This window comes from Onychostruthus taczanowskii, unplaced genomic scaffold (genome assembly GCF_017590055.1).
Source record: "Onychostruthus taczanowskii isolate IOZ18803 unplaced genomic scaffold, ASM1759005v1 scaffold162, whole genome shotgun sequence".
Taxonomy (NCBI): Eukaryota; Metazoa; Chordata; class Aves; order Passeriformes; family Passeridae; genus Onychostruthus; species Onychostruthus taczanowskii.
This window is the reverse complement of record NW_024498818.1, coordinates 401915-474003: the sequence shown is the minus strand read 5'-3', so window position 1 is coordinate 474003 and position 72089 is coordinate 401915. Positions and strand designations below refer to the sequence as shown.

General features: G+C 45.4%; 1 protein-coding gene across 2 annotated transcripts; it reads right to left on the bottom strand.

Annotated features, from left to right (window-relative positions):
- Positions 1–39549: 39549 nt before the first annotated feature.
- On the bottom strand, positions 39550–59644 carry HDAC11 (histone deacetylase 11). 2 transcript variants are annotated; one of them, XM_041399523.1, is made up of 10 exons: positions 59610–59644; positions 58512–58660; positions 56724–56824; positions 52836–52952; positions 50777–50819; positions 50555–50631; positions 49271–49333; positions 47299–47395; positions 44407–44585; positions 39550–41448 (listed from the first exon to the last, which is right to left on the bottom strand). In XM_041399523.1, coding segments are annotated over exons 1-10 (1071 nt in total). In that variant the 5' UTR covers positions 59612–59644; the 3' UTR covers positions 39550–41205. The 2 variants fall into 2 exon arrangements, with proteins under 2 accessions (XP_041255457.1, XP_041255458.1); XM_041399524.1 differs by lacking the exon at positions 59610–59644 and adding an exon at positions 59197–59319.
- Between the last annotated feature and the right edge of the window lie 12445 nt (positions 59645–72089).

The window sequence follows — 72089 nt, the reverse complement described above, 5'->3', positions numbered from 1 at the left end:
AGGAGCAGCCTCCACAGGTGCTGGAGACCCCAGCTTAACACAGGCACCGTGTGTGCTGCTCACTGTCCCAGGGAGTGTCACAGGTGCTTCCCTGGAGCCCAGGGCAACCCCCAGAGCAGTTACTCTGTAGGTCCCATGGCCATCTCCAGCTTTGGTTTAAGCTCCATGACAGTTTTCCCTTGATGTCTCTGCAGGTTCCCTAATCCCCTTGGTGAGTTCCACAGGATCATGGCTCTGATAGTGACAGAATAGCAGATATTTTACCTCTTCCCTGAAGGAAAAGAGCTATAGATATATAAAATCATTAAATGACTAAGCCAGCTCCTGGGACACATTAAAATCTGTTGAGGTTCAACAGCCTCAGAGCCCGAAGAGAGAAGGTGGGAAAGGAAGAAGTTCTGCTTGGAAAAGCTACTGAGGAAACAAAGCAGCTGTCTGTGCTAAGGAAGTTCCACCACAGCCATTTAACCCTACAGGCTGAGCCCACAAGCCCAGGAAATACACGGGTAATTCAGCACTTACAAAGTCAGAGAGTCATAAAGTGTCCTGAGTGGGAAGGGACACACAAAGAATGTCAAGTCCAACTGCTGGTCCTGCACAGGACCACCACAATTCCCACCACAAGCCCGAGAGCATTGTCCAAACTCCCCTTGAACCCTGGCAGGCTCGGTGGCCTAGGTGTTGTGTGTAATTCACAGCCCCAGAACATCTGCAGGAACACTCCCAGCATGTCTCATTTTTCACCCTAATCCAACTGATAAAAACAATAAAGCAGCTTTGACCTTCCATATAAATTGTTTACTACTTCCATGGCTATTTGTACTTCTCCTCTCACCTGTCCTGCAGCCTGGGCGATGACAGACCTGGAGGCAGGACACATCCAGCACCACCCTGCACCACCTGGCCCTCTGCTGCTGACACCTGGCTGGGGCTGCTGTCACAGACTTTTTCTTCCCAGCAAATTCCTGTGGTGGTAACACTGTGGAAGCATTAACACCCACCTGACATGCCAGAGATGAGAAAATTGTTGAAAACTGCAGCAACTGAATTTCCTAGCTCATCAAGTGGTGCTGAACAGCCTTCCCCTCCACCTTCAGATTTCACACTAGAGTCTCTCACTTTATCTTTCTGTAGTTCCATTGCTGCTGAGGAGCTTTAACTGTGCAGCAGGCTGTAGTGATAGAGAGTTGGTTGAAAAGCTCCACAAACCCCCTGCCACTGGGGCTCTCTAGCTTTTCACCTGCCCTCATTGTGCCTCCCAAATTCCATCTGGTAAGCCACCAAAATTATCTTCTGATTTAAAGTCTGCTTTATACATGATACACAAGAGCATCATTTCCATTAAAAAAAAAACAAACACAACAACTTTGCAGCATAAAAAGAAATAACACATGAGAAGGATTAAATAGAAAACTGGTTGTGTTTCAAGAAATTGGTGCCGTGACAAAGAGCCAGCAGCTCCCAAAAGCAGAGATACTTTCCTTTCAGATTCTTCATATAGCCAACAGGGATATCTATAATAAGTAATTCCACTAAAATACATTTAAAATAAAAAAAGAAAAAACCCACACCCTCCAAATGAAAGTCTTCCATATGCAAGGACAAATGAAGATGATAAGTTTTCACAGCAAAATTCACTCTGCTGCAGAAGGAATGTCCCTGGGGCCCAGGGATTACATGGCTTATCCAACCTGTCCTACTCCCTGTTCCCTCCTGCTTCTGCATCTCCCACAGGAGAGGCCCCACCAGCTCAGGTGCTCGAGCTCACAGGAGCCTGCAGTCCTGTGGGAACTGGGGAGCGCTCAGAGACCCATCTCCACTTAGTTCAGAGAGGTAAAGCAGAGTTCTGAGTGTTTCCTCACGGGGACAGCTGTGTTTGCACACATCACTGCTTCCATCCTAGGCAAATCCCAAAGGCAGAAGCTCTCCCCTTTTCCCAGGGGCCCTGTGGGCAGACAGGCAGCACCTGGCAGGTCACACGTGCTGCGGACCTCCAGCCTCCTATAGCAAGTCACCTTTAGCTGATCTCCCCTCATTGCATACAAGGCCCTTGCCATTTTTGTTGCTTTCCATATCCATGTAGGGCTGTAATTAAATAGGTATCTACCTACAAAGCATCTAAAAACTGGAGAAAGCCGTGAAATATGACACAGTTCTGGCAGTGGGAACAGATGCTTAGCTCAGAGCAGCCTCTCCCTGGGGTCCCTTCTTCTGTCATTTACCAATTCTACACTCCATCTTAATAGATGACCTTAAAATGCAGGGGAGAGTTTCACCCATCCAGAAAAATAACCTAATAAAGCAGTTGGTTGCTAACACGCCCCCAAGTTCTGTCAGTTCTGAAGTGTTGTGCACAGCTATCAGACTCACAGGAGCTGGGACATGAGCACTAAAGCAGTGGGTAGCATCATTAAGGACCGACATAGAGAAGAGAGGAAATGAGGCTCACTTGACATTCTCTTTGTGCTTCTGGCATGGCAGTAAGAAATGCAGTGAAAGTGCCAGGGCAGCTCTAAACCTGGAAAAGAGGAGAATCTCACCAGAATGGCAGGAACTAAAAACCAGAGGTAGTGACTCTGCAGTGCCAGTGCCATCAGTGCTATGGCCCCATTCTCTGCAAACTCAGACAAGGTTAGCAGTGGTTTTAGTTATAGATGGAATGCCAAAAAGAGCATTAAATCGGTCTGCTGTGACACTAGAGGATCTTGCCTGGGAGTGAGGCAATGTGAGCACCAACGAGATGTTGCAGGTGGGGGCTGGTAAAACATGCACGTGTGCAGCCTGCAGTGTGAAATGTGTGAGCACAGCCAGGCTCCCCCAGTCCAGCAGCCCCACCTGGGGTTCTCCCTCCCCTCCTGCCCCAGAGCTGCCTGGCCAAGAGTGTGTCTGACATCACAGTTCAACCTGAGCAAGCTGTTCTGTATCTCTTTAACAAACTACGGCCCAACACTGGAAAATGTTCCCTTAATATTCGGAGAATTAATGACACATGAGTAATGCAGCAGTTTGATCCAAGAAATGTTCCAGTAGACTCTCATATTATCAAGTTTTTCCAAACACCTAATTTCACAGGTACCCACAGAACACTGGAGGTGCCTGGTGCTCATCTGAGGAAGCAGTGGTTGTGACTGGAGCAGCTGAGGCTGTCCTGGTCCCTGCAGGCTCACCTGGAGTGTGACAGAGAGGAACCTCACCAGGCATCTGTGACACACACACCCTCTCACGGGAGGCTGCACGGATCCTGAAAGTCACTCACACAAGTTATTTGTGTGCATTTAGAATTTGCAACAAAACTTACCCCAGAGAGCTGTCCACAGGCACATTGACGCTGTCTCTGCAGCATCACCTCCAGGCACTGCGTGTGCAGTACAGCTCTGCCTGGGGACCTCCAGCCTGCTTCCTTCTGCTCTGTTGAACCACAGGATTCCTTCTAACTCAAACCTGCCTTCTAATCAGGATTTCTCAGACTTGAAGAGGTTTTGGAACTCAGAAGATCATAGGAGGTAACTTAAAGAATTGCATGTTTTGTCTTGCTCCTTCTGGTTTTTGGTAAGATGACACTCACCAGCCTGCCTCACTCGCAGTGTCTGTTAGCTGGGTACCCCCACCAAGGTGTTCCTGTGGTTGTGTCACAGTGCAGGCAGCTTCCACACAGCTGGAGGATGGCAGCAGGTATCTGAATTTTAGAGTCTGGTGTGCTTTCTTGCTGAATTAACCAGAAAAAAGGGCCATTACTTGCCAGTGACTGAATACTCATCTGCATTTCCCTTTCCCTTCACAATCATTAGTGTGGTGTCAGTAATTACTGACATTGTGTGCTGAGGACACACACATGAATTTGTATTGGTATTTCCAAAAGAATGGGTAAATTTGGGCCTTTTCAAAAGATTTGTGATTTTCTAAGAGGTCTTTCATGCAATACTTACCCTGGCACTGCCCAGCCACAGTGGTAGAAGACACAAAGCTGGGGCTGCCCAGCACCTGATCCCACAGGGCCCACTGTGCACAGAGCCTTTGGTTCAGCTCCAAACTCCTGCCAGTGACTGCTTTTTCCTAGTGCAGTTCCAGCTGGACACTGGGAAGCTGGTCTGGTGGGGTTTCATAAAGCCCTGGGAATCCATAGGAAGTAATAATGTATGCTCAGTTCACAGGGGGATTTTTTTTATTTATTGCTAGGACTACAGACTCAAATCTGGGATCTGAAAGCCAAGCTGGATTCTTTCCTGGACATCCCATAGCTGTAAAGATCTGTAGAAAAACCTTCCTTAAGCCTTTCTGCATAATAAAAACCATCCCAAGCTCTGTCTCCTGAAGCTCTTGGGGCTGAATTGTTGGGAGGGAGGAGAGGACAGGGCAAGGGCAGGGCAACCACCACGGACTGGAATTGTACCTTCACCGGTGGGCACCTTCAGAAAGTAGGCAGAGCTTTAAATAAACTTAAATATTTTTAATAGATTTAATTATTTTACTGCATTTCAGCAATGAAAACTATTCATGTGAAAACTATTTCATGTCAAAATTCACGTGATGATTAGAATTGCAGCATCACTGTTAGGTTATCCACAGTTATTTAGACTGACTAGATAAAAGGCAAAAGCTTTGACAGAGCACAACCAAAAGCTTTGTTTGGTTCTCTCCTTTCCCTGCTTTAGCCCCTGTCTCACTTTCCAGGCTTTGCACCACACCCCAAAGATTTTATCTCAGTCTGATCTGAATTTTTGGTTTTTCTCTAATTCTACCCAAGTTCCTATACTAAGTCTCTCAGACGTTTATCACCCTGAGCCTCAGCCCTCTCTTCTCAACCCTTTCTAGGCTTTTGATGTATAAAATCCTCTTTCAAGTACTTGCTGTTTAACAAAGGTAAATGCTGTGGCTCTGCTTCCATCCACCCTACTCCAAGTGCCAGACTGTCAGAGCAGTAAATATACAAATATTTTGCTTGGCAATCCTGGCTGCAGTAAGAACATTGTTTTGTAAACTGAATTTAATGCCCAGAGAAATTAGTTCCTGTTTATAATGCAATATACAGTACACAGGAATGTATGCTCAGATTTCTATACCTGTTGTGGAAAGAAAACTGCTATAAAAACCCATAAAAATATTAAATCAATGTATGGCCTGGAGGCATTGTTCCTGGAACATGAGGGACAGGCTGGTAGCTGCAGTTTGAATATATACATGTGAAAATCACACCTCATATTATAACTAAGGAGATGAAATTATCTGAAGAGATCCCTGAAGTGCAAAAAAACTTACCCTTTTTTTACTGTAAGAAAGAGATGACAAGTCAGTAAACAGTTGGATTTTAAAGAGCTGTGCCAAAAAAATGCTGAAGCTGCTGTTATACCCTTGACAGGCAGACACGACCACATCAACATTTCCCATAAATCCTTATGTGGCGTGAAAAATAAATGTGGTTTATCCAGCTCCTGGAGACCTACAAAGAAAATTGCTCCACCTCCATCCCAGAGCAGCTCCCCATGCTGTTGTGCAATGCAAAACCATTCCAGCACTGTGTCAGCTTGGGACTGGATTTCAAAAATGCTGGAGCCTTCCTTCATGGTTCATGCTGCTGCTATGCAGAAACACCAGTGGGGTTCCACAAGAGGCAGCAGTGACCTTCCTGCCTGTCCTTTGGTGTAACCAGCCACAAAGAGTTACAAGGCCAATTTAGAGTGGAAGGCAGTTTAGCAAACAGAGAACAACTTAAATCTATAAATAATTAAACCCCAACACTTTTTCACTTATCCATACATGTCTCTACCTTGTACTTGACCAGAATACTCACACCTTCCATGAAGTCCAGGGCTGTCAGGTCTAGTTCTTATTTCCAAGGAACCAGCCATCTGCAAGATCTCAGCAATCAGGCTGCTGCTTGGAGCAAACTGGAGAGGAGAGGAGAGGCTGTTGTAGGGCAGAGAACAGGCTGTGGCAGTCAGTTCAATCATCTCATTCCCAGAGCTGCTCCTGCCATCCCCCCAGAGCCCTGTGCTCCTCACCCTGACTTTTCCCAGCTGAGCAGGGCTGTTCTGGGACCCCTTCCAGCCCCCAGGAGTGTTCATTCAGTCTCTGCTTTCCCCAAAAACAATCCCTCTCCTCCCCTCCGTGCCCTTCAACTTATTCCCCTCCAGCAGCACACATTTTCCACACCCTCCCTTAGATCTGTTCCTGCTCCCAGCTCCAGCCCTGGGGAGGCTGCTGGGACCTCACTATACCTGCAACATCTTGGCCTTCAGTTTTGCACCTCTTCTTCCTCACTGCTCAGCTCCTCAGAGAAACTCTGCATGGCCAACTCATCAAAACAAGTACTTTTAAATGTGCTTTGGGCACTCAGGGCATTCAGCTTCATGTCTCCCTGCAAATCCCAGGCACGCTCACCTTCCCACCTCTTCCTTGCTGCAGGTTGACGGCACGGTGCCCATCCTTGTGAGCTGGACTGCACTGTGGGCAGTACTGGGACACCACAGCCACCACTGTCACTGCTGGCAGCTGAGGCAGCCCTAGAAATGATGAGAGCCTCCTCATGCAGCCTGAGGAAATGTTCTGTGGCCACCAATGATTTAATCCGGCTCGTCTGAGGGTCTTGGAACTTGGCTTTGTGTGTTTCTCCATGTGGTGTGTGGAGGAGTACAGAGCAGTGTGACCATCCAGCTGTTTCTGGAGCCACAGAACATTCTGGAGGCAGGAGGAAGCTGGAGCTCTGCATGCAGCAGGCTCAGAAATTCTCCTTTATCACACTCACATTCCCTCATGCTCAGAGGCATTTCTGACACAGCAGTGGCCAACTGGCAGGCACGCACACAGATCAAAGGCTTTCCTGTGGTCTCTGGCTGTCCAGCAGATCACTCTCCACAGGTCAGGCCAGAGCTTTGTGCTGTGAATTGTGTGACCCCCGCTGTGAACCTGCTGAATCAGGGCCAAAGAAATGTTTGTCCCATCCTTACATCTGTAAAGTCTACAAAGAGCAAAGCTATTTTTCATTAATTGCTGACTATTCCTCTTGGCAAGTCAGTTTGCCTCCTACTTTCATTCACTTTGAAACAAAACCTATCAAGAGCCCTTTTAGTCCAGCACTACAATGGGCTGATAGTATATCCCTAGTTTGTCTTCCAAATTCCCATACAAGCTATCAAATGTTGGCTCGTAACAACGACTCATCCAGCCTTTCATCTGTTGAAACTTCTGACTGGTTTTTGTCAGAGCATATGTCCATCTCTGAAGGTATTTCTAATACAAAACTCAAGCTCCCTTTTTCCTTAATGTCACACACATTTGCCTTTTTACTTTACATAATTCATTTCTTCTCAGTTGTATTTACAAATTTTAAATATTTGTTCTGTTTCAGTCATCCTTTAAGCACCTGGTTTGCCTTTAGTGAGAGTGGGAAGCAGCACAGCCATTGCCTTGTTGCTTGGGAGACTCATCCAAGAGTTGTCATCATCAAATAAACATGTCAGCAAGGTGCTCTGACAGGCACTACTCAAAAATAACTGAGGATTGCAGCAGACCCACAGCATATGTCTGAAATTCACCCCTCCACTTCTTCTCATTTGTGAAGAACCTTCCTTCTTCCAGCAATTTGAGTTTACGTTTTGATTGTGATTTAATAAATTTGGGAGAAACATTCCTATTTTAACTTATAAAAACCCTAGCAGAAAAAAAAAAAATTAATTACTGAAAATCCTGAGCCCCCCATAAAGCACTCAGTAAATGTGGCTCTCCAAGGTGAAAGATTGGCAGAGCCAACTCTCAGCCCTTTCTGGGCAGCTGGCTGCTCTTTTCCCTGGTTTATCAATCCCAGAAAAAGTCTTTTAAAAAGCAGTGACCCAGGATAAACTTATAATTAGAAATGCTGTCTGTTTATTAAATGCTATTTGATATTCCTGAGACACAGACTCAGAGTAACCTCTTTTTTAAACACCTATTGATTTTGTCACTGACTTGACCATTGGCCTAGCAATATAATTTGTGTCCCATAGGTGATATTTTATCAGGGTCCATCAATAGGAGCAAAAACCTCTCCAGATTTTTCAAGACAGTTGTAAACAGAATTTCTTTAGTACTTTCATTAAATGATAGAAGCAATCCAAGTTGGAAATAACATGATACCACATAGAGCACAATTACATAGAGAACACATTAAAACTTTAATGCAAAACCAGCATCATTATGTAAGCCCAAACCAGCACAGCAGTTTGTACGAGCACACTGGTGTACATGTGCATGAGTCTAACCTGCAAACCTCTGGAGAGAAAAAGGCACTGGATGGTATTTTGTCACTAGCCACTACCTTTGGGCAATATTCCATGTTCCTGTCAAGTTTTACATCAGATATACTGTACCTAGGGCATGAGAAAGATGTAAGAGAAAAATCTTGATGATTAAAAAAAAAAAGTTATGTACTTTCTTTTGAGTTAGTAGTTCAGAAAATGCCTTCAGGAGGAAGTCCTCAAGGAGCCCAACCTCTATTCAGTGGTACAATGCTGGAAGTTCATGCAGCCAACACTCCATGGAGCCCCAGGTGGTGTTAGAGAGCCCAAGGCAGCACTTACCAGACAAAAGAGGATTTGGCCTTTCTGTTTTATTCATTTTCCTAATTTCCTTTCTATTTTTCCCCTCACAGCCATGGGATCCTCTTGGCTAACCTCGCCCTGCCCCAGGGCACACAGGACCATCAATCAGCCCCTTCTGCCTGGAGCTGCAGCCATGCTGGCAGGAGCACAGGGCTGCTCTGGCAAGAAAGCACAGGGGAATCTATCTCCTGATATCAGCACCCAGCTCTGCAGCAGCATGACAAAGTGCCTGGGAAGTGAGGCTGGCTCCAGGCACGTCCAGCCAAACAGCAAGAATGAGCAGAAAGGCATTTCACAAGGAGTCACTGTTGTTGCAGTGTTCACCCTGATGATTGCAGGGCCAAGAGAGACTTCTTTGCAAGTTGTTTTGGGTGCTGGGATTCTCAGAGCTGCCAGGGAGCTGCTGCAGCAACAGAACATCAATGCATATGGATAAACCTTGGGATGAATCATAGAATCATGGAGTGGTTTGGGTGGGAAGGGACCTGAAAGCTCATCTCATTCCACCCCTGCCATGGGCAGGGACATCTCCCACTACCTCAGGGTGCTCCAAGCCCTGTTCAGCACTTTAAGGGATAATGCTCAACTCCTCTCTGCTCCTGCTCACTATGGGTGTAAGACAAGGTTTATTCTTTAATGGGACTGTTGGTTCTTTTCCATCATCTCCAGCCAAGTTAAACTACACTGAATGCAGATTATACTGGAGGGGTATGGGTTTGGGTTGTTTTGTGGATGGTACTTGACCCTTTTCTTTCTCACCGACCTCCACTATTGTGCTGCAATACTAGGGAGTGCTGTGTCATACCAGATCAGAGCTTTCACGCCCCCACCCTGCCCACTCTTTATCCACCTTTGAAGTGGTTGTGATGCTGCAGCTCTCCCCAGAACAAAGGCATTCTCATCCCCTGACACACTGCACTGCCAAGGAATTTCCTCTTCCAGACAGACTGCAATAGGAAGAATCACCACAGACTATGCACAATTTATGGTTTCATTAATTCCTGCTACCAACCACACTAATGGGCATTTTTCAGCAAGGAATGCATGATGAATTAGTCACAGAAATAAAAACAAAGGAGAAGACTCTTGAAATGAAAAGGGGATTATTCCTGCTTAAACATCAAAATTATGCTGGCTCCTCTTTGGATGATTAGGTGGAGAATTTATAGGAGATTATGTTAAATACTGAAAGGTTTCCCACTTAATTGTGGGAAAAGTGGTAGTGGGTGCTTTGGTGGGTACTATGAGACTGCTACCAGGGTGTGACATTCTCCCAAGATTTAAGCAATAAGCATGGATTGCATTGACCTCTTACTGCCAAATAATCATTAACTGGTGCAGTTATTAGGGGGGGATTTCAATGTAAAAGGATGCTGAAGTCCAGCTCTGGGGCAGCCAGAGACAGCAGCACCAGCCCTCCTGCATTTCCTAAGGGGCCAGGTTTCCACAATCTTCCCTCAGAAGAGGCTGTGCTCAGGTTCTGCTGCCCTGCAGGCACTTCAGCATGGCCACATAGAGCCAAGTGCTTATTTTAGACCCCTCAGCCCATGCAGAGGGCTGCAGGGCAGAGTCCCTCCGTGTCCCAGGCAGAGCTGGGCTTCACACACACAGGGCTGTTTATCCCAAAGGTTCTGGCGATTTCCACAAATTAGACCCAGGGCACGGCATTTCCAGGTTAAAAGATTATAGCTATAAAAATGTTGATATGAGAGAAATATTCCCTGTGGATTTTAAAAGCATTACAGAGTCTTTCCCTGAACTATGGTTTATACTGTTTTCTTAATGGAATGCAGCTGGTTTAATGAATAGAAATAGTCAAGAATAATGTATTCAGTGACTGACGGTGGGGAAGCATGCCAAATAATCTATTTATATTCTATGACACTGATCTACTAATGAAAGCATTTATTAATAAGAAATATACTTAACAATAATGGTGAAAATCAATCAAACACATTATTAGCAATTATTATTCCACCATTTCGAATCGAGAGGTAAAATTTCCTGTAGTAGCTGTAGTTTAGCTGTAGTTTCTCTAGAAAGTGTACAGTCAGTCATTCAGGTAACAGCACCAGAAATAGTTCACATTTCAGAGACAAAGGATGCATAAAACAATACCAATTGAACCTATTCTGGCTAAAAATTGCCATATTTACCTTGGGGTTTCTGCTACTTTCTAGTTATTTTGCATTATTAATTTGGAGTAATGCTTACATAGAATATCAACAGGAATTTGACAGGAAATTAATGTAGAGACTCCCCCCAGAGATCTTAGATGTTGCTAAGCCCATTTTTCCTTAGCCAGAGTTAATGAATAATCATCTCCTTGGCAATGGCTCCTGGAGTAGAGACTTGTACTTTGGTTCCTGTTAAATATAGAAAAATGAAAATTGTCAGATAACATCAGCATCAGGGGGGTTTATCTAAAGCAACTGGGTGAGTAAATACCCTCCATGCACTGAGTCACCGCTGAACTGCCCCCATTGCTGCAGCTAACTTCTGATTTGGGAAAGTTTTCTCTACAAAGAATGTTTATCCCTTTTCAGTCTAAAGATACTTTGATGTGTCTTTCATGTGCAAAAACAGCACTCCCTCCTTTCTCAATCCTACAACGAGCTCCTAAGTCCCTGGATTTCCTTTATTTTTTCCTTCTCAAGCTGCAGGACAACTTCTTTCAGAGGTGCTTTTCTGATATTTCATCGCTTAATTTATTGCCGGCACCAAGGTGAGGAGTGGAAGTCGTTTTCCAGCTGCTTTTGTGCTCAGGAGCAGCTGACCTCTGGGGCAAGCTCATGGGGAGATTTCCTGGAATAACCTGAAACCCTGAGCTGGAGCTCAGCATCCTTCAGGAAATGGATTCAGCTGCCCCAGTCACTGGGAACAGGGGCTGCTGCTGCTGCTTTGGAGCCAGCTCAGCTCTGCCCTCCTGGACACAACATCCCCAGCCCTGGGGCTTACCCAGCCGGGCTGGAGCTGGTCACACTCAGCCATGGGAGCTGTGTGTGGCTCCTGGCAGGGCTGGGAGACCAGAGGGAACTGGGACTGCAGTGGGAATCACAGAACCAGGGAATCAGAGATTGGTTTGGGTTGGAAGGGACCTTACAGACCATGCCCAGGGGAGCAGGGGACAGCAGGGGGAGGAATGGCAAAGGCCAGCAGTGCTGAGTGAACGCTCTTGCCCAAGCTGACGCTGCCTTTGTGGATGATGGACAAAAATCAAAGGTGTTTTCAAGTTCAGCCATCCCCCAAACACAGCTGTGTCTAAAGCCAGCCCTCTCATCAGGAACAGCAAGGGCAAAAGAAATCAATCCCTCCAGCCCACTGAGACACGTGGGCACTGCCCCGTATTTGATAAGCTCTTACTGACGTCATTAAGTCCAGGTTTCTGTTTGGAGAGTTTGGGCTCCTCCTCAAATAAATACAAAAAATCAAACAAAAAGGTAAATGTGCAAAGGGATCTGGCTTATCCCAAGGTCTCTGGTGGGCACTGAAGACCTCAAAACACTTCAGTGGGCAGCTCTCCTCTGCCACACACACAGGGAATCATAATCTCTGCAATAACTTCAGGTAGTACTCTGAATTTGTGCAATGTTTCTACTGTTTTTCAGACTCCCTTGCAAATATCAGCAGGTTCAGAGCCCAAAAGGTGCTTTTTGCAAGATGAAGCTGGCAGAGCTTGCTGAGATGCAGAGATAGAATCCAAATTAAAATGAGTCCCTTGATGTTGCTCCCACATGTGACTGAGGGCACTGCTTAAGGAGAGCCTATCCATGCTCCTTGCAAGAACATATATCACCGAAAGACCCCAGGTTTCTGAAATAATTTGGGGAAAACCTTGGTCATAAAGCTTCTCCAGCAAAGGTGGGGCTTTCCAGGTGATATCAGCACACCTTTCAGGGTGGGCAGGTGCCTTCCTGTGCAGAGAACTGTCTCCCAACCAGCTGGGCCTGGGGGGCATTTACTCCACAGCAAAGCCAAGATTTTGTTTGCAGCAGGAGGGTGAGCTGTGCTGAGTGAAGACCTGAATCAGAAGCCTCAGAGTACTCAGAAAGTCCTCACAAACAGGTACCTGTCAGTGGGGATGTGGATCATCCCTCTTCGGTTCAGGTGCATACAGGGCATTTTGAGTAACATTCTCAGCCTGTACTGGCTCCCTCAGGCCTTACACAGCCCAAGACAGCAAAGGAAGACTTGGAAAAAAGCATTAGTTCCATAAAAGTGGTGTTGGGAAAGCAGGAGATAGCAAAGCACTGGCAAAAGCACAAAGTATATATTGTTTAATTGATATACTGCAAGATATTGTTCTAATGGTAGGAGGGAAAAGAAATAATGATCAGTTATCTCATTATTGATGTTCATTTTCTCTTCCAGTATTGCCAGTGGGTTGAGTTAATTATTAAGCACGACAGTTGGGCTTTAATATATCAGCTATAGATTCCAGTCACAGCAGTCTAGTTTAATAATTGGTTTTCTTTCTCCCTCATTTTGACTAATAGCACACTTATAGCAATTATTAAAATTCATCATAGCACAAAAATAAACCATTTGAAACCTCACCAAAAATGGCAGCACAACAGAGCTCTGCTTAGCATTTAGTGGAGAATTGAAAACAGCTTCTTGGAAAACATGGAATAGCTTCTCTGACAATTCAACAGCCACAATGTGAATGTGGACACTCAGTGAAAGCCAAGAGTGCTTCAGGTGAGCCAAGGCAGTGTTGAATGGGCTGCTGTCACTAAAGAAGTGCATTCAGACTTCACAGGAAATTCCCTCTGAAAATGCAAATTCATATGTGGTTCTTTAGCTATAGAGAGTCCAGCCAAGCCATGGCGGGTTACCAGCACTGGCAGAAAGTTGTTTTAACACTGCATCATCAAACTGTTCTGGACACTTCACAGTCTGCCTTGGAATAGCTATAGGTGCCAAGCAGACACAGTTAAGGAACTTAAAATCCTCCTTGCTGCTCTTCCAGACTCTTTAAAGACAAAGTTTAACTTCCAGCATGAACACAGCTCTGCATAAGCTCATTGAGCCCAAAACCTACAGGCATCAAGGCACAGGCATCAAGGCATGCAGCAGAAATCCTGCACATTCCCACCATGCCAGAGAGGAATGGGGCTTATTCAAGGACTGACAAATATGCAAGATTTTAAGGGGTGAGAGAATTAATTATAAAAATATGGAATGAAAATAGAAAACTTGAGAAAAGCCTGGTTTATAGTTCCTGGAGAAAGGACAGCAGGACTGTAAGCTGCATGCTCACCATCACCTCCTCCAAGTGCACACAGGGATGGAGCAGCCCCCTGTGTGATGCAGGCATTGAAACCACTGTGGACTTGGAATCAGTTCACAAGTGAAAATAAAGAATAATCACAGAATCACAGACTGGTTTGGGTGGGAAGGGACCTCAAAGCCCATCCAGTGCCACCCCTGCCATGGCAGGGACACCTTCCCCTGTCCCAGGTTGCTCCAAGCCCTGTCCAGGCAGGCCTTGGGCACTGCCAGGGATCCAGCGGCAGCCACAGCTGCTCTGGGAACCCTGTGCCAGGGCCTGCCCACCCTCACAGGCAGGAATTTCTTCTTAACATCTGCCCAAGTACCTGGTTACACACACACCAGGAACTGCCTCACTCTGCAGCAGGCTGCAGTAAGTGTCTGCTGAAACATGACCCACAGAATCCACCAGAGGTTCCTCCTGAATGCATTGCTTGCACTCCTCTCAGGAGACAGCCCTCAAAACCAGTCCCAGAGAGCTCCTGCTGCCCAGGAGAAGGTGGGAAAGGGCTGTGCCCTGGCTGCAGCCTTGACAAAAGCTCAGCAAGAGCCTTCAGTGTTAACACAGCCCAAGAGAAGAACAGGGAGAGAATTTCTATCTGCCCTTTGAAGCTGAGAAGGTACCAGTTTGTGTCTGAACAGCACTCCTTCACACCTCCCCATATTATCTAAAAGTAGGAGACTTCGCAATTAAGCAGATTAATAACTGAGGACAACTAAAGACTGGAAAGATACCAAAGGTTTCCCTCACAGGACTGTCGAGTGATGCACTGCTTTGGAACTGCAGATAAACCAGGCCACAACCAACGTCATCCTCTGACCATTATTTAAGAGCCAGGAAGAAAAGACTGCAAGCAAGAAAACACCAGTTTACTACAAGTTTTGCCCTGAAACTCCATTGGCACAGGAGCCCCAGGCTTTCCTGCATGATGCTTTATCATTCCACGATGCTGTTACAGCCATGCTCAGCTGCTGCACATCGTTCATCTGAGCAGCCTGAGCCTGAGAACACCAGAGAATATTATCAGAGCACAGGGAATGCTGCTCTAATTGTTGGTTTGCAAAGTTATCTGGATAAATGATCATGTGGGGAAAGAAACATGGTGTATGTATAATTAATCAACTTAGAATTTGTTGTAAATTAATCATATTGAATATTAAATCTATTCCCTATTCTCATGTTAAACAAAATAATTCCTCGGTATTTTCATCTGATCTTACTAGAAATGATGAAGCTGGACTTTGCTGTCCACCTCCCCCATTCTTACCTCTTGCTCTGCCAGGAAAGTGCTAAGCAGATGAATTGCCAGCTCTCTGCAGCAGAGAGCTGTTTTTCTGGGCCCTCTGACACACAGATGGGGGAGTCAAACCACAGAGGTCTTTGGAGGCTAAAATCCTTTGTCTCTGGGGTGTTCACAGCAGCTGGTCCCAGGCAAGAGGTGAGCAGATGCACAGGTGACCCGAGGTCGGTGGGGAGTTTTAAATCCCACATATATTGTTCATGTGTCGAATCTGGGCTCTGTTTCCTGTGCTCACCTCATAAACTCCATAGGTGAACTCACTAAAAATGGCAGCACAGAGATCCCTGCAGATCAGGTAAGTGCAGATATCAGGTCAAAGATTGGACTCACTGACCTTGGAGATATTTTCCAGCCTTTGTGATGCCATGACTCTATAAACTGAAGCTGCTGTTTTGCTCATACTGCATTTGTGTCATAGTTTCTGAATCAATCCCTTCAGAACATCAGCTGAACAAATATTGCTCTCCAGGCAGCTTCTCACACAGTAGAGGGATGGGCAATAGAAACCACACAATTTTTTTACAAAGGCATATTTGTTCTTCTCTAGGACAATTTTGGAATCAAGTGCTGTAGCACAAACATGTTTTTTCACGTTTACGATAGCCCCTCACCTTTACTGGTTCTGCAAAGCAAACTGGGTGCTGAATGTCCCACACATGAATTAGTGGCCAATTGGACAGAACTTCTTTCTTGTCTCTGGCCCAGCTTTAGCCATGACTCTGCACACTCAGAAATCATAGGGTAATGGAAGATTTGTCCTCTTAACAGCAGGAATGCAAGATGACTGCAGATGAAATTTTACATTCTAATTAATACCTGGTCCCCAGGGATGCTCCCAAGTTACCTGGCTGTTCAGAGGTACCCCCGCTCCCTCAAACATGACTGCACCAGCCAGGACATCTCATTTCATGGCCCATGGCAGCAGAAACCCACTGCTACGAGGCTCTGATGCCAGTGGGCAGCATTACAGATAATCAGATAAGCAGATAATCCTCAGCAGGGGTTAGAGAAGGGGTTCTGCTTTGAGCTCACCTGAAGCTGATCAATAGCTGCACCCACAAAACTGGTTTTCTTGTTGCCCATCAGAACTAAGAAAAATAACTTCTCAGGAGCTCCTGCCGACCATTGCCATGAGCTATTTGAATCATGTCCTTGTCCTACTCCCAGGCCTGCTGTGTGAGGGGCCATCTCCACAGTGCTGCCAGACACCCTGGGGCCACCATCCTCTCACTGGAAGGGTCCCAGCCAGGTACTGCCAGCTCTGCCTGTGCTGGGGATGTTGCCTCCTGCACACACACCTCGTCAAAGCCTTATAAATCCCCAGCACTGGAGTGGTGTGTGTGCATTGCTATCAAGTTATGTCACTGCTTCCATAATAAAATTATTTCAACGGGTTGTAAGTTGGGTATAAAATTCTCTTTGGGCTAAAACTTGGCATGTCCACATATGCAAACACATTCACACAGCCTGATTTCTGGGAAGGGGAGAGATTGTGCATTCCTGAATTCTGCACAGGGGCAGAGCATATTCTCACGGGGAGAAGCTGCAGAGCTCCCGCAAGGCCAGTGGGGGAAGGCAGAGACTGCTGGAAGTGGGACGGCCACAAACCTGCCCTTCCCTGCCATTCCAGTCTCCTCCTTTCCACCTCCCAGCTCCGGGAAAGGGGGGCAGCATCTCATCTGCTCTTGGGGACGGTTGCATGTTTTCCAACCTCTGTCTGAAACTCGGAGGGTACAGGGACACTTCAGGCCCCCCTGCCTACACCACTTCAAAGGAGGAGTCCTTGGAAGCTCACCGGAACTAAACCCATCCTTTAAACAAGCTTTGCTTTGCAAGAGTTTGGATGCTCCTGACTGTTACTGCAAACTACAGAGAGAAAACGTGTTTGCAGTGCCAGGACTGTCCTGGGACATGACTGCTGTTAAAGAGTACAAATCCCACCGCTCACAGAGGTCCCTCCTGCAGGGCCCTGTGAGCTCGGCACTAGCACGGGAAGAAGAAATCTGCCACTGGAAATTGCCACTGGAAGCTGCATCCAACAGTGCTAGCACATTTAGCGGGAAGAGGGGCAGGATTTTTAAGAAGCATAAAGAAAAAGGGAGTCTCCTGCTGGTGTCTTGAAACCTCCCCCAGCCTGAACAAGCTCTGTTTGGGGCTAGAGACTCCCAGCACCAGAGTGGAGCAGTGCCTGGTGTAACCACAGCATCCTTCAGATATCTGCAGCTGCAGGTGTTTGTACACTTGATCTGTTGCAATAAACAGTAAGGACATTTCCTTCATACTTACTTCACAAGTCTATTAGGAAACACACCAAACTCAAGGCAGTCATTTGCTGTGACGTTTTGTTTCCTGAATAACAAAACACTCCACCTTTATGTCAGTGTTCCTGTGGTTTGCTGGGTCAAAATCCACATCTGGCCTGAGGGAGATGAGTAATTTCCCTGGGTGCTTCCACTCCTGCTGCAGCTGCAGCCCAGAGATGATCAACATACAGAAAGAAGAAATACAAGGAAAGAACTATAACAACATATTACCATATAATCAGGTAGTAAAAAAGGGGAGTGTGATTGACAGTAAGGGTATTCTTATTTAATCTCATGCAACTATATTTAGTGATATTAGTGCTTTGAGCATTGCTATCCATCCTTCCAACTAGAAATTATCTGGTTACACCATTTGGACTCTGGAAAATGTAACAGCTGCATCTTTTCAGGGAACAGGCAGCACCAGGACCTCAGTGGCTGTTTCACACAGCAGATCTGAGCACACAGTTTGCACCAGCTCCAAGCACGGGCTCATCCCAGCCTAAGAACGCCAGAAGGCTAAATTATTAGAAATACCATTGCCACACTAGAAATACCACAGGACCAATGTTGGCTATCATGAGATAATCATCACACATCTGGATTTTTAAGACACAGGGCACAGTCTGGTGCTTTCCAGTCCCTGTTGACATGATCTAATAGCAACACATTCCTGGAGCTGCGCTAAGGCAGCACTCTGTGCTGGGGGAAGGAGGCACTGCTGGGCTGGGAGAACACACAATTGGCAGCCAGTGGCTGTGATTTACACAAAGCTGCTTGTATCTTGTAAACAGATTTCTTTTCCTTCAATGATAGGGAGCCAGGAGATGCACTGAGCAGAAGCAGAACAGAGAACATCTTGGTGCAGAGCAGGAGCAGGGGAAGGACAAGCCTTCCATCATGGACAGAGTACTCCCATTATGGCTTTTGAAATGAAGAGGTGCAGCAAATGTGGAAGGGTAAATAAAGCCAGGAAATCTTTTGTAGTATGAATGAACTCCCTAATATTTATGATGCAGAATTTCCAGGGATGTTGCTCCGGAGCTGGGCTCCTGCTGGGTAAATAATTCTTCCCAAACTGAAGTAGGTGCCATGTTATCGTTCTCTGGCTCTACACGTCACTATCTGGCTGTTCTTCAAAAGCTCTGGCTTCAGCCCAGTTCTCTGCCTTCTGAGCAGCAGCAGCAAGATTTAAATGGTCCTTATAATTCAATTTAAATTATTTGACCGTCACCATGATATTTTATGAAAAATCCTTTGCTAGGATTTTTCCCCCCCTGAGGAGCTGAAGAGCCTCAGGAGAGAAATGTAAACAATGACTATCTGCTGCTGTGGAATGCAACAGGTGCATCTGGGATTGGTGCATGTTAGTTGTTTCTAATTAAAAGCCAATCAGGTGCAGCTGCATCAGACTCTGAAAGTCACAAGATTTTGTTATGCATTCTATTCTATTCTTGTTCTTTCTAGCCTTCTGATCAATCTTTTCTCTCTGTTCTTTTACTACAGTTTTAATGTAGCATTTAAATATAATATATATCATAAGATAATAAATCAGCCTTCTAAGAAAATAGAGTCAAGCCTCATGTCTCCACACATGGGATGTCCTCAACATGGGATGTCCTATTTTAACAACTGATTAAATCAGCTCCTTCTGATCTAATGGTGTTGGTGTCTGGGAACAGTGCAACCAGGACCAAGGTGCTCAGTACAGGTTGCAAAACCTGCTAGAAGTACACAACAGTATTTAGGTTGTTTATGACACTCACCTCCCATGTTCCTCATGCTGTTCCTGCACCTGTGCTGGGTGAGAAAGGCTGTGCATGCCCTTTGAGCAGAGATGAACTTTTGGGATCAGCTGCCTAATGGCCAGAAGGTACCAAACTGTTCAGGTCACTGGTGTCCTCTGCCTGCCCTGCAATTCACAGCCACCATTTCTCTCACCTCTTATTTCTTCTCCCTGGTACCTCTGCCACTACTTCAGCTTCTCAAACCTTTTCTTCTGTTTCTCCTCCCCTCTGGAAGTTGCAGAATCTCCTCTTCCCTTCCCAAGGAAAGTGATGTGGGCTCATTTTCCTTCTCCAGTCTTCACACCTGGTCTATTCCTTCCGTGTGCTGGAAAATGCATTGGAGGGTGGATGTGGAGAAAATGTCAGAGAGTAAACCAAGTCATTTGCACCAAGAAAGATTAGGTTGTGTTATCACTGGGTTGTTTAGAATCGTGGAATCACAGAATCCTTAAAGTTGGGAAAGACCTTTACAATAATCAACTCCAGCCATCAACCACCACCATCACTATGTTCACCACCAAACCACTTCCCAAGTCCCACACCAACATGTCTTTTGAGCACTTCCAGGAATGGTGATTCCACCACTGCCCTAGGCAACCTCTTCTAATGCTTTGCAACCTTTTCCAAGTAGAAATGTTTCCTAATTTCCAATCTAAACCTCTGCTGGTTCAAGTTAAGACCATTTCCTCTTGTCCTATCCCTGTTCCCTGGGAGCAGAGCCCCACCTGGCTCCACCCTCCTGTCAGGGACTTGTGGAGAGCCACGAGGCTCCCTCTGAGCCTCCTTTTCTCCAAGCTGAACACCCACAGTTTGAGTTGATTCAGAGGAACCAACAAATCTATTTTAGGTACTGTTAAATGACTCTTGGCTGCTCTTAGTCAGTAAAAACCAGAAAACAAACTAGATATGCCCAGCAGCTCAGCATGGTGAGTTGTGCTAGGAAAGAGCCCACTCCAGACCCCAATGGCACAAGCATCAGCACCAGATTCTGCCTGGGAAAACCTGTGTGAATTCCTCCCTCAACTTATGTAGCTGAAATAATACCTGACCCACATGAACCAAATCTTCACAGTGGATACATTTTTTTTTTCCTATTGTTTCCAAACAAAAATCAAACATAAACAGTGACAAATTATTTCATCTATACTAATGAGTGGCAGCATGAGAACTCAGCAATATGTTAAAATAAAATCTCCCTGGTACACTGAATTACACTTTTCCTGGAGTGAAGCAAGAACCCTCGTGATTGAAAAACTCCCTTTCCAGACTCAGAGATTGTTTTTGTAAAGTATTAAAAAAAAGTATGATGTTCCAAAAATCAGCCAGGAAAGCAGTGGTAATAATTCTTCTCCAATGCCTCTGAAATTAAGCTACACTTTGCCCAAATTTTTTCAATTTGGAGTGTATGTATACACAATATTGCAAACCTATCCCTGCAGTAGATGTGTGCAATGTGTGCTCCGCTGCCCAGCCGCTGCCCCAGCTGCTGTCTCTGTTATGCCAGGACCTGCTGCTCCATACCCATGGGCTGCAGGCCCCCGTGGGCAGGGCTGGGGCATGGGGGCTGCTCCCCTGCACAGCCTCCCCTCCACATCCCTGCCAGAGCCACGTGCAACTGCCTGCAGCCACCGAGTGCACTCAGGAACTGACCACTGCTGCTGGAAGTCTTGGTGCTGAGCCCATGAATCATCTCGCACTCAGAGGGGCTCCCAAACAAAGGAGGAACAGGGCCTCAGTGGCCTAAAGAGCTGCCCACAAAACCAGGAGGACCTGGACAAGTGGGATTGCAGAAACGGCACAGGGAGAACATCCAGGCAGACTGCCAGGAGCTGAGGCTGGGGTGATGGAAAATCTTCAGTGGGAAGGAAACAACACAGCATCTGGTATTTTGAAACACAGCTAGAGTTTTCCTGTGCATTCTGACTATGAGTCACCAATGGTAGGCTGTGAAATTCCTGATACCCGTCTGGTCCTTGGGGCTAAGTCATGGGATGAAGCTCAGGGAAGAGACCTGGAGAGATCCTGGAGTGAGCCAGAGTCCCCCATGTCAGAGCAGAGCCCTAGGGTGGGATCCCAGGATCCCACCCCCAAACACAAGACGAGAAGGCTGTTCAGGAGGGATGCAGTGCCTGCATCAGGATCCTCCTTGGGAGGCAGTGGCCACATGCAGTGATTCTTGATTTGCACGGATCAGGGGGAGGAGGAGCAGGAGGAGTTTGGCCTCAGCAGCCACATAGACTAAGCCAGCTCAGCCTCAAGCTAGGCCAGGAGGAGCAGGAGAGCACAGAATGCCAGGAGAAGAGGCCCAAAGTGGGTGTCTCAGCTGCAGTAGCAGTGCTGCTTGCTGCCAGCTGGGCACCAGCCTGGAGAGCTCTCCCTTCTCAGCAGAGAGGAATTGCCTCAGGCAATGGCCAGGGAGCAGCTGCCCCAGGGGGCTGCAGACCCTCCCTCCCCTGCCCCTGCAGGCAAGCACCAGTAAAAGAAAGCAAACACCAGTGGAGCAGAGTGTTTTCTTTCCATTACCAGGCCCACAGGACTGCAAGCTGTTATGTATAAAGCCGTCTTTATACACAACAGCTGTATAAAGTGTATGGAGTGTGTACAGAGACAGAAGTAACCCAATGGTCACCGCTGCTCTGGGAGCCCTTTGCAGGGCAAGCTGTGGGCAGGCAGGGGCTGCTGTGACCAGCGGCGGGGCCCCGAGAGGATGGGGGAGCCCATGCTGAGCGTCCCTGGGCTGAGGGCATGACCTAGACAAATTGGAGGGCTGGACAATCACGAACCCAGTGAAGTTCTACAAGGCAAAGTGCCAGATTGTGCACTTGGGATGGTACAACCCTAGATGTATGGACAGGGGGAAGGAGAATGCTGGAGAGCAGCACCATGCAAAGGGACTTGGGAATCCTGATGGATGGAAAGTTGGATATGAGTCAGCGGTGCCCTGGCACCCAGGGGGGACATGCCTGTTCTGGGGGGGCACCAGGCCCAGCATGGCCATTTGGGCCAGGGAGGGGATTATCCCTCTCTGCTCTGCACTGGCATGGCCTCACCTCAAAGATTGTATGAAGTTTTGGTCACTGCAATATAAAAAAGAGTGTTCAAAGGGGGGAACTGAGGATGGTGAAGGTCCTAAGGGGAAGCTGTGTGAAGAACAGCAGAGGACTCTTTGACTCTTCTGCCTGGAGGAGATTGATGGGAGACCTGATCAGGGACTCAGATTTCCTCAGGATGGGAAGAGGAGAGGCAAGAATGGATCTCTTTCTGTTATCCACAGTGATAGAGAACAGCATGAAGCTGTGCCAGGGGAGAATTACGTTGGATTTTAGAAAAAAGGTTCTTTATTCAGAGGATGGTTGGGCACTGAAACAGGCACCCCAGGGCAGCACCAAGACTGAGAGACCTCATAAAGCAATTGGACAATACTCTCAAGCACCTGGTGTGACTCTTGAGGATGCTCCTATGCAGGGCCAGGAGCTGGATTTCATGACTGTTGTGAGGAACTTCCAAATCAGCATATTCTGTGATTCAATGATTCTGTTTATTACAGTAGAATATCTCAGCATGGATCTGCTCAAAACAAATATACAAGGAAAGATGGAAGCCATCAAGAGCAACACCAAGGACACACTCCGAGCAGCAATGTCATAGGCAAAACAAAGATTTTCCTCAGAATTGAAAATTTGATGAAGCAAAACATTTACAATCAGGGCAGTCCATTTGTACAGATGAGTATGGGGGTACAGCTAAGACCATGAGGTCACAGCAGGGCTCTGGGGTCACAGCAGGCTGAGGTCACAGCAGGCCCTGAGGTCCCAGAGGTCCCAGAGGTCCCAGAGCCCCGTGGCTGCAGAGCAGCACAGTCCCTGAGCACAGCTGTTGCAGCAGCAGCGGCGGTGGCAGCAGCGGTGCTGACATTGGGACAGCGGTGGCAGCAAGAGCTGCGGGACTGGCAGAGGGCAAGGCACCATGGCCCTTGCTCTGCGCCTCCTACTCCTGCTCCTCCTGGCCGTGGCCCTGCCTGCCAGGGCTGCCCAGGCTGCTCCGCTGCAAGCGCGGGCAGCAGGTGAGCCGGCAGCCTGGCTCCCCTTTCCCGGCACAGCGCTCCCTGCTCCCCGGGAAGTGCTGGGGATGGTTTTGCCCAGGGCTTTAGGGAGGGTTTCCTCTGTGGGAGGGAGAGAGGCCCCATGGGCCCTGAAATGCTCCAGCCACCCCTCCAGGGATGATGCACAGGGCCTGCAAAGAGGGTGGAGAGTGACCAGAGCCAGCCCAGAGCTCCCCAGGCCCCTGTGCAGCTTTGGCCTTGTCCATTGACATCTGGCTCCCACGGCCTTCCCTGACCCCATTGCAGTGCCCAGTACCCTAAGGCAGAGGGGGATCCCAGCACACCATGGAAATGGGTCTGATCTGATCTGTGCTCCACTCTAGATGAGCATGCCAGGAAGCCTTCTCCAGCAGCTTGGCTCCATGAGGATTTCCAGCCTCTTAAGCCTCCTGCAGGTATGTTGTTAAGGTTCCTAAGAGAATAATCATTGACAGCCTGGCAGGAACCAGGTGACAGGAGCTTCTGTGCCTGTTGAGTTACAGGTGTGTCTGCAGGAAAGATTTTTCAGGCTCCTTTCCTGGTTGCTGCCCACAAGCCCCGCTCCCATCGCACGGGTGAGTAGTGTGTCCCTGTTGACCCCACAGGCTGGGCCCTGCTTTTGTGGGATCCCTCCCGGGGAAAACGCAAATGCTTCTCTTAAGATCCTCCAAGAGGGAGGAACAAACCTAGAGGAGACACTAAGTCCCTGCAGGCATCCAAACACATGGACAGGATCCTGGGTTATGTGGACAGCCTGCGTGGTGGGTGCATTTCCCTCAGCCTTCCCCTGGGTCTCAGCAGCCGGGGCCTTTGGCTGCACATGTGGACACGCCGTGCCTGGCACAGTGGGAAGGGATCCATGGCAGCCTCGCTGCCCCGCTGCTGCTTTCACGCCCTGTGGGGCTGTTTCCCAGCCTGGCCTGGCTGCAACTTCTGCCCAGCCTCTGCAGGAAGGCATTTGGCATCAGCTGACAGGGAGCCCCAACTGCACCATGGGCCATGCCCACCCTGAGATCCCTTGCATTGGGTACCTCCGGTGGGGTGGTGGTTTGTAGAAGGGAGGGCCCTGGCACGGCTGCCTAGCTTGGATGACTTCCTGAACCTTATTTATGTCTTCGAGAAGCATTGCCTCCTGAAGATGCCACTTTCTCATTGGGGAACAGCCCCACCTGATCCAGCATTGTCTGCTCCTTTCTGCAGAGATGGAAGGAAAGCCTGTGCTGAAGCCTGAGTTTCCCAGAGGAAGCAGTGGCTCACTGGCAGCCTCTGCTGCAGGAAGGGAGGCGATGCCAGGCACAGGCACAGGAGGTAATTGCTGTGCCCCTGGGCCTGAGCCCTGCTGAGCCTTGAGCTGCCCTCTCTGCTGCTTGGCAGTGCGGGCACACAGCATTACCTGACCCCCTTGCAGTGCTCGCTTCCCTATACAAGGGGATCCCAGCACAGCACGGAACGGTTTCCATCTGTGCTCCTTTCTAGACTGGGAACGTGACTTCCATCATTGGGAAACACTGTTAAAGCACAGTTTAAGGATCTTGGGGCTGGGTGAAGGTAGGTTATCAGCAACCCTTTGCTAACAGAGTAGTCATTGCCCAAGTGTAATCATTGTCCAGAGTAATATTCCTCTGTGATTTCCCTTAAGATCCTATGAAGTTTGATGGATTGTAGAAATCCTGGCCTCCAAATTTCTAGTTTTTACCCAAGAGTGATCCCACAGAATTGCTGTCAGTGGGAGGAAGGAGCATTTAGCTGTCCATCTTCCTCCCGTGTGCAATGCCACCGTGTCCTTCCGTGTGCTCTGTGCAGCCACCGAGAAGAGCAGAGAGGGAAGGGGCCGGGCCCAGGGCTGTGCCCCGGGGCTGAGCCTTTCGCAGCTCCTTTGCCGGCCCCAGGGAGCCTGAGCTGCTCCTGCTGCCACTGCCAAGCCCTGGCCCTGCCCGGGGCTGGGTTTAGAGCTGCTGGCAGCTCCAGGGAGTCCCTTCAGCCCCGACTGCCCCGCAAGGGGCTCCTTCCATCCCAGTGTGGGGCCACTGCAGGCACGAGGTCCCCGTGCCCCTGCTCCCGAGTGGGAGGCAGAGCTGAGGGAGTGCCTTGGAGGGCACCAATCGCCCAGGTGCCCTCAACTGCCACTCGGGCCTGATGGAGAATCTTCAGCAGTGTCACAGGAGCTGTTCTGTCCGTCCTTTGCAGATGAACCTGATGATGAAGACGATCCTGATGACGAAGACGTTCCTGATGACGAAGATGATCCAGTTGATGAAGACAATCTGAATTCCCATCCCATACGCATTACTGAGCCTCTGGGAGGGGCTGAGGGTAGGTCAAGGCCTTTCCTCCTGGGAGAGCTGCCAGCTCAGAGCCCAAAGCTCGGCCAGGGGGGCATCGCTGCAGGTGCCAGCACAGCACCAGGCACGTGTGTGCCCTCGCTCTGCGCGATCCCCTCAGCGCTCCTGCGGCTCAGTGGTGCCCGTGCAGATCAGCAGAGATGGCAGAAGCTTCTGTGGCTGTTGAGTTACAGGTGTGTCTGCAGGGAGGACATTCCCGGATCCTTTGGTGGATGTTGCACGCAAGCCCAGCTCCCATCGCAGGGGTGAGTAGTGTGTCCCTGCTGGCCCCACAGGCTGAGCCCTCATTTTCTGGGATCCATTCCTGGGAAACAGAAATATTTCTCTTAAGGTCCTCCAAGGAGGAAGAAGAAACCTGTAGGAGCTAGTGGGTCCCTGGAGCAGTCCAAACATCTGGAAAAACTCCTGAGTGATGTGGACAGCCAGCGTGGTGGGTGCATTTCCCTCAGCCTTCCCCTGGGACTCAGCAGCCGGGGGCTTTGGCTGCACATCTGGACACGGCACAGCGGGAAGGCATCCATGGCAGCCTCGCTGCCCCGCTGCTGCTTTCACGGCCTGCAGGGCTGTTTCCCAGCCTGGCCTGGCTGCAGCTTCTGCCCAGCCTCTGCAGGAAGGCATTTGGCATCAGCTGACAGGCAGCCCCAACTGCACCACGGGCCATGTGCACCCGAAGATCCCCTGTGATTTTGCAATTTCTGAGCAGATCATGAGGCGCAGCTGTTTGGAGGAGGGAGGGCCCTCAGCAAACACCCCAAAGACCATCTGATTTCCTGAAGCCTGAGTTTGACAAACCTGGCCTCCTGAAGATGCCACCTCCCCACTGGGGAACAGCTCCATCTGATCCAGCTTTCCCTTTTCCTTTCCGCTTTTAATTTTTAGAAATATTTAGAAATATTTCTTGTAGAGACAAATCACAAATAGGTTCATCCCTTTTTCCAAAACACGTTTGTAATTTTGAAAGTAGATTTACAGTTCTGGAAAAGTTTTAACACTTACTTATACAATAAAAAATAAAATGGCATTTCAGTGGTAATCTTTACTCTGCAAAGAACTAAGACAGCCTAAAACACCAGCCTGCTGCAGGGGCAAAGATCTGTTCCCACAGTAACTTTGTACCTAGTCACAACCAAGTCACACAAAAGCTTTTCCCAGATGTCTTTGACAAGCATTCCCTCCTGAAGACGCCACCTCCCCACTGGGGAACAACCCCATCTGATCCAGCTGTCCCTCTTCCTTTCTCCAGAAGGGCATGGAGAGGCTGGGCAGAAGGCAGCGTTTCCCAAAGGAAGCAGTGGTTCCATGCCAGCATCTGCTGCAGGAAGAGAGGCAATGCCAGGCACAGGCACAGCAGGTAATTGCTCTGCCTCTGGGCCTGAGCCCTGCTGAGCCTTGAGCTGCCCTCTCTGCTGCTTGGCAGTGCGGGCACAGCCCGGACAAGACTGGCACAGCCCAGAGGAATTATCCCGAGCAGGCTCAGGGCACTCGGGTACTGAGCAGTCCTGCTGGGATCCCTCCGCGGGAGACATGTCCTGAAACCTGGGAGCGACTGCACGGGGTGCCCATGGTGGGGAAAGGGCAGAGGCGGAGGGCAAGGCTCCAGTGTGTCCTGAGAGGGCTTGACTATGTGCCCTTGGCCTGTGGGATTTGTCCCAGGGGAAAAGAGGGATGGAGAGACAGCAGAAGGTAGAAAGGGAGGGAGAAAGGGCAGGAGGCATGGAGAGATAGAGGGATAGTTGTGGCACTGCCTGCTGAAGTTTTCTCCAGTGCTTTAGCAAGAGTTTCAACTGTGGGAGTGAGAGAGAGCAAAGGGCATGGAAAGAGGGACCACGAGCCAGCCCAGAGCTGCCCAGGCCCCTGTGCAGCTTTGGCCATGTGCATTCACATCTGGCTCCCATGGCCTCACCCGACGCCCTTGCAGAGCCCAGTTCCCTGAGGCAGAAGGGGATCTCAGCACACCCTGAAAAATGTTCTCATCTGTGCTCCGATCTAGCTGAGGTTGCCTGGAAGGCTTCTCCGTTAGCTTGGCTGCGTAAAGTTTTGAAGCCCTTGCAGTCTCCTGCAGGTATGTGTTCTCAGTGTGCCACCAAGGAATAATTGTTGACAAGCTGGCAGGAACCAGGTGACAGAAGCTTCTGTGGCTGTTGTGTTACAGATGGGTCTGCAGGGAGGACTTTTCCTGTTCCTTTGCTGATTCCCACACAGAAGCCTGGCTCCCTTCGCAGGGGTGAGTAGTGTGCTCCTGCTGGCCCCGCAGGATGAGCCCTGCTTTTGTGGGATCCATTGCAGGGAAATGGAACTACTTTCTGTTGAGGTCCTCTGAGAGGGAAGAACAAAGGCAAAGGACAGCAGAAACCCCACGAACCAACCAACATCCTGAAACAAATTGTGACAGAACCGCACAAAGGGCATGGTGAGAGCATTTTCCCTCCGCCTTCCCCTGGGTCTCAGCAGCCGGGGGCTTTGGCTGCACATCTGGACTCGCCGTGCCCGGCACAGCGGGAAGGCATCCATGGCAGCCTCGCTGCCCCGCTGCTGCTTTCACGGCCTGCAGGGCTGTTTCCCAGCCTGGCCTGGCTGCAGCTTCTGCCCAGCCTCTGCAGGAAGGCATTTTGCATCAGCTGACAGGCAGCCCAAACTGCTCCATGGGCCTGAGATCCCCTGTGATTTCCTGGTCTCTGGGTAGATGCAGAGAGGCAGCTTTTTGCAGGAGGGAGGCCCTGGAGCAGCTCTAAAACTCTGGCCATTTTCCTTGTCCTTATCCATGTCTTTGACTAGTACTGCCTGGAGCAGAAGGGCACAGCACAGAGCAGTTACAGCATGCAGGCTCAGGGCTTCGGGTACCGAGCAGTCCTGTGCCAAGGGGTGGCAAGGTGCCTGCAGGCCCCAGCTCCGGGGGAAACAGGGAGTGAGAACGTCCTGCCCATACCCACCGTGCTGCCAGCTCAGCAGTGCAGCTCAGCACAGGCTCACGCTCCCCATTGCTCCCACAGATGCAGCCAGCACTTCAACACATGCTGACAACATCTGGAAAAGCATGGGAAGAGTTTTCTGCTGGGGAACACCTTGTTTGATGAAGTTGATGGCCATTGTGTCTGGTGCAGCACTTTGCCTGATGATGTGCTCTGCCGGAATCTGGTATTGCTGGAAGAGAAAATGGTGAGTGTTTTGCTGGTCTCTAGCTCAAACAGCTTCCTTTAAAGGCTGCTCATAGTCAGGGAACATTCCCCGTGAGGCTGCAGTGGAGTTGTGGCCAGGCCATGATTGTACAAATAACTCTGCTGAGGGTTCTGCTGCTGCCCAGTGCTTGCATTGGCCACTCAGTTGCTGGGCCTTGTCCTGGGGGGCTGCTGGGGCTGCAGCCAGGGCTGGCTCCCACTGAGGCTGCCTGGCCAAGAGCAGCCCCAGGGGCACAGGGCAGAGGAGAGCACGGTGGGGAGGAGAAAGAGCAGGGCCGAGATTGCCCTTGAAAGGCAGAGGCGCTCTGGGGCCCGCTCCTGGCCAGGGGCCCTGCCCAGAGCCCTCCCCTGCTCGCCGGGGCCTTGAGGGGCAGCTGTCCAGCTGGGCCCAGCTGTGCCAGCAGCTCCAGCCGTGCTGGGGAGCCTTGCCAGCTCTGGGCCCTGCTGTGCAGGAGGGTCCCTGTGTGCCACTGGCAGCTGGGGCCTCAGCCACCTCCTCTCTGCACAGGAGCGCCTCTGCAGCTTCACAAGACCGGCCAAAGAGTTCCATCAGGGAGACCTGTACCTGTACCTGCACCTGCCATCAGCCATCCCCAAGCCAGTGTCCAACATCTCTGCCACAGCTGCATTATCAGCTTGTTGCTAGGGACATACTGCCACCCCCCAGAACAGGAGCCTCTGTCCCTGAACGTGCTGGCCCTGGTGTCGGGCTGGGACCGAAGGCGGGCCCCTCCTGCCAGGAAAGGTCTTGAGCAACACCTTTGGGCTTCACCTCTGCTCTCCGGGTGGTAGCAGCAGCACTGGCTGAGCTGCTTGTCTGGGCACAGCCAGGGGTGGGCAGGCAGCTGCCGGGCATGGGGATCCTGAGACACCACATTTTGGTTTCGTCTTTCATTTTTAGAAATATTTAGACTTTCTTTTTTCTTTTTTCTTTTTTCTTTTTTCTTTTTTCTTTTTTTTTTTTCTTTTTTCAGAAAGAACTCTCAAAAAAATTCTCCCCTTTTTCCATAGTAGTTTAGGATGTTTCAAAGTAGTTTTAGAATTCAGAAAAACTCAGAGTCTTTTTACAGTTTTAGAATAGAATAAAAAACAGCATTGCATTTAATTGGTAATCTTTACTCTAGGATGAACTAAGACAACCGAAGACACCTACTCTACTGCAGAGGCTCATTTCCCAGGGCAGATTTGTATCTTGTCAAAACAACCAACGAAAAACCTTTTCCCTCATATTTTACAAGGATTTCTGACAAGCTCACCTCTTAGTCTTCAGAGGCGAGCTTTGAGCACAGTAGGAATCTCTCCATGTCACCATCTTTGTTTGCTTCTGCCAAGAACTCCCTCAGTTCTAGAGCAGAGGCGTCTCGCAGCTTCCTGCCACCCCGTTCCGCCCCAAGCCTGTCCTGAGCCCTCTCCTGCAGCTGCTGCGCTGCCATGGAGCTGCTGTAAAACACAGCAGCTCTGCCACACCCGCTCAGCTGGACTGGAGAAGCTTTCTGGCCTTGCTTACATTAGGCTGCTGCCTTCTCAAAACCCAAGCTGAGCTTCTGAATGCTGTGTTTCACCTGGCACAGGAACTGATGCTGCCTTTCTCACGGAGCCTAAACTCCCATGGGCTTTTAAAGCTTTCTGGCCAGCATACGGCCTGGAAAACCATTTAATGCAGCCATTTAGTATTGAAAATGGCCCAGTCTGTGTATCAAAGGAACTTGTTTAAATGCTGGGGCCCACCGGAGCATCCTTCCAGGGCCTATCTTTCTCCCCCACACCTCTCCCTCCATGACTGCCAAACAGCACCTTTGACAGCTCTTTTCTCCAGAAGCTGAACGGCACCATTTTATTTGGGGGAGGATAAAAAAGGAAATGTTCTGGGATACCACCATCATCATCATCATCAACACAATGAGCTGCAAATTAGTTAAATGACATCAACAACTCAGACTGTGGACTTATTTCTCAGAGTGCAGCACTGGCTGTACTACCCCTTGAAACGGCAGATGTGCTGCAGTCTTTAAAATCAGTTTGATGCAGACAAAATTTGGAGTCAAGCATAACAAAAATCAAAAATATTTTTTTTGCATTATTTTCCCTAGTGTGTAAATACAGATGGTGTTGCAGCAATTACGTGAGACTGTGGGCAGGACAGGTGCCCACTGCCCTTAGAGCCACTGCCCCTTCACATCATCCTTCTCCCAGAGAGCAGCCCCAGCCCAGCGCTGCTGTTCTAGAAACACAAATACAGGCTGTGCAGCCTGGCATTAACAGGGAAACAGATGTCAGCTTTTTGGTGCTCCATCCCTCTGCCTTAATATCCTTACATATTTATTTTGATTTCAGATCCTCAAAGTTTACATTTTTGTTTTTTCTTGGATGTAAAAGAAGAAAACTCAGTGTGATCCCTGGGATGGGAAAGGGAAAAGCAACAATGTTGTCCCTACAAAGAATAAACAAGTTGCTTCTGCTGATGATTGTGAAATGTGAGCGGCTGTGAGGTTCAGATTTCCTCACAGAGTTTCATGTCCCTCATTCAGACAGTCACACTATTTCTTTAATAAAAACCAAACCCTAGCTCTCTCATAAAAACCTGATTTCAGTTGTGACCAAGGTAAATGGAACAGAAAATAGTCTTGGAGTTTGACTCAGCTGTATGGCCAAATCATCTGAAAGCAAAGCTCTCACAATTATTGTAGGCAGTTGGAAATGTGTCTGTTAACTTTGAAATGAATAATGAAAAAAGTCTCTTTTCCTAAAAGGACAGTTATATTGTTGTGTAATAAAGAGCAGATGTCAAAAAGGATTGCAAAGACTTAGTAAAAAAAACCTTAGGAAAACTGCACTGCTCTCCCTGACTTCACAAGAGCTGCTCCAACCCCCCCCAAGTAAACATGACATACATGTGTTGTCACTTCGCTTTAATTTGGGAGCACAGTCCCTGGGAGCTCAGGCATGTTCTGAGCAGGGAATCTCTTCCCAGCAGCAGGGAATTTCCTGGAGTGCAACTGGCAGCAAAGGGCCAGCTCTTCTGAGGGGGAATAGCAGGCCAGATGTGAAGGGAAACTCATCACAAGGAATAAAGTGTGAGGCACAGCCAAGTACGTTGGGCAGCGCCAGACATGTGGGCTCCGGGCAGCCCCAGCTCTGCTCGTCCTCATCCTGCAGGGACACCAGCCAGGACAGTCCCACAGAGAGCCAGGAGTGGGATCCTCAGCAGATGTGGCACAGCAGCCTTGCTTGGGCTTCAAGAAGTGTCCAGTTTACACTGCTGAGCAGCCAGCTCATTTCTTAAAGTGTTTAAAACACAGCACTGAGTTCAAGGGTCATGTGCAATTTTATTAGAGCACAGACTTGCAGCCAGCTGTTTATCTGGTGTCTGGCCTAAGTGCTGATAAAGACTTGGCTGAAGTTTATATAATCTGCCATTAATAAATGCAATTTATTACAGTCTCAGGCAACGACCACTGCTGGCTCTGTTAATGGTGCACTCAGCACAGGCCAGGAATTTGGTCTGAAGAGACAAGATTTAATTCATTTCTTGTCCCTAAATGCCTGAGATATAGGTCAGGCCCAAGGCAAAAGATGGTGTAAATCTAAAGGGTCCATGTCAGAACTTTCAGGCTTTGCTAATATGAGCTCAGTTACTTTAATACAACCCAATAGTGCACTTTGTAATCCCAGCACCGCGTCTAAAGCAAACTCTGGCTGCAGTAACCACACTGTAGCGCAGTGACAAGCCCTGGACATGACAAGATGTATGGCTGAGCTTCACTCTGCTCACCAGGAGTAGCTCTGAGGTGCAGCAGGACAGAGCACAGCTCACAAACACCTTCTCAGGACTGGAGTCATCGAGATCAGACACACACAAAAACTTTCACAGCAGGCAGTCCAGGACCTTGTCTGCTCCCCCCTCACCCCTGTCCTTTTGCTTCACCTTTGCCCAGAGCCCAGCTCAGTCCCAGCCCCAGATGGGAGGGGGTGTCTGTGGCGAGTACCCTGCTGCAAACTCTGCAAGGACAAACGTTTGCCAGCTACAAAAAAAATACACATACAGGAATAACTTTGATTTCAAGTCATGTCTGATCAGAACAGAACTAATTCAAGGAAAACAGTTTATTTGGCAAATTCTGGCATATTTAAAACCAGCATAATATAAAGGTGAGGCCCTGGCACAGGTTGCCTAGAGCAGCTATGGCTGCCCTGGGATCCCTGGAAGTGTCCAAGACGAGGTTGGACAGGGCTTGGAGCACCCTGGGACAGTGGAAGGTGTCCCTGCCCAGGGCAGGGGTGGCACTGGGTGGGCTTTAAGGTCCCTTCCAAACCCAAACCATTCTGAGATTGTTATTCTATAATGCATTGCCTGTAATAGATTTTAAATTTACATTTACAATTAATGCAATGTGTGCAAACCTGATCCTTATGGAAACTCTGCATATTTAAAAGAGCCTATATTTAAATGTACATACGCTTCGTAGGTCCAGTTCCTCCTTTGAAAAATTCTATGGTCCTATCTGAAAGCCAAGGGACACTTCTTTTCAAGATCTGTGATGAATGAGATCCAGACCTGGGGCTGTTTCATAAGGTATCATTGATGCCAAAATCCTCATCCAAATAAAAATTCCAAAAACAATTATGAGCATTACAAATATCGAATACCTAGTTCTGCTTCATTTAAGCAAAAGAGAAATTTATAAATGCAGGGATAAATCACTTAAAAAGTATATGTCAAAAGATTAAAAGGCAGACTCCTAAAATAATTTCTAAAATATTACTAAATGAGTGCTTTTTGGTTTATCTTTTCAGTGTCTAAACAATGCCATTGTGATTTAGTGCTAAAGTATCCCAATGCATTTACTCATCTTAACCTGGAATTTCATCGTTAGAGTTTAAATCCTCTGGAACCTGACCTCCCCTGGCCCAGCTCCAGCCGTTCCCTGGGTGCTGGCTCTGTCCCAGGCAGCAGAGATTGGAGCTGCCCCTCGGGAGGAGCTGCAGCCCCTGGTGAGGTCTGACCTCAATCTTGCCTTCTCCAGCTGAGCAAACCAAGTGCCCTCAGCTGTTCCTTGTGTGGTTTCCCATCGAGACCCTAAACCAGCCAATGCTCAGCTCTGAATTTTGCAGGGTCTCCCAGGGTTGCTCTGCTGCCCTCGAGGCACTGAGCAAGGAGCTCAGGTGTTCACTGTCACCTGGGGCAGGGCAGCACAGCTGCCTTTGGGCACCAATTCAGCTCGCAGCAGAACCTGAGCATATGGCAGCACTGTCACAGTGACAGGGCAAAATACAAAAATCCGTAGTATCCAAGATGCAGTTAAGGCAACGCCCATCATTTGGATTTCACACTTGCAGTGATTCACTTCCCCAGCAATAATGAGGCACTGTCCTCCAGAGATTACAGCTCTGGGCATGGAGTGAGGAGCCCTCCCAGGCACCTCCTGCACATCCCTTGGCCACTCAGGGCAGGTGTGCTCCAGGAAGCCACTGAGGTGCTTAACATGCCCTAAAATAAGCTTAGAGTGCCAAAATATTTTCAGAAATTTGGATCCCAGTCAGCATATTCTGATGTCCCACTTGCAAGGTCAGGACCTCTTCTTTCTTTAAGAAGCCATGAGGACACAGAGACACCTCCCAGTGTCAATACAGCGCTGCTGTGGGAACAGGACAGGTATGGACAGGTCTTCACCACATGGAGAAGCTGCTGGGAGGCCCAGAATATGTAATATTCTAACTCTGCCCCCCAAGATTCTTTTGAAATAAAAGAACATCAAGCCACTCACTGTGAAGACTGCTGAATTCAGCTCAAATTGAACACATCTAGAATAAGTGGGGTCTAAGGGATCCAGCGCATCATAAACTTTGCCCTCAGCTTCTTTGACAGGGGTTGAGAGGGAATTTGTTTCCCTGATCATCATAAATACTGAGTACACTGATACTCCATGGAACATTAGTGCCCTTTTTTACTATAAAACTACTGTATTATCAACATCTTTGGGCAGGTAAACAAAGGAAGAGCTTTTTGGTTCCACATGCAAATCACACTGTTCTTTCAGCTGAAAATGAGTCATTAAACAATTTATTGGACTATCTCTGAACAACTTAATCAAAAGTGCCAAAGCCAAGAAAGGTCCGGGTGAGACTTCAGCCCTGCTGTCAGCCAGAGCACAGGGGCCCTGCAGGTCTTACCTTGGCTAAAGTGAACCTTTCTGTATTTTCCCCAGGAAAATGACAGTCCATAATAAGACCAGCTGAACACAATTCTCCCAAAGGTTTGCTGTAGTAAACTGAGACATTATTGAGTCCCAGTCAGCATGGTCACCACAACAAGACTCTAGCTCAGGGATTTTTAGGATCTCCTGTCCCATCCACAATGTTTTGATTTATGCCAAGTGCACTTCTGAAGTACAGCTCATTTCTGTTTCAGCCCAGATTTAAGTGACTGGATCCTGGACATACTATCCCATGTTAAGCTGATTAAAAGTACTGTAATTAATAGAATTAGACTAGATAACTACTCAGTGTAACTAAATTAATCTCACCCAAAGCATGTAACACACAGTAAAACAGGAGCATCTAACAAAAATGCTGTCTGAAACCAGAAGGGATGGAAATTGTTTTAATCAGACCTCTCTACCTAGAGAATGTCATCCGGTACATGTAACAAAAACTCTCAGCTCAATGCAAAGTTGGTGGCTTTCCAAGCAATAAGGATTGTGATACATGGAGACATGTTACTAGGAAACTTGATCAAATGCTAGGGTTGGGAGAAAATTTTTTGGCCTAGTGGGAGTCCTGGAATTTCACAGAGCATTGCATATCTGGAGCTGCATTTCAGCCAAAAGCAGCAAGCCAGCCTTCAACATTAAATGGTTCTCCAGAGCACTTACGGCCTCTACAGTGGAGACAGAAAACCTAATCACATTTTAATTGAGCCACATCAGACTTCCAAATTCAACACGCATTCAAGAGACATTTACTCCAATTACAATATAAAACCACTAGGCCCTTCTGCATAAGCAAGGAACTCAGCAAGGATAGAGTGGAGAGTTTAAACGTGACCATGCACACAATGTCAAAACTTATCTGACAGCATTCCCATGGACAGGCTCACTGGCATCTCCTTCTCTTCGAGGCACTGCATTTCCCACTCCAAGGTTATGCAACCCCACCAAAGCAGCTGGAATTCCCATCAGCTGCTTGTAAACACTGGTCATCTTTCCCACTATTTTTTCACTCTTCGCTGCAGGGAGAGCCTGATGATGGTGAGATTGCCACAGGACCAGAGAGGAGATTTCCTGAAAACAAGCCCAGCCACACAATTATGTTGCATAATGAAATGGACCAAGAAAGGGCTCATGGAAGGATTTACACAGTAGCTTACCACTTGTTAAATAAGCACTTGTGGGTTGTTCTTTGGAAAGCACTTAATCTGTTGTAAATGCCGTAAAATTTTAAACAACTTCATTTTAATACCACATCTCTTACAACATTACTGCACCTGTTCAATAAACCTGCACTCTGTTATGAGGTGATGCTGATCCAGAACTACAGATTCCTAACAGGATCACCCTTCTGCCTGCTCCTGCTGTAGCTGACAGAAGGACATTTCTCACTCTCAGCACACAAATCACCCCACACAGCTGAGGAATAAGGAACACTTTGGTGGGAGCAGGTTTTAAGCAGGTCACTGGAAATTGAACATCTGCTTCAACACAATGTAACTGAGTCTCCCTAATTCAAAATCAAACTGGACAAACCAGGGGGAAACCTGTCTGAAACCAGTTCTGCTGACTCCTGGCAATCACTGTCAGCAGGACTCTTCCCTGTGGGCTCCAGTTTGCAGTGCTGCAGATGGTGATCCTGAGCAGAGCCCCAGGACCGCTCCACAAGCTCCAACACCGAGCACCTCGCTGGCCAAAAATTCCCTTTGCATCCCCCTCACACTTTTAACGCCCCAAGCAGCACCCAAAGATCTTTTCTTGCCTCAGGCTTAAGAGACATAAAGGCAACAGTGATAATTATTGCTTTAGCTGTATTTATTCCACGTCCTGATTGTACCCAGGGATGATTCTGCACTATTCTCCTTCTCCTATCAAAGGCTCTTCCCAGTTATTTCCATGTTTAGTGCAACACAGAGAGCTCAAGATGCATTTCATGGTAACAGAAAAACCAAAATGGCCTTTTCCTGCCAAGTTTCTGTATGATGTGAGGTTGGAAAGATGTTTTTATTACATGCTGAACCTCATGCACTTCAAGGCCAGGTTGGACAGGGCTTGGAGCACCAGGGACAGTGGAAGGTGTCCCTGGTGCTCCAAGCCCGTGGCAGGGAGTGTCACTGGATGAGCTTTGAGGTCCTTCCAACCCAAACCATTCTGGGATTCTGCAATTTCAAACGGTGTCAAACAGCTCAAAAGCAGAAACATGGATGATACTGCCCCTCACTTCTCTGTTGAAGGAAAAGGTGTGGGTGTGTCCAAGACCTGAGTCATGCTTACAACTGGTCTGACAGTGCAGCGACCACAAACCCAATTCAGAGTCTGATAACTTTTTTATGAATTTGACAAACACTTCCACCTCTTATTCTAGGCCTGTTTAAAAAAGCCTTTCTAAAGAGGAAAAGTGCAATCCTCCTCTCAGTGACTAATGGAACCAAGCCCTGTAGGCAGCAGGTGGCTTTAAGACACCCAACTTTGCCCTCAGCTTCTTTGACAGTGGTTGAGAGGGAATTTGTTTCCCTGATCATCATATGACTAAGTTTAAAGGAAATTTATCATTTGGTTCAAATAGAGCATTGCTATTTCCTCTATGGAAATGGAAACACTAAATCATACATTTTTCTCACATACCATATTTTGAAAGGTCTGCATTCTTTCATGTCTCAGGCTCAAACATTCCCACAGCTAAAGCTGAATATGAAAGTATCCAACTCTTAAAGCACTCCCACCTCCAGCAACCCAAAAGACACCCCAATTCTACTTTGCAGCCTTGCTCAGTCAACATAAATAACTCAGGCTGCTCACTGGAGATTTATTATCTTAATATGCTCATTTCACTGTTGGCCTTGGCAGACATGTCCAGGTTTAGAGTGAAAGATAGCAAAACTTGACAAACCTTAAATCCCAGTGTTGCAGAATTCTATTAGGTAACAGATGGAAAAGATAATTAGCTGACAACTCAACCATCACATGCTTCATTAGGAGCCTCATTCCTCTCCAACACATTCTCTCCCAGATTTATCTTCAGGACAATGAAGGCTATTGTTTGACTTGAACTGGCAAAAAACAAGGCAAGATCATGATACCTGAAGAAGGAACAAGCCTGTATTCCTCTCTAAATTCAGTGCTGTGCTTAGGGACTTCCAGCTGTAAACTGGCCTGGGAATGCTGGGTTCAGGATATTTAGTGACAAAAAGCTCAGGAAGTTTCCTCACCAGCCTCTCTCTGCAAGGAGGAGTTAATGCAATACTTGGTGGCAGGAGAAACCTGTTAAACCACCACCATGCAGTGCAGAATAAAGAGAATTACACATACAGATACCAACAGCAATGGTAGCTTCCTCTTTAACTCTCGCACAGTCAAACCCAGAGTTTCACTGCCTCTCCTTGGGTTTGTAAAGAAATACTGAGACTGTGCATCTTGGTCATCTGCAGTACAGCTCTGCACTTCATGAGAAAATACTCAAAGCAAATGTAAACATGAAATGGCTTTTAACACTAAAATGGTTTGGTGAAATGTATATCTTTTTTATATAGTTCAAACCAATTTTCCTCTGGAAACCTCTCACCAAAAAAAATTTAGTTTCTAGGATTTGCAGCCTCCCTCTCCCTCCATGAGTTATTTATTGGTAGTTCAAACACTCTCCAGCTGTCAGACTCCAGCTCCTCAGGCCCTGACATGTCTCTAGCTCCTGTACAATTTTTGTGGTAGTGTACATGACCAGCCATATTTACAGTCCATTTATAAAGAGCTCATGATTAATAATTGCATCTTTTGAAAGCATTGTGCACTGATTTATTCATCTAAGAGATGACTGCAGTAGAGGAACCAATTAAAGCACAGAATACCTATACATATATATATATATATATATATATATATATATGTATGTATATCTGCTAAGATACAGGAACTTTTAAAAGATAAAATTCCACACACAGTGTTCTTCCTTTTTGGTATTAAGGCACCAAATTTTTGAAAATATGAAGAAGTGGTGTGTTTTCCAACTGTAACTTTACAATGAACACTGAAATGCAGTCAATGCGTCTGCTGCTTATCAGAAATTTCACAGGTGAGCCTGAGAGCCAGCAAGCTCTACTGCAAACATTGAGCTCTCTGAAAAGACTGATTTATAAAAAGCCTCTAAAACTACTGCAGCCTTATCGGAAGCGCAGTTACCAGTTTAACACCTCTAATACTAAAATACTTGGATTAGGACTTACAAGGTAGGTAATGAAATAGAACTTGGGAGTTAGAAAGTGACTTTAACCCCTGTAATAACAATAAAAAGTATCTGGACACAAAACTTACAAGCTCTCTTCAATGAGTCACCACTGAACTCTCAGAGAAGCTGTTGACAAACCTTGTACTACTCACCCTTGAGACTCACTGTAGTTCCAGACACATTTAAAGCATGTAAAATACATCTTCTTGTCTTTTCAATAAACTGCTCCAGTCAAACTTTTTGACAGCCAAGATCCATGTGAAGTGACAAGAAGTCATTCAGCATTGTTCAACATAATTTTAATCTCCACTGAGGGGAAATTATAGAAACATATTAACACAGACAGCAAATGTTTGGGGAAAAACCATATAGTGCTATGATGGGGGTTTAGTTCATAGAAATGTAATCTAGAATTTTATTAAAATTATATGAAAGAATAACAACATCTTTCAGTAATGTTAGACAGTATATAAAAAATAAATCTCAACATTAGTCATACTCTGATGGTCCTTCTAGTAAGAAATTTAAAAAGTGCTCTTTAATCCCAGTGTAGCAACTCAAGCTTAGTGCAGTAGGTCAGATCTGGTTTAAAGCAGGTATTTATAGCAGTTGTGCAATTCCTACAATGGACAAACTCCATGATCTAAACATGATCACTAAATGAGGTAAGTATTAGAATTAAACATTCCTTAAATAGCTTACACAACAACTCTACTACAAGGAAAATCCTGGTGCTCCCTCACAGGACGGTTCTAACCTAAACACAACATAAAACTTGTAGTACAAATCAGTGAAAGTTATAAAAGCTCTTGCAAAATATACAGTTTAGTACATTTACAACCCACTACTACAAACAGCATCTAATGCAAAATATACCAACTTGAACAAAGTCAAACTTCCCAGGTAGTGCAACTGAATTTGCTTTGGATACACTGTTTTGTTCCCAAATCCTCCAAAAAGCTCCATTTAAAGTTAGCACATTCGTAATGTAGAAATGTCACTGCATTCCTTGATGAACAAGAAAAATGAAGGATTTGCTTACCAACTATGATGGCAACTAGCAGTACCACTGATCTCTGAGCAAGTGAAAAACACAACACTAGCTGGGGAAAAATAATTTCAATCTACTCCTCACTGTTTTATACATGGCAAGCTGGCAATAGTAAGACAGCCTATATTTCTACATAGTTTTTTTCTGCAGGGTTGCTGAGAACTGTAAGATCAGCTTTCATTGGACTGTAGTTTCTCTGTCTCTGAGTTACAATGCATAGGAACTACTGCCTTACACATGCAGAGCTCATTTGGAACACCAGACTGGTAATGATGAGCCCTTATGGCTCATTTGCATACAGAGCCAAAGGTGTTTCATATTCTATTTCACAAGGTGTTTATGAGCAAGATTTAAGTCACTATCAACAAGAGGAATAAACTATGAATTTACAAACATTCCTTCTAACTGTCTATGGCTTCAAAGCCATAAACAAACTGCCCTGGCTTTTACAGTATTGCACTTCCCTTTAGTGTTAAACTGACGGTTGAAGTCTGCACAGAACTCATTTTATGAAGTATTTCAATTTAAAAAGCAATAAATAAAATGCAGTATTAAAAAAAACAAACCCACAAAACAGTAGCTTTAGTCCATATTCCTCCTACTCCAGACCATGCTACACCATCTGAAACAGGTCTGGGACAGTCTTTGGATACCAACTGCATAGTTCTTCAAACATAACAGACCAACCCCCCACCCCCCCATACCCATTCTTCTTTAATCAGAGACGCAAATTAAGCATTCTACAGCAATATTAGACACAAAGACAGTACCCTTGAGTGCATATCTCAATTAGTTTAAAAGGATGTGTTGCCTTAGCTCAAGATAAATTCAGCAATTAGACAGAGTTACTCCGTATTGCTGCTGGGTTATGTGACCAACACTGAGTGACCTGTCACTGCAGTGACAAGTTGCTGAAGTCCTTGGCAGAGTCTCTGACCATCTGATCCAGGCTGGGGCTCCCAAGAGCACAGGCTGGCCGCTGCCTGCCCAGGAGCCCCAGGCTGTGCAGGTTGAGGATGGAGTCGGCGATGATGCGCGCCGTCCTCTTCTGGTACCCCCCGGATGTCACCATCAGCACGGGGACCCCGCGGCTCCTGGCAGCCCTGAACACCACCTCGTCCCTCTTCACAATGCCCTGCAAGGTCACCACAGGAAAAAAATAAGTGATAGCAACATGATGCTTCAGTTCTAACCTGTGGTTTATGGATTTAGAGTATTGGATGCTTGATAAGTGTTTAAGCCTTACAGTTTACAGTAGCAATTAAAAACTTATTTACAAGTCCTGATAGCTGGTTTGCAAGCCTCATCATTAGAAACAAACCCAATCACACCATCCCCAAAACCCCCAGCAAATCAAATATCCTTGGCTTGTTTTAGAGGACACAGCAGATAAAAGTCTTTAGTACAAATCCCTACAAGAATTCTGATTCAAAGGCCATAAAGTCTAAACTGATTGCAAATTTTACACCTATTTACCAGGTGAGGAATTGAGGATAGAAAGGACTATCTGAATTCACAATGCTTTAATTTGTGCTCAACTTGCACAGCACCGTCTGTCAAAAGTTTAGTAACTTGATCAAAATTTCACAATCCTACAGAAAAGCCCAAAATTAAAATCAAATTTTACACATTCACAATCACTGGCTGAATCTTAAGTCCCAGTTTCTGCAATAAGAGCCTGTGGTTAATGCTACAAGAATCTGTAGCTGAAGGGGAAATTGCAGAATGTAAGCAATGGTAAATCCATAAAAAGAAAATAAATTCTAAGTAATTTCTTACTAAGAGAAGGGTATGGAATTGAAAAATAACAAAGACTGCTGACCAAGAGGTGTTGAACTGTCATTGAACCCAGGCAAGAGCAGAGTATGAATCTTCTGGGTTTGAAATAAGCACATAAGGGTGAAAACTACTTCAGGAATGAGTGAGAACAGAATTAAAACCTACTTTTGTAAAAGCAGAGTTCCAGATACATGCAACTCATTAGAACTACTGAAAACAAAACCAAAAAAAAACCCAAAAAAAACCAACCAAAAAAAAAAAAAAAAAAAACCCAAAAAAAAACCCAAAAAAAAAACCAAAAACCTTGCAAGACAAGTGACAACAGCTTACAATGGACAGCTCAAAAAAAATAATTGCAAAGCTGGTGAAGGGAAAAGGCATCACAATGCAATCAAATACAAATACAAAAAAATCAAGAAGCAGCAGAAGTGTTTCAAAATGAACATGCACGGCCCAGGCTGGTTACAGGAAAAGTGGAAGAACATCAGGAAATAACACCCTGCCATTAATTAGACCACAAACAGATGGTGAAGGGAAAGAATAAAACACAAATGTAGCAGGAAAAAAGTATCTTCTAAAACCATCCAATAATATTGTTCACTGCACAGTCTGACACAGCCCTGGGAAAGAACTAGGAATAACAAATGAACAGTAAGACAAAGGAAACTGAAGAATTCTATTAGAAACAGATCCTTAAAGGAAGCAACAGAATTACAGAAGGAGCTGCAGGGCCCTGGGGACCCAGCAGAGGATGCATCACTATTATCCCAGACCAGAACTGGAAGCAACCCCTGCTCTCAGGAGCCTCACTGCTCCAGCAGCTCCAGGGAGAGCCTGCAGGAGCTGAGGGGAAAACATGGGGTTATTTCCACATTTCTGTGGAAAACAAGAGCCTGGCACAGCTCCCACTTGCAAACAAAGGGAAGAGGGACTCAGCTGATGCACCACAGGCTTTTTTACAGCCTCATGAACCAGGAAACCATCACTCAGAGAGCCCCACTCTGGGCACAACTAACACTGCAGCAGGAGCTTAAAATCTAAGTGACATCTTCAGGAGCAGAAGTGAAGCCTGCACTAAGGACCTTTGAAGAGAGGGACTGTGTAGGCAAGATGCCTTTCCAGCACTGGGATTTCAAACCTGCACACCAGAGACAAGAACCCTGCCCGCAGAGCAGACACTAAAGGCTCAAGCTCCCTCCAGCTGTGCAGAGAACGCCTTTCACCTCTCCTTGTGGCCAGGGAAGCTGCTTCTTCACCTCTCCTCCCCCATCCTCATTCTGTGTCTGCACAGAACCCAGCAAGCTACAGCAACTCATTTTTCATGGCAGTTAACACTGCTCCTTATCAAAGTGCAGAAATTTGGGGTTTTTTTTAGAGGCAAATCCAAAGTATCTCCCTCCAAGACCAAGCTGCTACTTCCCTTGGTTGCCACTGCTCTCCAGAGGGCTCTGCTTCACCAAACCCCACCTCACACCTCAGGCTATCTCCTCTCCAAGGTCCCAATCAAGCCCAAGGCCCTCAGCTCTTCCTTTGTGCAAGAGAACTGAACAGAATTAAAACTGAACAGATCAAGTGGTGGCTCAAAGAGGGGAAATCTGAGAGCTCACAGATCAAACAAGCACTTTTCTGTATTGATGTGGTGGCCATTAACGAGACCTAAATGTGAAACAGGAGAGAGATAGCACAGAGGAACTGTCAGAGAAGGAATCACCAAAACCCATGAAGGAAATAAGAGGACTGTAAATTTTTGCTTATTTTAAGAAAAGCAGAAAGGTGAAGACTTCTATGAAACTTTACAGAATAAACCAAAATTTGAGTCTGGTAGCAAACTGGGGAAAGTAAATGGTATCTAAAGAAAAAGATCAAGAAATGGAAAATAACTGTTCATTTGCTGAGAATACACAGCCAGGCTGCACAAAATTGTTATAACCATGAGGGTAATTTAAAACAGCTGGGAGTGCTACAAGAAGAAATTAAGTGTAAGATGCACAATGGGGGCAGGTGACAGAAGAAATACATTGCAAAATGGGTCATGTGAGGTGAAAAAAGAACCAAAGAAAGAACAAACCAAGCAGGGAAAATAGAAGTCAGGTGAAGTGTGAAAATATATGTATCTCTCTGGTTTACTGTTTGCGTGTTGGCAATCAGTGTATTTTAGAGAGAAGAGAATGGTACTGGAACAGGCACCAGAAGAACAAAAATATTCAGAGTCAGGAGAGGGAAGAAAGAAGAGAAGTGTGAAAGGGCAAGGGAGACGTGTGTCTGTGACAGGACAGTGCTGTGCTGGGGGCAGTGCTGCTGCAGGCTCACACACCTGGGGGGAAATGGCCAGGCCTCCCAGGGGATCCCCGTCCAGAATATCAGTGCCAGCATTGTAAACAACGATGTCAGGCTTGAATTCATTCAGGGCTCCCTCCACGTGGGTCTGCACCTTCTGCAGGTACTCGGTGTCCTCTGTGCCCCACTCCAGTTCCACTTTGCGTTTTATGGCACCTGAGGGACAACAAAGCAAGCGCTGCTCAATAAACAAAGCATTGCTTTGAAAGAAAATGCACAATTGAGGTAAGCAAGCGGAAAAAATTACATTTTTGGAATCTCTCTCAATACATTGCATTTTCACAGAAACATGAATTAAAGAAAACTATTCAACTGCTTGTTTTCTCAGCAAATGCAAAGCACAATGACCTTGAAAAAATTCCATTGAAGAGAGAAAATTAGATGCAGGACAAAAAAAAAAAAATCTGAGATGCAAATGGAAAATGTTATTGAAAAATAGGTGATCTGCAAGTCCAGTTACCAATCAGCAGAGAAATCATAAAGAAAATTATTAACTTAAAAGTAACCTAAATCAAGTGCAAGGCAAAGAAAACACTGAAAAGCTATTGCAGAGGAAACAGCTGGGGGAAAAACAAGATAAATATTACTGAGAAATTATGAAGATGTTTTATTTTTATCACAACACTCAAAACTTCACAGCAAGGGATCATGAATTTATGTGAACTGCTTTATGAATGTATAACAAGATTCAGCTTTGCCCCAAGCATTTTCAATTTAAGGTTCTTACCCTGTAATCCTACCAGGAGAGCACATATCAATTCTTAATTTAAATCAAATTATTTCTAATGCTTCTAATAAAGCAATAGAAGTAGAAAATGAAGGCTGAGAAGGTAAAGGAAAGAAACCCAAGGTTATGCAGCTGAATTTTGGGTGCTTTTATGGAGGGATGTGTGACTCTACCTCTGAATTAATCAAAGCCATGCCAGAGCTGTTCCAAGGCATGACTTCTTTCTCACACTAAATGATGTGGAGTCTCACATCTTAAATATGGATTTGGCCCCCACCAAGTGTGCAAGAATGCCCTCAACACAGAATGACAATTACTCTTGTGATTGCTGCATTTTGTTCTGCTTTTCATCTTTGTTCAGCATCAGTGAAGCTTTTCTTTTTCATCCTCTTATTTCGTGTTGCATCAACATTAGTTTCAAAGATTTTTGCTTCTTTATGGTTTCTCAAGAGTTTCAGCCTTTCCTGCTTATCCTTCAGTGAACCAGTCCCATTCCTCATCCCTCCTTTCTCCTCCTAAGCCTGTCTAATTCCACACTGCTTTGCCCAGGGACTCAATATGCTTATGGCTTAGCACTGGCAAGGTGAGCTGCTCCCTTTTCCCCCCTTCCTACTAAAGCCCGTGGGGCAAAAAATGTGTTGAAGAGGTTCCTGCAATAAAACCTGGGAAAAACGGGCAGGAAGTCCAAGGAGACAGTGATCAATTGGAGTTTACCCTAAGGATTCACAATCTCATGTTCAAGCCTCTACAAGGAGATTCCCGCTGTGATCCCATCTCTGCCTGGTCACCTATTGGAAAGGGTTTAAGTGACTTAGCCACAAAAATTAGACATTCTTGTGCAAAGTGCAAGGAACTACATATTCACATGGCTTTGGCCCAGCCCTGTGCACTTCATCCTTCATCTGCAGAAAGGGAATGCTGGAATTCAGTGTGGTACTGCAGCTCAGTGCTTCACACTTGCTAGCAAGGACTGACTCTGATTTGGTCTTAATCCATCTGTTCAAATGCTGCCATGTGATATATGAATAAAAGGATGCTTTTCTTGGGGGAAACCTCCCCATATTTGCTCGCAATTTGTCTGCCTCCAGACATGGTGTGCTTTACATGGTCATTTTTTAGCTTAAAACCTTGAAGTACTACAATTCTTAGTATCTTTACTAGTCAAAAGACAGGAGTGAAATGCACTGCACCTAACTCTTGTCAAGAATCCAAATGAAGTAGGTTTTTCAGAACAACAGCATCAGTGAAGGAATCCAACAGCAGAACAACTCCCCCAGCAACCCCTGACCCAGTGAACAAATTAAGCTTGTAATAAATGACAGTGTAACAGAATCAAAGACCAAATAAACTTGGGGCTTTTGCATTCCAATTTAACCATCATCAAAGCCCCACTAATTAACTGCGGCAGGCCACAAGACATAACAGACACATCACAGCAGGGACAAACAAATCACAACCAAACCAAATCAAGCACCAGCTCTTAAGGTGGGGATGACAGGGAAGGGAGAAGTCCCCATCCCTGCAGGGATTGAACAGTGTGGATGTGGCATTTAGGGACACTGGTCACAGCGCTGGAGGAATGGTTGGACTCAACCTCAGAGGGACTTTCCAACTTTAAATCCTACGGTTCTGTTCCAAGACTTGCTTTGCTTCCCACCTGGTGCCACATTCAGATGCAGATTGTTTCCTTCATGCTTATCAAACAAATTCTACTGGCAAGGCAATACCTGAATGTGTTATAACTTCACTCTCAAAAGAACATTAAACCTTTTTACTCACTATCAGCTATTCCTCTCATAAATATAATGTAAGGGAAAATGAAGTTCTAACAACTCTCTTCAAATCAAAGGATTATTCAACTTGCTGCTCCAAGCTCGGGAATGGACTGCCAACAACATCCACTGACACCTCCCCACAGCCTGCACTCCAAAATGTCATTCCTGAAGCGAGGGAAAACACTACAGCATGAACACTATTATGATATATCACAGTGAGCAGTGAAAATGATGTGAAATTAAAAATAATAAAAGAAAAGAAATCTAGGTAACAGTGTTGCAAGGAAGCTTAGCAGTAAATAAAGAAGTTAGGTAACAACATAGTAAATCTGGTACATTTGGGAAGATGAATTTCAATTATACTCACGTTTAGCAAAACCATCACCTGGGTAAATATATCTATTGTATGCATCCATAATATAAACCCGAGGATCATCCATAAAGTCCCTCTCATGGCCATTTCCCTGAAGGAAATTTACAGTTAGCTATTCCTAGCATGGCAACACAGAATTAAATACACTGCAAATTCTAAAGTAATTAACACTACAGAGGTTCTAATATTCAGAACTCCTGTGTCATTCTCTTATTTAGTAATAGTCCTGGAGATTATTTTGAGGTGTGCAGTTTTGGGGGGCTTGACAGGATCACTCTGAAGACTGCAGATATTACCACAAATAAAATCCTTGTCTCTCTGAAGGTAATTTGCATGGATGTCATTACACATGTAAGAAAAATAAGCAAAAATCAGAAGCTAATTGTCCTCAGGAGCATAACAAAAGCAACTGTGACCACAAAACAGATCTATCATCTCCCAAATGTGCAAGAAAAAGTCACTTTCAACTGCTGCAGGAATACTGAGTATTCTTATGTAAGAATTAGTGAATATATAAAGCAGACTACAGCTCTCCTGATAACTCAAGCCTTGGTGAGGGTAAGTATTCCCTTGAAAATTACAAACATTAATAATCCAACAGTTTAACTCCGGAAATTCCCTACAAAAAATTGTACTGGATGTGAAGAGAGATGCTCGAGAAAAAATTCAGGTTTGGCACAGTCCCCCTCCCCGTTTCTGAATTTAAATACTATTCTTTTGGCTCTCACTTATTTTCATTAATATATAAGTAATTTTAACACAGCAATCACTAAGATAATTTTATTTAAATCAGTGTATCATAAAGGACCACAGCCCCTCTCCCTAGAATTTCACTTGAAGTACAGAAACAGACATTTCCACAGATACACCTGCTGTAATTCAGTTTTTATGCTTACAAATGGCAACTCTATTTATTTCTTCAGTATCTTTGGTCCACAAATAAACAGTTCATACACACAAGCCTAGAAATACGAAAGCCTCTAGGGGAACCATTTCCTTATGAGAGGTGAAACTCATCACTGCACTAAGAATTGGAACTGTCACAAGATGAGAGTACCTGCATCCTTAAACAGGATCTGCTGAGCTACTTCAGACAGCTCTCATCCCCCAAAGAAAGGAAACAAGAGGTGTTTTAATGTGCACACTGAGACTATCAGCACATCTGAAAACCAAAATACATTCCAAGAGTTTTTCAAAACCAAACTATCCCCACATAGCACAAAACAAATCCACGGACTCACAGAGAGGCTGAAGAGAACAATGAACACAAAACAACTTTCTACTGCATCATCTGTGTCCTGCTACCATGGTGATTTTAGGACACGTAAGAGAAATGAGAGAAGATTAAAAACTTGCAGCCATTAGGCTCCCTCAGTGCCACAGAACTGTGTAAAAATGGTTTCTTTACACATAACAAATCACCTGAAATACCTCAGGTTGAACATCACTTTGGTGCATTAACTGCCTTTCTAAAAATACCATCTCTGGCCTTTCAGGATTTATTTTGCAAATCCCACCAAAGCTGAGATTTGATCTCAGTACCGCAGTAAATCACTCCATCAGCTGAAGAGGGATGGACCCTTTACTTCATTAGCCTGAAGCTAGGCTTAAAATTAAACCACTGAAGGTCAAATCCCTCCCCTGCAGAGGCTGCTGCAGTGACCAGACCTTGGGAACCAGCTGGGATTGTGTCTGGAGAGATCCTTGTTTCTCATGGGAGTGCAACGCAGCAAGGTTTTTACATGCAGCCACATGATGGAGCTGCAACTCAGGTTATTTTCATTAAACTGGCTTAAGAGTCTTTTGGGCCATAAAATAATAGAAGAATCAATTCTTTACAGTTTTTCATCACGTCTGATTAACTTTGTATTCTGTGATTTTACGTTTGTATTAAAAAAAGGTATTTATCACACACTTTTATTTTAAGCAATACTTCCACAGCATTGGATACAGGTAAACTACTCACCTGATGGGCATCCAGATCAATAATTGTGGCTCTAGACACTCCTTGTACTCTCTCAAATAAGAACTGGATATATAACCAAGGAAAAACATGGAAAAATTTATCAAGTTAGGTGACAGATTGAACTGGAGGCTCTAAGATTGCACAGTGCATGACTGTAGGAATTTGAATGCAGGGCACATCTATTTGTTTCAGTCACCAAAGAAACTGAGACATGATTTTCATACATTTAATGTACACATCTCATTATTTGACATAAAAAAGATAATTTTTGTTAAAATAAGAACCCTATATATAAATTTCCACCACATAAAAGAAAGAGGTCAGGCCCACCCAGGGAATCACAGAGCTGATGCTGACAGCATCCAACTGCAACAGCCTAAAATTCAGTGTTTAGGAAAAGCCGCTGTAAGGACTGCGTGCCTTAGAGCCACTTTTAGTGAAAGAATTAATTTCTTATTCAGTCTGGGAAGAAAAAAGTGGCTGGTACTTCTCTGAGTCTTAACTTTGCTGCTAAGTTGCCATCTTTAATACAGACATGGTAAACTCCAAAGATTTTGTACAAACTGTCACCCACTATAATTTCTCAATCTGTATTTTAATGGTAGGTGAAAAAAGAACACTGTGGATTACCTTTCTGCGAATTACCATGTACAGAAATTAGGATGTTATGTCTCAGGTGTGCTGCAATCATTAGAGCTCTTTAGTGTTTGATTATTACTGATACTTTATAAATATTCTAGTATACAAATATACCATAGCTCATTTGATAAAAATAAGCCCTAATTGCAGAAGGCTCTTACTTCAGCCATTCAACAGCTAAATACCAAATGTATTCATTCCCATTTGGTGATTATTTTGGAGTCACTCATATTTTTATTTATGAATGTGAACCAGCCTGAGTCATGTAGGGTGCAGTTTGATTCAGAGAGGGGATTTTTGTCTTGACTGTCACCACTGAAATCAATGTGGAATGCCCAGCTTCACCTGCAGGGCCAGGAGAATTATCACTGAGGATATTAGAAATCCATCTGGTTTGACTTGGAGTAGTTTTCGCAGGACATTATCAATGCAATTACAGTGATTAGATTAGTAAATCTAATTGATAATTCTGACCCCTGCAACTCTTCCCTTCCACTTTACAACTCTCCATATCCCTATTCCTGCCCATCTGGAAATAGCTTCATTTTCTCCTATTAAGATGTAAATTACTTCTTAGGAATTTACATGGATTTCTCCTCCATTTGCACAAGCAGCAGAAAACACTGGTTTAAGAGCAGTTCTTACCTTGATGGCCAGTGTGATGTCAGCATATGCACAAAATCCTCCCCCTTTGTCACTGGAGCAATGATGGAAACCACCCCCTGAACAGGAAAGTTGAAGGGGTGAAAAGCTACAAACTAAACACAAGCCAGATACTAAAAACGTTGATGGGCTTTGCAAAGAGATGTAAATGAAAATCAGATGCTCTTAACACGCTATTTAGGGTATCACCGAAATTGTACTCACCCACGTTGATGGCCCAGCCTCTATCCACAGCAAGCTTTCCTGCCTTAAAAAAAAATTACAGTTGGAATTCCACAAATGAATGAGGCAACACTTACATTCTGCTTCCCCCCCAAATAGCTCCTGGCATTCCAACAGGCCCGTGGAATTTTCAGATCTTTTGCCACTGAACCAGATCCCCGAGTACAACCCTTAACAAAACAACCTTCAGTGTAAGGAGCTGAAAGAGTATTTGCTATCCATCATTTCCTTCTCTGGCAGCTGGAAAAGGGAAAGAGCAGTGCTGGCAACAGTAAAACATTACAAAGCAGCTCCTGATGTCCTTCCTGTTCATGCACTAATAGAGGAATGTAAGCTCAAAATCCTGGAACACAGACATAAAAAACCATAGTCCCAGCTGGGGATGGGACCAGACACGTGCTCCAGTGTGGAGTGTCCTGGTACTTCTACTTTCTATAGGAGAGAACATGCAGGGTATAGGTTATTAGCGATCTTTTCCCCTTGAGTACAGGGAAACTGTGCCTGTATCTCTCCTTTGAACTCAACTGGCACTCAGGGAGGGGAAAGTATTGACAGAAAAGAGATACACAAGTCTTAAATGATGGAATTTTAACTGAAAATCTCGATTATTTTGGCCACGAAGAGTCAAAGAAGCATTTAAGTGCAACATTCCTTAACTGCTCTGTTAAAAGTAATATTACTTTAAGATATTACTAGCGGGGAAAAAAAATGGGGAGAGAAAACATTTAAAAATTGATTTTTTTTTTGTCCATAGTCATGGAAAGAAAAAATTACACATCATATCCAAAATGAAGTTTGGATAGTTATGAAATCTTTATAACCAATATTTACATTTGAGCAGTTCTAATTCAGCACTAAGACAAGTATTGGCATGGTAAATATGATCCTGCTATGATCATGCCAACTTACACAAATTAGATCTTGGGGAAAGATTGCAGTTTCTGAACTATAAAACCCATTAAGTCCCAGAGAGAACACATTATCTCCGATTTATCACACTTCCTAGGGATTCCTCACCAAAACCCAATCTTCCCATATTGCTAAAATATCATTAAAAAGTAGAGAAACTCAACAGGAATTTTTGTAATAAACAGGCCCATCAGGAATAGAAGAAAATTGCACTTCTGACTTGTACCGTACAAATTTTATTGTCTGATGAATCAAAATTGCTTTTAAAGCACATTCCTATTTCCCCATAATGAAAAAAAAAAAAGAAAAAATGTAAAAATAACAGCACATGGCCTCAAGATGAATCCCAAAGTGCATCCAAAGTGCAAGATGAATCCCAGGAGTGGCATCTGTGTTTCAGGAGCCATGAGAAAAAACAGACCATTGGTAGGTGCCTCCTCTACCTGAGCACATTTCTATCTGGTGAACACACACCTGGGAGTTAAATATAGCACAAGCACAGTGAAAAACATCACTAAAGTAGAGAAAAGTATTGCCTAGCTGAACCAAGCTGAAAGAGGCTTCACACACACTGAGCTCCTGTCAAGAATATCCAAGGCAGAGCATCAGGAAGCTCTAAACTCTTCCCAAGCCTTCAGACCACTGCCTTCATTCCTGTCACAATCTTGCAGTGACAGCATGGCTGTAATGAGGGGAAACTCTGCAGGTCCCTGCTCAGCAGGACTTGCTCTGAGTGACAACCAAGTATTTTTAAGCACCTTGGACGACATGAAATTCTTTCTCCCTCCCCATCTCTGCTTTTGCCAGTTCATGCCTACTAAAGGAGGCAGCACTTTTGTTACCTGGCCTATCACCACGATCCAGTACATCTAAAGACTTATCCAGAACCCAGCAAGTTCTTTCAGAACTCAAATCCTTAAACAGTCCTTAACAGAAGTTGGTTTAACTTTTATATTTCCCAGCCTAACTCACCTTTGACATCTAGGAGCTGCAATAAACCCTGTTCCTGTATCTGGCATGGCAGCACTGTCCAAGGCTGACAATCTCAGTTACAGAAACACCACAACTCCCAGGTTCACACTGTTTGATGAGTAAATTTAAACATGATAAAAGTGGACCAAGAGCACCTTACCATTATTGTTCCTCCTGTCTGGGTTCGTAGAGGTTTCAGAACTTTTCTCTGAACAACAAAATTGGGAAGAAAGGCAACTGGAGGAATTTCTGTGATTGTAGCCACAACAAATGACCACTGCAAAGGGGAAAAAGAGAGTTCCAATTAATGTATTGTGGTTTGATGATGACACTTAGCTCTCTCATTAGTTATTTACTGAAAAGGTGCTTACAGGTCCTTAGGAAGAGTTTTATTATTTTCAGATGGGAGCAACCTCACCAGTTCTTACTCGTGACCTCTAAATAGGTTCATCCTCAAGTTTTTAACTATGAGAATCATCACTTTCCAGATTTTAATATCAAACTGTATAAAATCAGCAATTTTCAGAAAAGTAGTATTTCAGAAAATATAATATCCCTCAGACTGGGAGGAAGAATTGTAAAACGCCCTTCAGCTACACTTGATATATTGTTCAAACCTAAAATATCTATTCCTGTGTGGAATCAAAAGGATATACCAAGGAGAAAGCAAACACAAACAAACAGACAACTGAACTAAGAAGTTCAAACACTTAAGTGAACACACAGTACAAACTTTAGCATAGAGAACTGATTAAATTTATTTAGCATATTAAACACTTCTGGAAAATATTTGAAGGAAACATTTTGTTCAAAAGTCTTCAAGGTTAGAACACAAAATATTTGCAATATGGAAAAGCATTTTTTTTGCAAACACATTGATTACTTCAAAGAACTCCCACTAACACTGCTACCAGTGATAACACTGCTAAATATATTTCAAAGCCTAAGTCACAAGCAAGAATATACCTGTCCAACCAGTACTGAAACACTGAAGGACACAGGATTACAACTTGCCACCATGTACAAAGAGTGAACAGATCCTATTTTCTGCAGCATTGGGAACTGTAATGAGAATTAGGGCATTGGTTGCCCCATTCCTGAGCTGTTCACAGCTGGCAGCATGCGCAGCTGAGCAATTTGAACCAAAGGCAGTCACATCCCCATCTCAGGGTCCTCTGATGCTCAAAATAACTTTCCAGTTAGCAATATTTCAATTACCAGGTACTACTGGGAAGGGGTGGCATTGTTCATGAAGTGCCGAAATCTTAACTATGTTTTGCCAACAGTTAATTTCAAAATCTCTCTGCTTTTATATTTGCAAGACATTATTATGTTACCATCTTATCAGCTGTCCATCACAAAGTGCTTTAATTATTTTTTAGTACAGTCAATCTTGATAAAGCCCCTTTGCAAGACATTTTAGCTTTTGAACAAACACATTATTAAAAACTGTATTCAATCCTGTTGTTCTAAAATTGAAATGAAAAGGTCACATTTGGATAAAAAATAAATCTGATCTCAAATGTGAATGATAATCATGAAGTTTTACAAAGTTTAAAGTAAGATTAATGTCAACAGGGAGAAGTGGGAGCAATCGTGACTCAAACCAACAATTAGGCAGCAGGTTTTTAAGTGGAGGCAAGAAGTCCAGGTGTGGTGGGAGTTTTGGCTCCCAGGCTTGCTGGTCACAGCTGGGGCCATTCCTGTTGCCACTCACTGCCCTGGGCCTGAACTGGGATTAGGAATTTCCAACAGGCAGAATCACCAACTGGGAGCAAAGTCTAGGGGTTCAAAAAGGCAGCTACAGGAGAAGGAAGATATGTCTCCACTTAGTAACTGAAAATCTGTGGAATGTTTTATGCTTTTTTCTTCAGTGTGCTGGTTTTGTTTCCAGCGTTCCCCACAACAAATTCCCAGACCAGCTTTACCCTCAGCATTTGCATTTCAGCGTTTGCTCACATTTGTTACCATAGAACTTCTCATAAATAAAAAGGGAAAAATCACAGTCAGAAACTGGCTCTAACCTGACTGCCTCTTCCTTCCCAAAGGTCAGAATGCTGACACTCAAGAAATTAATTATTTCACAGAACACTAGAAAAAGACAGCAAGTGGAAAAGTACTGCAAGCAAACTACCCACAGTCCAGTCATTCCTTTGAAGGTCCAAATTCATCAGAGGAATAACTGAGGGGGAATCACCTCAATTCAAAAGGCCAAACTTTGTTGTGAGGACTGAGCAGGGAAACAGGGAGACTCTTCCTACTAACACAGACCTAATTTCCAGCAGCAGAAGTACCTCGTGCACACCTTTTTTGCTTCTCTTCTGCCAACACTGAGCTGGCCTTTCAGCTGCTGCTAAGACACCAATCACCACCTACTCTTGCAAGTGTAGCCTATTTCCAACCAAATTCGTGTTCAGATTTTAAATGAACACTCAAGTAATCCATTATTTTAGGAGACCTAGGCATTCTGAGAAAGGCAAGCAACTTTGTAGTCTTTCCAGCTGATCTAATATAAAACTATACCATTTATACCTATTTGTCGGGATTTAAAAGAATATTAGCACAGTAGACTTTGCATAAGGCAATAAAGAGCTTTCACAGGGCTTTTTCATGTCTAGGATACAATTCTGCTTTTTCAACTAAGCACTTTTATCTTTGCTGCTTGGCAGGAATCTGCTGGCGCAACCAATACAACATCTTCCAGTTCCTACACTTGCAGGAAATATTCTCTCAAGAAAAGGGGGAGAGGAGACATCCAGTTCATTCCATCTGGATACACACAACGGTGCTGGACTTGACCACAAGACACAAGTTACACAAGTGAAGCCATCCCATAGGTACTAAAAGTATTATTATGGCATTCCAATCTGAGCTATGCACATTAAACCCTGCTTCAAAGAAGTGATTCAGGAAAAAGAGGTGGGTGGTTCTATGGAATTAAAAGTTCAATATCAAGAATAGCTGCAATAATATCAAATCTAATGATGCATGAAATTGCATGTAACTTCATAGCACAGAATGAAGAAGCGTCAGAGAATTCAGAAAAGCAGTTAAGAGTGAAAAAGTTCACACAAATAACAGATCACTTATACAGAAAAATAAAACATTCCAGAAATAGCAATCCAAGGACTCTTCCACTGTGGAAGGGCATGGGTGACTCAAAATAACTTCTTTTGAATTATGAAATGGAAAAATTCTTTTTTCTTACAAATCCGTTCTCTGCCCTCCAAGCAGGGTTGCCAAGCAAAAGTAATGTCATCTGCACTCATCTACTACCCAATTCCATCCACAGATGACTGCATAGATTCAGAACCAGAAATCTCACATGTTTATGCTTTAGAGTTACACTGAAGTTAAACAAATAGATGTTTCCTTTAGAAATATACAAGGAATGTTCTTCATCCCCCCTGCAGTCCTGTGTGAGCTGGCTCTGGAAACCTTCACAACAGATAACGTGCTTGGTTATGGCCTTACGCTGATATTTCAACTCTTTCCATATTCCACTGATATGGGCAGTGTCTGACTATGAAATCAGTACTTTCCCCCAACAGACTGACCACAGAACCCCTACACACATGCTCTGTCAAGATTACATAACCCCAAACCCCATAAAGCAATCCCTGCATTAGAAAACATCCAATGAAGTACTCTCATGTTAGTGGTTTCTATTGTATTTTCAGTTGCAGAACTGTATTTTATCAGAGTAAAACAAAACTTACACTGCTCAACACTAAAATCCTGGCACTAACAAGAATATTACTGACATCTCAGACATTCTAATTTTGCCTATGTTTAATTTCCCTGAAATATCCTTTCAGGTCACTTATTTAATATGGTAGACCTTCTTTCCCCTCCAGCCCTCTGTAGTGTGAACTGCCCAATATTTCTGTGGTTTTCTTTCAGTATTCTCAGTAACAATGTTATTAGTGTGATCAACAGATACTATTCTATATCTGTAAGGCTGATTTAAAACAACTGTACAAGACATCCACTGCCTTTGACACTCACACTGGACAGTTTGCTGGAAAAACATGAGCAGGTACAGCACCTTTAATTTATTAAGGTAGCGCCTGGTGTGAACAACCAAGAGATCTTCATCAGTCGCCTCCCGTGCCTGCACAATCAAGTCATCTGCAATTAGTTTTTCTTCTGCAACAGGAGAGAAATAAAAATTGGCATTGTACAGCACTGCTTAGCTCCCCATGTCCTCCCTCCAAACACTCTGTTCTGACCTCGGTTATTGCTGGAACAACTTTAGGCTGCTCAGAGCTTGCAAGTTTTCCAAATACACCCCCTCTGTAACAGGTAAGCTGTTCAGGTAGTGTGTGTTTGAGAAATGTTGTGTACAGGAAGTTTTCAGAGTGTGCTAAGATCATGGGAAGTTCTCCTCTGAACTGAAAGGACAGACAGGTAATGACAGAGGATGGACACACACTGGAATCACACACCTCCTTCACAGTTTAGGGCTTGGTGTACTGGGAAAATCTTGGTGCTTGTGCCATCAAATAGCCACCATTATTTTAACATGCTTTAAGAAATCACACCATTTATACTAGGATTTAATCCCCTAAATCACAGAAGAATAAAGTAATAAATCAAAATTCAAAACAAAGTAATAGCTTGGATGTTCATGGAAGCAAATAAGCTTAATTAGGATATTTCTATTACCCCCTACCTCAATCTCATTTCAAGAAAAAACAAAGAGCAGCTATTCATTCTTTTCCTTAGAGACTGAAAGATTATTTTAAAACTTCATTTTATAAGAGCAAGTTACTCCAAGAATTCAGAATGAGTGCATAGGATCACTACAAACAACAATTATAAGGAATCCTGCCGATCTTCCCTGGCAAATTTTGATATTTAATTGTTGCACAGCTGTAGCCTCCTAAGCCTGTATCGCTTCTTTAATTTCATACTTGGAGGAGAAAAAAAACAACTCCGAAAAGTGATAGATTTTGCTCTGAAGTGTCATACGAGAACAGCACCTGCAACAACATTTGTTTTGGCAAGTTTCTGTTTCTCCTGACTGAGGCTTGAGGAACAATTCATTCACGCACTGGGGTGTCATCAGAGCCAAACTGCTGCCAGCCTCTCTCCAGGAGGAAGGGGCTCTGGAAAGATGCTCACTGCTGATCTGCTCAGTGATAAGGCACAGGGGAAGTCAGCTGTTGCCAGGAATTGGTACACAGCTACAGCAAATCAAGTGCTCTGGGGCATCCTGGGGTGGCTTCTTCCTTTCAAAGGACAGTAAAACAACTGGGAAAATGAATTTTCTGTGAAAGCCTGAGATACTTGAGAATAGACATGTCACAGAAAAAGAGCTGGAGGAAAAGGCTTTACACAGAAGAACAGAAAGGCAAAAGTTCTGATTAACTAAGAAAACTGTTGTGGAACCTAAAATTAATTTAAGGTTGGTAGGGGAAAAAAGCCAAAACTCAGCTACTAAGTTATTAGAGTGTTAAAATTATCTGTACCAGAGGGCCCTCAAAGCTCTTTCCAAACATCATGAGAGCAACAGGATGAGGCTGCTAAAGAATGGACTAAAGTGCTACAGCTGCACTTCTCCCTCAGCCTGAGGAGCCCCTGTGTACAGTCCAGGTTGAGCAACTAAGTTACACCTGCAGCAAACCATCATTAACAGCTGGTGTTCCACCTGCCACAGGAATGCCCCAGCTCCTGCTACACCAGCTGTAAAGGCAGGGAAGCACAAGGCTATAGGAAGCCACACGCTGCAATTCAGGTCTAGTAAACTCAACACAACTCTGTACTAACGGCATAATTTCTTCAGGTTTTGTGCAAATGTTGGTTTAAGAGGCACCTTCTGTTATGTTTTTACCTTTCAAGAAATTGATGACTTTCCCCCATTTCCCTGCATCAAAGGGGTGCAGCTTCTCAAGTCCCATGAAGGTGATGTTGTAGTCTGGGGAATACACAATGGGCCAGCATCCCAGTGGGGGCTCCTCATACAGCTCCGTCCTGTGCGGCCTTGGCAAGCAAACACACACCAGTCACCACTCCAAAACTCATTTACCACTTTTACACTGAACGCCCAAATTAGAAATTAGTCCTAATACCAACTTTATAATTCTTAAAGATGGTATTTCCAACAGAAAAACTGAAACATTTGTTTCTCTCTCCTTGTCTTTCCAGGTGTGTCAATCTGCACCTCTACCTTCAAAGGTGCACCCAGTTTGCAGACAACATAATCTTAACTACCTGCACAACTAGACTCCTATTTTAAATTCTGTATCAAAACACAATCCACGATGCTTCCAACAACGGAAGCTTCTGTGCCCTGAACTCCACGTCACTGAGTCACACAGAGACCTCTCCTGCTCCCCAAAATTTAAAGTCTGGAAAAGGCTATGCAACATACTGTGCAAGACACAAGGACTTTTTGTCAGGTGAACAATACAAACAGAAACACACTTATTTCCAGCCTGAACATGCTCAAAAATACCCTTTCAAAACCCTGTTAGAAGCAAATTAAACGAAACACGAGGACAACGGAGGCTTCTCACCCGAACCCGCAGCCCGGCGCCTACACACGGCCCACACTGCGAGCCAGGGCTCCCCAGCCCTTCCCTCGGCCCTCCCCGCGATCCAAGGCGGCCTCTGCGGAAGGTGCAGGGCCAGCCCCGGCCCCGCCGGGTCGACAAAACAGGGGCATTTCTCTGGAGAGCGGGGACACCGCCTTCCCAGCGGGACAGCCCTTTCCCAGCGGGACTCCTCCCGCCGGGGCGGGGCGGGGCCGGGCCGGGCCGGGCCGTGGCAGGCCGGGCCCGCGGGGGCTCCGGGCTCTGCCGCAGCCCGGCCTTGCGGCTCCGCGGCCCCGAGGCGGGGCAGTGCAGGCCGGGCCTCCCGCCGCTGTTGCTGTTCCCGGTCCCGCTGCCCGTGCCCGTGCCCCGCTGCCATCCCCCGTGCCCGTACTCACATCCCCGCCTCCGCCGGGCCGCGCAGGGAAGGGACGGCCCCCGCTCCGCCCGGCGTGGGGCGGGCGCACGGCAACACGGGCGGGGCCGGCAGCAGGGCCACGGGCTCCGTGGTGCCGGAGCGTGCTAACACCGGGTTATAAATGGCGCGGACGGGCTCTGCGCCGTGGGCGGTGTAATGCAGTCTCGGACGGCACTTCTAAAGGGAACTGGCAGGTCGCAGGACAGGCTGCTGGTCTAATGTTGGGGGTTAGAGAAACGCAGCGTCAAGGGCCTCAAGGCGATTCCGCACTAACGGTATCTTTGGATAGGAAAATATGTTTCTCGCTGTAAAATAAAATTAACAGTTCGCACCAGTAGGTCTACAGCAAAATGAGGAAAGCAGAGGTGAAATAGTGATCCTATCTAACAGCAGCAGAACTGTTGGTGATTTTGGGTGGTCAGGATTCACCCCAGGGGCAACATCACTGAATTCAGGCACACAAGAAAAGAGTTTCAAGTCAAAACCCCAGTTCTAAGCATAGTTAATTAATCCTGCTTGAATATATACAACAAGCATTTCTTACACAGTTGTACAGCTAAATCAATAACATAATGAAAACTGGTCCATCAATAGAAGCAGTATCTATGAATCCCAGGATAAATGCCCAGAAGCACTATTTTCACTGGAGAAGTAATGTCTCTTTAGGAGAGTCCTGATAAATGTCTTTTTTCTTAAAATATGCTGGCTTTGGCTTGGCATTCAGTTTTGATGGATGCCTGGGCATCGCCTTGGTATTTATTTAGCAGCAGGAGACTGTTACACCATGACAACATTCTATCGCTTTGACATTGTCTTTTAATTAACATTTATTTTGTTCTGGTCCTTTGTGTGCTCACCTCAGTATTCCTCCAGCACATTTACCTTTTCTTTCTTGTTCCTGACTTCTTAGTACTTGGGACTTAATTAGAGTTTGAGTGTTTGGTTAACAAGCTACAAACATACCTTGTTAATGTTTTAAGCCCTTCATGGGGCTAAATTTCTACCATGTTCTTATTTAACTTTCATGTATACTATTACTTAAATTAAAAATTCACTGACAGACCAGTTTCCATGTTTCTTGGATGTCATAAATTGTTTTGGAACACTTCCAGGGATGGGGACTCCACTACTGCCCTGGGCAGCCCAGTGCTTGATGACATTTTCCATGAGGAAATTCTTCCTGATACCCACCCTGGATTTCCCTGGCCCAGCCTGAGGCCATTCCTTCTCCTCCTGCCCCTGGTCCCTGGGAGCAGAGCCCGAACCCCCGGCTGTCCCCTCCTGTCAGGAGTTATGCAGAGCCAGAAGGGCCCCCCTGAGCCTCCTTTTCTCCAGGCTGAGCCCCCTTTTCTCCAGGCTGAGCCCCTCCAGCTCCCTCAGCCCCTCCTGGTGCCTCAAAACCCTTCCACAGCTCCATTCCCTTCTCTGGACACACTTCTCTGGCTCCAGCCCCTCAAAGTCTTTCTTGTACTGAGGGCCCACTGCAAGAAGTTGTGAAGTTCTGTGATGGTTAAATAATTTGAATATGATGAATGCTGAAACAGGATAAGGGATTTTCCCTATCAAGAAACAGTGAAATTATGGGCTAAAGCCAGTGGTAGCAAATTCATGCCACAAAGAAAGCTGGGACTCTGGATCACTGACATAACCTCTGGGTTACCTCCTACAGATGAAGCAGTGTGATGCCAAATTAAAAGTTGATGCAAACTCACAGCATTACTTCCTTGAAAATTCCCACTTAGTGCCTGGAGCTGGAATCCCGCAGGAGCTGGGATAACCCCGGTGGATCTGATCAGGCCTGACATGTGCAGCTCTCCTCCTCCACTGCACAGAGGCAGCTGAGCTACTTCCAAAGTAGCTCTGTCCTCTCTTGTCACGACAGCCTGTGCTCCGTAAAGGAAAAAAAGCCGTGCGTGAATCAGCTCCCTTTGGTGCAGAGGTGAGATGCTAATTGCACATCATTAAAGGGCAAGGCACCTTCAAGACTGACATAAAAGCCGTGTCACTAATAGTTTGCTTTCAAACGTCTTTGAGTTGAGGCTTTTGAGATAGGTAACATCAAGAAATCTGTCGATAAAATCAGCAATGAAACATTTGTAAAGAAATATATAGAAAAGGGATTTTTAAAATTTACACTGGAACTTGATTTTCCTGTAAAAAATTTTTGAACAGTAACTCATTACATGAATTTCTACAGTAATATAATTGGTGTTTTTCAAACAGGAAATAATATTTTGAAAGACCATGCTAGTTTAATCTCTTTGATCCTGGGGCCTTTGATCTGCCATGGGGTGACGCGACTGAGATCAGGCATTTTCTTTGGTGATGTGTTGAAAATGTGAAATTACTGATTCCTGTAATCCAGCAGAGTAGAAAAAGGTCTGTGCTTTTTATAGCTCAGAAACTGATACAGCTTCTTCCCTTGCTCAGAGCCACTGGAAATGTAAGGCCTGAATATTCCTTAAAGATAAGATTATTTTCCTTACAGTGTTATCTTCACTCTAATTAGCCTAAGGCCGTCTCCCTCTCTAAATTACACCTAACTGAAATCCTTACTTCTTAACGATTTGGCATGATCCACAAACTACTGCTCTGTGCCTTCAGTGCTTTGCAATTTTCAAGATGAGAGACGTGGGCTATTGTAACAGAATTCAGATAATACAAACCCCAGCAAGGGTTTCTCCAAAATAGTCTGCAAATGTCCATTTCAGATCCACTGGAGGGACTCAGCTCTGTGCCTTGAGCTGATGGCCAGGGGAGGAAGCCATGAGACTTGATTTATTCTCATACACTGTAAACATCTTGTTCTTTGACATATCTGACCTGTTCTGATCTTTAAGTACTTTCATAATCTGAGTGATATTTAGTCTGTTTATAATATGCAAGCGGTGAAGTGCAATGCACATTTCTGCCCCACCTTTTCCAAGTATATTCAAAATAAACACATTGACTCAGCTGATGGGAAAAGTGTAATAAACACTGGGAAAATGGTTAAAAGTTCACTATTATACTACGTAGACTACCAGGAAAACGTTAAATCTCAGATTTCATGACATTTTTTGTTTCTGATGGCCTCCTGCACCTTTCCCATTTCCCTCTGCTACACAGGTATTGGACTTGATGGAAGTGGGGCTGGGGAGGGAAAAGCAGTTTTACCTTCTAAAGGTATCACAGAATCCCAGACTGGTTTGGGTTGGAACGCACCTTAAAGATCACTTCATTCTAGCCCCCTGCCATGGACTGGGATGTGAGTCACTGGATCAGCTTGCTCAGGGCCTCATCCAGCCTGGTACTGACCACTTACAACCAGGAGCAGGGACTTTCTGCTACCAGCAGCACAGTCATCATTTGCAATGACTTGGAACACCTCTGCTGCCCCAAGAGAGGCCCAGGGCTGAGGAAATGAGGTGTGGCCCGTGGGAAGAACCAACAAGACACAAAACATACTCAACACGTTTCCAAATCCATTACTGCTTTTCACTATTTTCTTATTTCTGTGCTAGTTTTAGATTCATAAATGGCACTCTAACAATGCCTCCAGAGATGTTCTGGAGGAATTTCAGTACCGATGTTCAGCTGAGCGCAGCTGAGAAAGCAATGTGAACCAGTACTAAAGAACCTGGAGTTATTCCAATCTTTGGAGTTTCCCAAGCTCAGAACTATTTAGAAACTCCTTCAAAGGCCTTCAGCTAAAATTCCTCACCGGGCGCCATGAGGTATTCACAGGTGTAGATAGGGATGTCTTGTGATAACCAGATGGGACATTTTATTTGTTCTCAACTATCACAGCACAATTCAGGCACAAATTATCAGATAACTGGCTTTATTTATTGACTTTATTACTACTGATCCAGAACTGTATGTAGTGATCACAGAAATTAGAGGGAAGAGACAGAATTCTGCCACTCTGCTTTGTGCCCAGGACACTCTTGAGGAAGCCAGGGATCTGTGAAGCGAAGGTAATCCCCAAGCAGCAAGAAAAGGAAGTGCCAAGGAGCCCGCAGCTCTGAGTAGCTACAGCAGGACTCTGGTGCGTGGCCAGAGGAGCTGACAGAATCCACCCACAATCTGGTTGTGACACGTATTGCTGCACTCCCACATGTGATTTGTGTTTATTTTCCTGAAAACAAGATAACATTTCATAGTTGTATTGCAATAAAAATTCCTACTGGTGAAGAACCATGAGATAGATAGAAATATGCATATATTTATATATAAAAATAGTAGAGGTGGTATCAAGAAATACTTGCTTTTTAGAAAGCGTGACAACCAGGAATCCTTCATAAATTTCAGATAAAGCTGATCCCTTCTGTTTTCCTCACCATCTTCCATATGTCTAATAAATGCAATCAAAACAAAAGAAAAACATATTTTTCAAGCTTCTCAGGAAAAACTCCTCTTAATGTGTAAGGAGCAGCTCATTTGTTGTTTTTATTCCTTAGGCAGATATTTTGATGAAGACGTTCTGATCACCCAGCAGTACTAAACCTCTCTCATTTCTCAGGCTAGTAGGCTGCTCATCAGCTGAAGGATGCCAATGACCAGCAATTAGCACCCTTCTCATTTAGGAACTCTGATTACACCTTCTAACACCTTCTTGTGTTAGTGCTGCATTACGGGTAGTTTATACCGTCTTGATTCGGGGTGTGAGGTGATTTAAAGCAGCAGCAGGGAGCAGAGACTTTTCTTACTTTTCTCAGTACCTAAAAAGTCACCAAAATAACAGGTAAAAGCAATTCATCTCCCTGCCTGCTCACCTGCTGAGTGTTCCAGGCTTCCATTTCTGCTTCCCCAGTCAGGCTTCCATTCCAATCAATAAAATTGAGGAGAGTATTTGTTGTTTTTTTCTTACTAAGAGATTAATGTCAAAGAGAGTTAAGTTCTGCTGTGACAACCTGGTCTTTTCTACTGCTCCAGTTAGAATTATTCACTTCTATAAAATCCACACTGTAATGCCCCAGCCTGCTCCATGGGTTTAAGGGGAGGTTGTTTGATTCACTCTCTCCTGATGTATTGGGGAAACAGGAGCAGCTCAATGGAGCTTAATTTCTACCTGGCTTTAAACCACAACAAAGATACATTCAGGGAAAGGGTAATTCTTAACAAAAACAAAAATAATTGAAAGTAAAAATAGAGGGGGTGGCTGAAATATAAAAAGTATGGACTGAAAATTATGAAAGCAAATTCAGATGCGTCCAATTTCAAAATATGGAAAGTGCCTTTTTGTCTGACAGTGTCTGTCATACAATATACCTGGTTAGTTTTTACAGTGACAGAGAGGCAAAACCAGATGGCCAATTAAATGCCGTGCAGTCACTAACTGAAGGAGTTTATGGGCGTTTATTGTCTGTGAGTAAAACCCATTAATTTCTGTGGGACATGAGAGCACTGTACCAACTCTGCATAAGCACTCCCAGACAACAGCTGTACCTGTCAGTGTAGATGGAAATCAGAGTTTCTGCAGTCCAGTGAGGAAGGGAACTGTTTTTGTTGCTTTCTGAGCCACCGGTTGACCATGAGTTTCTTCATCAAGGTCATGACCAAGTTTCATTTCCTTCAGTGTCAGTGTCTTGTGTCACTGGCTGCATTTGAGGTGCATCTTGACTTCTCGTTCTTGATGAGCACATGCAGTTTTGTACTTTCTTGTGCTCTTTCTGATGTCTCTTCAAGTGACTGGACAAGTGCTTCGCTGTGATGCCATCGTTGATTTAATTCATGGCATTCAAGTTGTGTCCACTGATAAGGACAGCAGAACAGAACAGCATTTCACTCTGAAAAGGACAGTAGAACAGAACAGCATAGCTTTGGAGAAATAGATGAAGGTGTAACTCAGCAAACAGAAGTCAGGCAAAACACAAGCAGGACATCAGCCCAGCTCTGCAAGGCTGACCAAGCAGAAGTATGTGCAAAACAATGATACTGTGCTTATTCAAAAGTAGGAGTCGAGAAACAGCCCCCTAAAAAGGATGTTGAAGACAGCCCCCAAAGAACTACATGAGAACTTCCAATAAGGGGTATGACTATGTACAATAAACTAATACATACACATCAAATAAGCAGACAGAGCTAATGAAGATGTAATCTGTGTGTGGGAGCTGGGGTTGTTAGCCTGGAGGAAAGGAGACTCAGGGGTGACCTTATCACTCTACAACTTCCCCAAAGGTGGTTGTAGTCAGGTGGGTTGGTGTCTTTCTCCAGGCAGCACTGACAGAACCAGAGGACACAGTCTCAAGCTGCTCCAACGGAAATTTAGGTTGGATATTAGGAAAAAGTTTTTCACAGAAAGAGTGATAAAGTACTGGAATGGCCTGCCTGGGGAGGTGGTGGAGTCACCATCCCTGGATGTGTTTAAACAAAGCCTGGATGTGGCACTGGGTGCCATGGTTTAGTTGAGGTGTTGGGACATGGGATGGACTCAATGATTTTGAAGGTCTCTTCCAACCTTGTGATTCTGTGAATTCTGTGTGTGATAAAAACTCTTTACCTAACACTCAGGGCACTTGATTATAGGGGAAGTCCTCCGAGTGACCACAGCACTGCAATAAACAGTGCCTACTTTCTAACACTCAAACTGTGTTGGATAGGCTCTATCTGGTCACTTTCAGTATCACCACAAGGAGAGACCTTTATCGTGAGGATTCACCACTGCAGCTCAAGATTCACACTTTGTATTCTGAAGATAAGAGATGTTCTAGTAGAAGATTAAATATATATTGAAAGTTCTAATTGCCAATGTGTGCACTGGCTTTATTTGCAATACAGTTTATTTTCTGAAGCCAAGTGGAGTCATCTACCAATCTGGAGTGGGCCGGGGGTCACTCTACCATTATGGGGCAGGCCAAGGGTCAGTCACTGTCCCCTCTCTAAATCTATGTCCCACAGGAATTGTTTGGGTGGTTTTTAAGGCAGATCTTTGATTTCTGTGCAGCAGTAACAGCAATCCTGCTGACACAACCCCACAGGTCCTCCACATGGCCGGAGGTTGAGAGCACAGAGCCGCTGGGGCAGGACGAATGCCCCCAAGGCAGGGGGGAATAAGGAAGTGAACACTAAGGTCTTTCTAATCCAATCCTTTTGTGATTCTCTGATACTAAATCAGAGTTCAAAACAAGTTTACCATCTGTACCAGATTTCTGGAGATTCAAGCCTGCTGAAGCAGCATCATTCAGTCTGGAGAAGGGTTCTCTCATCTTCACTCTGTTTGCAGTGGAAGCTTCTGTCCTTTGTATGTTGACAATCTCCAGCATGTCTGTTCTACCCTGAATAAGATATATTGCCATTGCTGAAATCTCTCTCTCTAATCATTAAAGTCAGCCCTAAGCCTGCTGTGAGTCTCTGAGGCAGAGCTATGGAAGGACAGTCTCTGCCCATCTCATGCTTTTTGGTCAAGTGGCTCAGATTTCTCTCCTGGTTCCTGTACCTGGATCACAGTTACCGGGAGGATGCTCACTGGTGGCAGCAGACAGAGTGTTGAGGAAAATGGGACTATTAGTTAGAACTAGCAGTTAGAACTGTACATTCCCTCATGTTTTCGCTGTTAGCTGATGAAGGGGGCAGGGATTCCAGGTGAATTAATTGCTTTGAAGATTAAGAATAAAACCGTGAAAATCCTTGTGTTGCATGTTTATAGAGCATGTACTGAGTCACAAGGAATCACAATAGACTTTTGACAAGTTGGGGGTTGACTCTTCTGTGTGATGCATCCTTGTAGCATAAGCAGCAGCCAAACCATTCTCTTCATAAGAGGCCCCATCCCTTGATCACTGATCAAACTTAAATTTTAAGTTTAGTTCTCTTTGCTATGAGCAGGTGTTTGGTTTGCATGCTGGCATTACCTAAGCAGGCTGGTTTCTCTCTTTCCAGATGCCAGTTTATGTCATGGGCATCAGCAGCACTCAGACTCCTTTCTCCTTTGGCAATGCTGTGCCGGGGTTAACGTTCCACTGGTCTGTCACCAAGAGGGACACTTTGGATGTCAGGACAAGGCACAGTGAGGTAAAGTGTGTGTGTGTGTGTGTGTGGTGCATGTGTGTGCAGCCTGGGAAAAGGAAATGGCCACATCAGGGCAACGCAGGGAATATTGCTGCCTCCACTGCCTGAAAATCCAGGATCAGTTGTCAGCACCTCGGTGCCAGTGTCTGGGCTTTCCATGAGTCAAACTTGAATCCCTTTCTCCTGTCCAAGGCTGCTTTTCAGCTTCCTGCAAACTACAACTTTGCAGTGGATGTTTATGGCAGAGTAAAGGGAAGAACAGGCCTGAAAGTTGTAGTGAAGGTCCTTGATGCTGCAGCCAACCAGTTCCACAACATGGCAAGAGAACTGTCCGATGAAATCCAGATTCAGGTAGGATGATTTTCTACACAGTTCATGTTGAAGTATCTCCTTCAGAACTGGACTGAAGTCTGTATTTGAAATCAGGAATTTGAAATGCAGGAGTAGCTCCAGCTTTGGTTTATCTTTGAGCCTTTACTCTTGTTTGTATAATGTTCCTCATTGGGGCCCATTCAGTTCATGGGCTCATGGCAGCAGGGATCTTGGGGATATAAATTTTTCTGAGCGTGTTTCTGCCAATGCAAAGGTCATTTATTTTTCTTAATTGACTGAGAAGAGATTTGGGGATTTTGCACTCAATGTTGAATTTTCCCCATGGTCACTCAGTGCTTCTTCCTGACTGTTTTCTCCCCTGAGAAGGAGAAGGGCTGCTGGGAATGTGTCTGTTCAAAGGTCCAGGTATTATGTCAGTTGAAATGTCAGTTTTTCAGGCAACTAAGCAGTGCCAGCTCAGGCCCAAGCCCCGATCCTTTCCTATCCAGCAGGAGATCTGGTGTGTGCCAACAACAGCAGTTTCAGTACCTCGTGCTCGTACAGGGACGAGAGATTTTTGTTTTAAAAAATAAAACAAGCAGACCCAAGCAATGAGTAGTGAAATCACTGAGCCAATGCCCTGGGCTGTCCTCACAAGCCAGAGTTTTGCCGTCCCTGAGCCCCCGGCCCGGAGGGCTCCATGGCGGATTCCACGTTCCTGGAAGTGCCCGTGTTGGACACTGCGAGATCTGCTCAGGGCAGAGGTTTCCCCGTCGGAGCTGCAAAGAACAGAGAACACCCTCACAAGAAGTTTTTCCCTCAGCAGCTGGAAGCGACCCCAGCCACGAGGCACTGGCTCGGCACGGCCGCGGTTCGGGAGGCTCGGGGCAGGCGCGGAGCTCTTCCCTCAGAGCTGCGCCGCTCCGCCTCAGCTCGTGGAACAATCACCGCTGCAGTTTCTAACAAAGTCCAGGCTTTATCTCTGATGTGCTTCGGCACGTGTCTGTGTTCTGTCATAAACAACTGTGTGTTGTAAATCGCCGCTGGTCGGGGCAGCGCCGTCGGAGCCGCTGAGGGGAGGCGGCCCTTGACAGCAGCTCGGCCAGGGCCGAGCAGAGGGGGCTGTACAGAGCTTTCCCCCACCTCCTTCTTACTTCTCATTTGTCGTTAAAATGTTCTCGTACAGGACGAGGAAACCCAGAAATATCCTACTGTGTACTTTCGAGGTTTTTTAATCCATCAGACTTGGAGTGTGGCAAACAGGAATGAGGAGTCATTTCAAAGGCTCAGGTGTGATCAGCAATTGCTGTCTGTGAGGGTTAAGGATGAAAAGGAAACTCCATCTTTAAATGAAAATGCTTGACATTCTGGGCAAGTTGTGTTATTTCTGTTGAGGGAGGGAATTGATCCCTGAGGGGGCAGGAGATGTCACCTCTCAAAAAGGCACTGTGAGGAAAAAAAATTCAGAAACTGGGTACTATTTAGAATTTGAGTGTTGCTGCCATTGCTGAAATCTCTCTCTCTAATCATTAAAGTCAGCCCTAAGCCTGCTGTGAGTCTCTGAGGCAGAGCTATGGAAGGACAGTCTCTGCCCATCTCATGCTTTTTGGTCAAGCGGCTCAGATTTCTCTCCTGTACCTGAATCACAGTTACCAGGAGGATGCTCAATGGTGGCAGCAGAGAGAGTGCTGAGGAAAATGGGACCATTAGTTAGAACTAGAAGTTAGAACTGTACATTCCCTGATGTTTTCACTGTTAGCTGATGGAGGGGGTGAGCGGGGAAAGTCGTGTCTTCCCTGAGCACCAACAGCAGTTTTGTTGCCAGAGGCTGCAGGCAGAGCAGGGAGTGCATAATCTTAGTATTTTTTCCTCCACTGTTGAAAGGGGATGGCGTGAATAGCATTACTTTCCCTCCTTACTGAGTTCTAAAATCAGCACAGGCTCCATTGTCCACTGGTGCATTTAGTAGTATTAACATCATTACTCCTACAACTATGACTACTATCCAGGGTGAAACTCTGCAGGCAAGAGTTTGGAAAGCTGTCTTTACACTGACCCATCTTACTATTCCTCCCTCATGCATAATACCTGTTATTCTAATGCATTTTTTGTTGTTACAGTCACCGAGTGATTGTACCCCTGGCCCTACTCCAGTCTGGGTTCTCAATTTGTGAACCTGGGAGGGCCCATGGGATCTTCTTACCTGGGGATATGGACATTCTTGTGTCCCCACAAATGCCAGGAGTTCGGTGAGTGCCTGCTCGTTGTGTTTGGCCTCTGTTGGATAACACCCCTCGGAGCCACAGACCTTGCCTGGCTCACCTGGCTTTCTGGAATAGTGAGAATCTTTGGGTGACCCCACTGCGTTAAACCAAACAAAGTGGTGCCAGAAACTGAAATATTACACTCGTCTGAAATATTACACCTGCTGGGTGTAATATTTTGATTTATCAAAATCACACTGCTAGATGTCAGCAGTTAGGTAGAGATCAAAGCAAGCCAGCATATGGCTTGGCAAAATCCAGAACACTGCATAAAGATCTGGTTTTGCTTTGTAGAGACTGAGCATGGCCAGGAATCCCCAGCAGAACAGTAGGGGGGCCTTGCACCATTGGTTAGGTGTGGTAATGCCCAATACACCACTCATTGTAAACCACACTGCACACCACAGATTGCACAGAGCACTGAACACACCATCAATAGATTGTCGCCATGACATACATTTATGGAACGTAAGAGAACACATAGCTGCTAGCTTATTTCTGCACTGGCCGCTAATGTAGATAGCATTTGTCACACTGCCTCACGAAACTACGCAGCTATTGATTTTTGTTATTATCCCATGGGCATGTGTGTGAAAATTTTGATGGTATGTGCTGTATGAATTTAAAAGATTAATCAAAACCAAGTCACAAATGCATTCAAGAATTAATGGAAACTACACAGGAGATGCTTGTACCGTGTTTGCTATCTTGTGTGCAAAGGGCCCTACAGAAGATGGGAAACATGGCATTTGTGGTTGAAAAGCAAAAAAGTGGAATTGTAGGAGAATAGGAATGGATAATATGGCTACAGGCAGCCTCGGCCTTGATGACTTACAGCTGCGTCCTTGAACAAGACAGGCAAACAGCTTTGAGGGAGAAGTATGGAATGCCAATGTCTGTTGACATTTGATGTTACAGTGTGTTTCTCTAGGTTTTATTAACAAGCCCACTGTTTATTTGTGACTTTATAATCCCTTTATATTGTGCTCCCCCTACCTTTTGGAGTGGTGCAGGTTCCCCATTTTGCATCCAATGTTCTAAAATTAGGCTTGCACCCTCATTGTGATTCAGTTGTGTTAAGTGTCAGTTCTCCTGTTTGTTACGCGACCACTCCTTGCCAAGCTTCAAACTCCTCCCCTTCCAAGTTGTCAATCCCCCCATCCCTACCCTTTTCCCCAGAACCTTCCTTGCTCCTCCTCCCATTAGATGTCAATCCTTCCCCAAACCTACCCTCTCTTCCAGAAATTTCCCTGTCAATTTTGTATCCCTTAAAACCCTATTGGTTTACTCCCTGGTAAACTCCCTCCCTGGTGTGCCTCCATTGGTTCAAGCATAAAATTCCCTGCCTCAGGCCCCTCCACAACCATACCCCTATTGGTTTGTTGCCCTAAACCCCTCCTCCCAAGACATGTCATAAAAACCTCTATAACGCTGAAGTCTGGGTCTTGGGTGTTTTGGAATCCTGGACTTGTGGAGGGTGTGATCAAATTAAACTACTCCAGTTCCACCACAAGACCCATGTTGCTGTTCCTTTGTTTCCACGTTGGACCATCGATAATAGCTGGGATCTGCGGAGCTTACAAGGGGGTCTGTTGCGCCCTGTTGTCACCAAGCCAGATCACCTTGACTTGAGCAGCGCACCGTGACAATTTACACCAAGAAACAGAGAAATTTATGAGCAATTGCAGAAGAGTAGAAGGCACGTGCACGTAGTTTGTTAGCCAATTTCAATGCAAAAACGAGCGCGTGTTACGGGTGTGATATAGCGAAAAAGAACAAAAAGTTGTACTGTGGGATAATAAACTGCTGATGCTTGCCACCATCTCCAGTGTCAGTCTTTTGTCTGCCATCACGCTACAAGTTTTCTGGCTTGCAGAAATGTTGAGATCTGT

Bases quoted from the DNA above. Each gene is read 5' to 3' on its own strand.
- HDAC11 (XM_041399523.1), bottom strand. The intron at 49,334-50,554 runs GTAAGAACTGCT...TTATATATCCAG, and splicing joins ACATCACACTGGCCATCAAG to TTCTTATTTGAGAGAGTACA. The intron at 44,586-47,298 runs GTGAGTATAATT...GTTGTCCCTCAG, and splicing joins AGGTGATGGTTTTGCTAAAC to GTGCCATAAAACGCAAAGTG.